Source organism: Staurois parvus, unplaced genomic scaffold, assembly GCF_062004578.1.
Source record: "Staurois parvus isolate SC_StPar_1 unplaced genomic scaffold, SC_StPar_1.0 ptg000202l, whole genome shotgun sequence".
NCBI lineage: Eukaryota > Metazoa > Chordata > Amphibia > Anura > Ranidae > Staurois > Staurois parvus.
The window spans coordinates 5921368-5993456 of NW_028317998.1; the positions used below are offsets into that span (position 1 = coordinate 5921368).

A 72089-nucleotide genomic window follows, 5' to 3' on the forward strand; every position below is an offset into this window, starting at 1 on the left:
GGAAAGAGCCCATATCTTGATGATGGTAGGGAACAAATCGGCCCCATCATTGATATCAATGAGAAGGAGAGTCATTGAGGAGAGAAACCTTGTCACTGATGTTGGCAGGAGTAAAAAATAAGCCCCATATTGTTGACAGAAGAATTGTGGAAGAAAAAAGCCCCATGATGTCCATGTCAGTAAGTGTTAAAAGGGCCCCATGTTATCTGTATCCCAGGAAGAAAAAAGCAAAGTATTGTTTAAGTTTAAAGTAATGAAAACAAACCCCTCACTGATGATGATTAAACCATCATTGGTTTAATTTAGAGGAAAAATTAGTCCCATTGTTGGTGTCAGTGGGAACAGGAATAAGCTCCATCATTGGTGTCAGTGAGGATAAAATAATCTTGACCCCTAATGTCATTGGTCAAAAATTAAGCATCAGCATTGGTGTCGGTAGAAACAAACGTAGTCCCGTGCCATTGATGTAAAAAACATCCATATCGTTGGTGTCAGTGGGAGTAAAATGAGCTTTGAGTCATTCCTGTCCCTGAGAGTAAAATAAGCCCCATATCAGTGTCCGTGGGAGGAAATGAGTGCCATAGAGGTATCAATGGAAGAGAATAAGCTCTAGTGGTGTTGCCAGTGTCACAATAGGCCCCATAATTGGCATTAGTAGAAATAATATAGACTCAATTTTGTTGTTAGTGAAATAAAATAAGCCGCATATCATTCAGTGGAAGGAGATTAATTCCCATTTTGTGTCAGTGTGAGTAAAATAAGCCCCATCATTGGTGTCAGTGTAACTCACTTCTGTCAATGTGTATAAAACAAGCTACATTGTTGGTGTAAATGGGAGTAAAATAAGCCCCATCATTGGTGTCAGTGTGAGTAAAATAATTGCCATTGTTGGTGTCATTGTGTGGTTAAAATTACCCCCATTGTCGGTGTCAGTGGTGTGAAAGAGAGAGGCCCTGTCACTGTAAGAATATAGAAAAATGTGACACACGATTCGCATTTAGGGCTAATGTGAGGTTCAGAAATATGATGAGTGGAGAAAGCTGTGTTTTTGGCTTTCTCCAGATTCTGTAGTTCTGGATTCAATCCTGTGTCTCCCTAGATGCCTGCAACCAGGTGTGCAGTGTCATTGTATACTCAGGTCTGAGGATAGCTCAAGGATCCCAGTTTGGAGACCGCTCCCATTGTGGGAGACGGAAGGTCTCACCTGAGGTCAGAAGGCCCAGCGGAAACCATGAGACAGAGGTCATATCGAAGGGTCAGAGGGCCCAGCCAGAATCCACAAGACAAATGGTCTCAGTTCCAGGAGTCAGGTTGGCTCCTATTGGGGTGTCAGGAGAACCCCAATCTAGAGGTGGGCCATGCACCGGGCTGCTGCGACTAAAGGCTAGAGAGCCAGGCATCCAGGAGAGAGGGACAGCACAGTCAGAGAGACTGGTAAGAGGTTCCCCAGTTGAAGCTGAGTGAATTTATGAGCCAGGTGGCTCGGCATTTTCCAGTGTGTTCTGATGAAGCTGGAGAAGATCTCCTGTGTGGGAATCTTTATGTTGGACTGTTGTTTTGCTTTCTGTCATTTTAATAAAAGTGGGCTACCAGGCCCTTAAATATAGTTCCTGTCTGCTATGGATTCACTGTATAAGCTCATCTACCATAAGAGCTAACTACCCCATCTCATAGTAGGAATAAAAAAAAGTCCCATTGTTGGTGTTAGGAGGATATTACACCGTTTTGCTGGTGTCAGTGAGGATAAAATAAACCCAACCTTTGGTGTCATTGGGAGGAAAATAAATATCATCGCTGGTGTCAGCGGAAGCAGAAGAAGTTCCATATCATTGGTGCAAAGAGGAAAATAAGCCCCATATGTTTGATATCAGCAGAAAGGTATAAGTCCCATATTGCTGGAGTCAGAAGGAATAAAAATAACCTCTCTCTGTCAGTGGGATGAAATAATCCCCATCACTGGTGTCATTAGGAGGAAAAATACGCCCCATTATTGATGTCAGTGGAAATAAAAATAAGCTGCATTGTTGGTGTCCATGGGGATAAAATAAGCCTGAACCTTAATGTCATTGGGGATAAAAAGCCCCCTTGCTGGTGTCAGTAGGAGGATAACAAGCCTTTCCATTAATCCTGTAAACCATCAAACTAAAACTTTACCCTAGGTTCACACCTAAGCGTTCTCTGCAGCGTTTTGCAGAAACACAGTACAGTCCATTTAACATGATTTCCTATGGGACATGTTCACATCTCTGCGTTTTCACCCGGTGCGTTTTTTTGATTAAAGGTTAAGTACACCTTTGGGAACACGTTACATGTTCCACCTGTTTTAAGGGCCAGTAACACTACATGCGTTTCAGTTGCTTTTTTTCTGCATCCAAAACGCACAGAAAGTAGACTATATGGTTATCACTGTCGTAGTCCACATCAGTGCTTGCAGTTCCAGTGCATTCCAGTTGCACATGCTGCATTTTTTCATGCACATAACTGTACTGGAACGCAGTAAAACGAATAAAAATGCACTGGAGCACACATTTAGATTGAAGAAAAAGAGGGGGAAAATGAACTGAAATGCATAAAAAGAAAAAAACCAAAACACTGGAACGTGTCAAAAATGCACTGGAGCGTGAATGAATGCAGAAACGCATCCAGAATGCACCTGGACCGCATTTCTATAGTGTGAACCGACCCTTAGTCTAGGTTCACACCTATAAGTTTTCTGTTGCATTTTGCGTTTTACAGAAACGCACAGCAGTCCAACATGATTTCCTACGGGAAAGGCTCACATCTCTGCGTTTTTTGGAAAGGGTCAGGGACTTTTTTAAATGCAAAATGTTGTGGTTTTGGTTCAATAGACTTTAGTGGAAATGCTGCAGAAAAGTATGTAGTGCGTTTTTGACTCATTTGTGATGCCTTTTTAATGCATTTTGTGTTTTAATCTGCCCAGTAACAAGTTGGGGGGGGATGCAAAACGCATAAAAACGCATGTGCAAAAATGCAAAACGCACAACAAAAAGCACTGCAGAAATGGATCAAACGCACACTGCATAGGTGTAAACCTAGCTTAAGGGTGTATCATGTAACGTGTTCCCATAGCTGCAGCCCCTCTCCCTCTGACAGTACGGGGTGAGTCTCCACAGTGTCAGATTTGAAAGCAGTGTGGCTGTACGGGGCTCCGCCCACACGGCCAAGTCATTCATTCACGGAATTCCGTGAATGAATGAACTGCAAGTCCCTACAGCCTGTCAGCTTGTAGTTTTCAATGAACTGCGGCGGTGCTGTGGTGCGCCGTGGTAATTAATTGAGGCTTCCTGTCAGTATATCTGCTTGGCTGTACATCCCATCCGGCAAGCAGATACTCTGACAGGTCTGCAGGAGACCTGCATGGCATCAACAATCTACTGATCTCTGGTGCAATGTTTTCCAGACTCCTGCAGACAAAAATAATAAATAACGCAAAATGAGGCAAAAACGTGTAAAAACCACAGGTGCAAAAACGCAATTCAAAACGCAATACAGAAATGGCTAAAATGCAGCCTGCATAGCCTTAGGCTAGTAATACAAATAAGCAACACTGAATCTGGGCAATAATGGGTTAAGGTTTAGGAGGTGTGGCTGTAAGTGTCAGCTAACCTTTAAGTTCATAGTTCTTCATGGCATTTTTTTCTCTTTATTTAAATTTGTTACATTTTATTTTCCAATCTCTGTACCTGTCCAGGAATAGAGACACTTCTGGGCCCTGAATTTCAAAACAAAACATTGTTTTGAACCTTCCTGAGAGTTTGGAAGCTTTGTCAGTTTGGTACTGGTACAAATAAAGTTGGGTGAGAAAAAAAAAATGGTGGATTACCTATAAATACTCTCACCTGTGCATAGGTCTGTCTTTTGGCCTGCAGAGCACATGGCCTGCTGCTGACACAAGCTTGGTAAGTGGATTTTGAATGTCATGATGGTTGCAATGTTCATTTTAAAGCTAAAGTCTAAACTTGTTTCCCTGCACTTTGTGTAAATGTGACAAATATATGTTACAATGCTAATGTGTAATTGATTTGTATCAAATGTTATATTGTGGCCTTCCTAAATGGTTTGTATTCAAACAGGCAAGTGATTGCACTGCATGGATCAGCTTCCCCCCCCCCCATTGGCATTCAGTGGGAGGCATGCTCCTCCCCCCCATTGGCATTCAGTGGGAGGCATGCTCCTCCCCCCCCCATTGGCATTCAGTGGGAGGCATGCTCCTCCCCCCCCCATTGGCATTCAGTGGGAGGCATGCGCCTCCCCCCCCATTGGCATTCAGTGGGAGGCATGCGCCTCCCCCCCCATTGGCATTCAGTGGGAGGCATGCTCCTCCCCCCCCATTGGCATTCAGTGGGAGGCATGCTCCTCCCCCCCATTGGCATTCAGTGGGAGGCATGCTCCTCCCCCCCATTGGCATTCAGTGGGAGGCATGCTCCTCCCCCCCCATTGGCATTCAGTGGGAGGCATGCTCCTCCCCCCCATTGGCATTCAGTGGGAGGCATGCTCCTCCCCCCCATTGGCATTCAGTGGGAGGCATGCTCCTCCCCCCCCCATTGGCATTCAGTGGGAGGCATGCTCCTCCCCCCCCCCATTGGCATTCAGTGGGAGGCATGCTCCTCCCCCCCCCCATTGGCATTCAGTGGGAGGCATGCTCCTCCCCCCCCATTGGCATTCAGTGGGAGGCATGCTCCTCCCCCCCCATTGGCATTCAGTGGGAGGCATGCTCCTCCCCTCCCCATTGGCATTCAGTGGGAGGCATGCTCCTCCCCCCCCCATTGGCATTCAGTGGGAGGCATGCTCCTCCCCCCCCCCCCCATTGGCATTCAGTGGGAGGCATGCTCCTCCCCCCCCCATTGGCATTCAGTGGGAGGCATGCTCCTCCCCCCCATTGGCATTCAGTGGGAGGCATGCTCCTCCCCCCCATTGGCATTCAGTGGGAGGCATGCTCCTCCCCCCCATTGGCATTCAGTGGGAGGCATGCTCCTCCCCCCATTGGCATTCAGTGGGAGGCATGCTCCTCCCCCCCATTGGCATTCAGTGGGAGGCATGCTCCTCCCCCCCCATTGGCATTCAGTGGGAGGCATGCTCCTCCCCCCCATTGGCATTCAGTGGGAGGCATGCTCCTCCCCCCCATTGGCATTCAGTGGGAGGCATGCTCCTCCCCCCCATTGGCATTCAGTGGGAGGCATGCTCCTCCCCCCCATTGGCATTCAGTGGGAGGCATGCTCCTCCCCCCCATTGGCATTCAGTGGGAGGCATGCTCCTCCCCCCCATTGGCATTCAGTGGGAGGCATGCTCCTCCCCCCCCCCCATTGGCATTCAGTGGGAGGCATGCTCCTCCCCCCCCATCATTGGCATTCAGTGGGAGGCATGCTCCTCCCCCCCCATCATTGGCATTCAGTGGGAGGCATGCTCCTCCCCCCCCATCATTGGCATTCAGTGGGAGGCATGCTCCTCCCCCCCCCCCCATTGGCGTTCAGTGGGAGGCATGCTCCTCCCCCCCCCCATTGGCGTTCAGTGGGAGGCATGCTCCTCCCCCCCCCCATTGGCGTTCAGTGGGAGGCATGCTCCTCCCCCCCCCCATTGGCGTTCAGTGGGAGGCATGCTCCTCCCCCCCCCCATTGGCGTTCAGTGGGAGGCATGCTCCTCCCCCCCCCTTGACGTTCAGTGGGAGGCATGCTCCTCCCCCCCCCATTGGCGTTCAGTGGGAAGCAATCTCCCCTCCCCCCATTGGCGTTCAGTGGGAAGCAATCTCCCCTCCCCCCATTGGCGTTCAGTGGGAAGCATCCCCCCCTCCCGATTGGCGTTCAGTGGGAATCATGCTTCTCTCCCCCCCCCCTCATTGACATTCCGTGGGAAGCATGCCCCCCATTGGTGTTCAGAAGCAAGCCCCCCCACTCTATTGGGGCAGAGTGGGAGGCATGTCCCCGCCCCCCTCCCTTGGGGATTAGTGGGAATTTTTTATAGTGTGGGACTGTTGTATTAATGGTGCAGTGACAATTGGGGCTTATTCAATACAGTACAATGTGTAATATATCAAACAATCACATGACACCTGTTAAACAGCACTGGCCAATTGCTGGTTGGCTGGTAGGGTGTATTCGTGTGTGTGTGTATTCGTGTGTGTGTATTCGTGTGTGTGTGTGTGTATTCGTGTGTGTGTGTGTGTGTGCGCATGTGTTTTTTCGTGTGTATTCATGTGTGTGTTTTTCTACACCCAAATGCAAACTGAGTGATCCAACTGTATCATAAACCATTTTTGACTTGCTCATTTTTTTTCTATAACTTTAGGTTGATTGTTTAAGCATGGCTTTAGAAATGGGGGGGGGGGGGCGCATTCTCAGGAAAGTGACAGTGGCTTGCCACTGTGGATCTCTTGCTGAAAAATGCTAGCTGCCTGGCTCTTGGGCTGCTGCTGTTCTCCAGTCCCTTGAGGCAGGCTTATTGTCAATTGTTCTTCACCCATTTGGAAGATGTTCTGTGCAGGAAATGTACAAGTGGAAATGTTGAATACACCTTGGCACTTGTTTGAATGTACCGTAATATGTAAATGTACTTCTGTTTGCATCATATTGCGGGTGAAGACGCATGCAGTTTGGCCTAATATTGTGATGACTTGGCCTCCCCTTCACTTTAGACCCCCCTCTTCATTACATTTTCCCCTTGTGTTGGTGCCCTCAGTCCCCCCTTATCATACCCCCCTCCCTTTACTGTCCTACTTTACACAGCAGGTCTGGACGGGGTGCAGGAGCTGCCCAACTTGTCATGGTAACAAGTAGCTCATTGGTTGCTAGTACTGCTTCTCATCCCAGCAACCATTTAGCCACATTTTTGCATTGAAAAAAGCGCCTGAAAAGCTTAAGAAAACTGCTTTCCTGTGTATGTGACCGTATATCTATGTGTTTTCACACTGAGGCGGTGCGGTGTAAAAACTGCTTCTTGCAGCATCTTTGGGGCATGTTTGGGGAGTTTAAAAAAAAAAGCGCCCCCAAAACGCCTCTTCCCTTTGAAATCAATGAAAAGCGCCGCAAAAACGCCTCTGAGAATTGTTTTTCACGCAGTTTGTAAGTCACGTGTCCTTTTAAAAATGCTCAGCCATGTAAAAACACTTATGCGAATTTGCTGTGTTTTTACAGCGGATCAGTGTGAAAGTAACCAATAAAAATGGGGAAGGGTCTGAGATCTCTGCTGGCTGGCACAATATAATTGGCCAAGCTGCATGTGTCGTTATCTGCAACATCACACAGATATGACAGGTTATTCCTTTTTGCATAGCAAGGCTGTGTACACATGACTCAAAGTCAACAAACTGAGTGCAACATTGCTGCTTGTGTTGTCTTTGTTAAAACTGCGATAAAACTTGTTTCCTCCTTGATAATAATGCAATATCTTTTTTTTTTTTTTGTGTATATGAATTGATTTGATGTGTGACAGCAATGTTAGTTGCCTGGCTGTCATGCTAGTGTTCTTTTAAATCAAGTATGCAGATTAGATCTTTTTTTTTTTTTAATGATCTGCATACTTGGCTGGGGGTAAGTGACAGCAAGATCTAGGAAGCCAGCATTTTCATTAGGTCAGCAATACAAGAGCCCATATTTCTCATACAGTAGGTTTATGGTAACTATTTTGATATAAGCACTAGATTTCAGTCGGAATGATGCCATCCATTTATATGGGTTTTTTTTTTTAGTTACTGTTGGGAAGAAAAAGCTCAAAGCAACATGGAATCTCTTCTTTGGCCCTGCTGCTTCAATAATTGGTAGGTTCACATACAAACATACTGACAAATGAGTTATGAACTGTTGTCATAACTCACGGGCTTGGTTTTAAGCACTCTTTGGTGGTACTCGGGTTCTGGGTTCTAGGAGTGAAAAGTTCTGGTTCAGTTTGAAGACTCTAGGAGAGATTGAGCTCCTAGGATGTGGGAGTTCTTTCTGCATCAAACAGGAATGGATGACAGTGCTGGGATTTCAAACTCTCTGATCCCTCTTGGGAAGACTGCGGAGAGTGGACGCCCTGCTCTCTCCAAGGAGCTTGGACCATGCTCCCTGGAAGGAAAGGGTCTGCTGTTTTGAAGATGCTGTGATTGGGTAATTGCACTGCTTGTCTGGCTGCTCTGTAGCAGAGGACTTGGAGACTGGGTCATTCTTAGTCTTTTCTCGGATCTGGGAAGGGATGCCCACTGTGCAGAGAAGGTTAGGCCTAGGTCTGATTCAACCTCCTTGCTCTCAGCTAAATTGCAGCCTGGCAGTTTGTTTAGAAGCTTGATTATGGCTTATGATGGATCTGGGCGCATTATCTTTGACTGCTCATCCTTTTTTTCCCGGGAATACAGAATGCTGACTAGGAATGGTTCTTGGTCATTCTTGAACGCTTCGGCCAGGTCGACATCCACACTCTTATTCTTGGGTAAGGCTTTTAGTATTGGGTTAGATTCCTTATCTCCTTAGGGGAAAAGGTGGTCTGACCCATGACAGTCCCACAAAATGGCTGCACTTCAACATTTTTATTGGCTAACTTCACTCAAAAGGTTTCAAATGTTTATTGGGGGTTTGGTTCCCTCTTTATTCTGTGTTTTTATGGGGTTGTAATACCTACATTTTATATTGTAGCTGGTGAGGTGACATCAAGCCTGAATTATGGCAGCACTGTGTTGGAGACTGAACAAAATAGAAATTAGAGGTATGTATCAAATTTCATTGTATGCTGTAATCTGTGGGACATTTTAAGTGAAATGTGTTTCTAATACAGTACGTAGCTTTTTTTTGTTTTTTTCTACCTAGTGTCCTACTCCTGGATGTGGCGTAGGTCAGATTGACTAAGGTCAAGATTTTTTCTTAGGTTAACTAATTTGTTATATGCATTAGATTTCAGTGGGAATGATGCCATCCTTTTTTTTAATTTATTTTTAGTTACTACTGGGAAGAAAAATCTCAAAGCAACATGGAATCTCTTCTGTGGCCCTGCAGCTTCAATAAATGGTAGGTTCCCATACAAACACTTTGCCAAATGAGTTATGAACTGTAATTATAACTCACGGGCTTGGGTTTAACCACTCATTGGTGGTACCCAGGTTCTGGGATCTAGGAGTGAAAAGTTCTGGTTCAGTTTGAAGTCTCTAGCAGAGATTGAGCTCCTAGGATGTGGATTGAGCCTACCTTGTAATTTGGTATGACAGTGTTGCTTGCCCCGCCCTGTCATACTGGAGAACTTGGTTAGTCTCTTTCATTCACATCAATGTGCTTACCCTGAAGGTTCCCGGTTTCTGGGAGTTCTTTCTGCATCAAATAGAGATGGACGACAGTACTGGGATTTCAAACTCTCTGATCCCTCTTGGGAAGTCTGCAGAGAGTGGACGCCCTGCTCTCTGCAAGGAGCTTGGGCCATGCTCTCTGGAAGGAAAGGGTCTTCTGTTTTGAAGATGCTGTGATTGGGTAACAGGATTGCTTGTCGGGCTGCTCAGTAGCAGAGGGCTTGGACACTGGGTTTTTCCCAGTCCTTTCTCGGATCGGGGAAGGGGGCACACTTCCCAGAGAAGGTTAGGGCTAGGTCTGATTCAGTCTTGTTGCCCTCCGCTTCATTGCGGCCTGGCAGTTGGTTTAGAAGCTTGATTGCGGCTTGTGATAGAGCTGGGCGGATTAGCTTTGACTGCTTATCCTTTTCGTCCCTGGGAATACAGAGGGTTGATTAGGAATGGTCCTTTGGTTGTTTCTTGGTTAGAGTATAGCGCGCAATACTAGAGCTATTGAATGACCCTTTGGCCAGGCTGATTGAGCTCCTAGGATGTGGAATGAGCCACTTGTAAGGACAGTATTGCTTGCCCCGCCCTGTCATACTCGAGAACTTGGCTAGCCTCTTTCACTGACATCCGCACTCTTTTTCTAGGGTAAGGCTTTTAGTATTGGGTTAGATTCCTTTTCTCCTTAGGGGAAAAGGGGTTCTGACATGTGCCAGTCCCACAAAATGGCTGCACTTCAACATTTTTATTGGCTAACTTCACTGAAAATGTTTGGATTGGGGATTTGGTTCCCTGTTTATCCTGTGTGGGTTTTTTTTTAAGGGGTTCAAATACCTACATTTTATATTGTACCTGTTGAGGTGATCATTATATTGTAGCTGGTGAGGTGACCATCAAGCCTGAGCTATTGCGAGACTGAACAAAATAGAAATTAGAGGTGTGTATTAGTTTATTTTATGCTGTAATTTGTGGGACATTTTAAGTGAAATGTGTTTTTAATACAGTACTGAGCTTTTTTTTTTCTGCCTAGTGTCCTACTCCTGGATGTGTGGCGTAGAAGGTCAGATTGACTTAACGTCAAGATTCTTTTCTATGGTTATTCATTTGTTATAAGCATTAGATTTCAGTGGGAATGATGCCATCCATTTTATTTACTCTTTTCTGTAATTGCTACTTGGGAAAAAAAAGCTAAAATCAACAGGGAGTCCCATCTGTGGCCCTGCAGCTTTAATGGTAGGTTCCCATACAAACACTGCCAAATGAGTTATGAACTGTAATTGTAACTCACTGGCTTGGTTTAACCACTCATTGGTGGTACCTAGGTTCTGGGGTCTAGGAGTGAAAAGTTCTGGTTCAGTTTGAAGTCTCTAGCAGAGATTGAGCTCCTAGGATGTGGATTGAGCCTACCTTGTAATTTGGTATGACAGTGTTGCTTGCCCCGCCCTGTCATACTGGAGAACTTGGTTAGTCTCTTTCATTCACATCAATGTGCTTACCCTGAAGGTTCCCGGTTTCTGGGAGTTCTTTCTGCATCAAATAGAGGTGGACGACAGTACTGGGATTTCAAACTCTCTGATCCCTCTTGGGAAGTCTGCAGAGAGTGGACGCCCTGCTCTCTGCAAGGAGCTTGGGCCATGCTCTCTGGAAGGAAAGGGTCTTCTGTTTTGAAGATGCTGTGATTGGGTAACAGGATTGCTTGTCGGGCTGCTCAGTAGCAGAGGGCTTGGACACTGGGTTTTTCCCAGTCCTTTCTCGGATCGGGGAAGGGGGCACACTTCCCAGAGAAGGTTAGGGCTAGGTCTGATTCAATCTTGTTGCCCTCCGCTTCATTGCAGCCTGGCAGTTGGTTTAGAAGCTTGATTGCGGCTTGTGATAGAGCTGGGCAGATTAGCTTTGACTGCTTATCCTTTTTGTCCCTGGGAATAGAGAGGGTTGATTAGGAATGGTCCTTTGGTTGTTTCCTGGTTAGAGTATAGGGCGCAATACTAGAGCTATTGAATGACCCTTTGGCCAGGCTGATTGAGCTCCTAGGATGTGGATTGAGCCACTTGTAAGGACAGTGTTCCTTGCCCCGCCCTGTCATACTGGAGAACTTGGCTAGCCTCTTTCACTGACATCCGCACTCTTATTCTTGGGTAAGGCTTTTAGTATTGGGTTAGATTCCTTATCTCCTTAGGGGAAAAGGGGTCTGACACGTGCCAGTCTCACAAAATGGCTGCACTTCAACCTTTTTATTGGCTAACATCACTCAAAAGGTTTGGTTTGGGTTTAGGATTGGGGATTTGGTTCCCTGTGTATCCTGTGTGGGTTTTTTTTTTAAGGGGTTCAAATACCTACATGTTATATTGTACCTGTTGAGGTGATTGTTATATTGTAGCTGGTGAGGTGACCATCAAGCCTGAGCTATAGCAACACTGTTGGAGACTGAACAAAATAGAAATTAGAGGTGTGTATTAGTTTATTTTATGCTGTAATTTGTGGGGCATTTTAAATGAATGTGTTTTTAATACAGTGCTGAGCTTTTTTTTTTCTGCCTAGTGTCCTATTCCTGAATGTGTGGTGTAGAAGGTCAGATTGACTTAACGTCAAGATTCTTTTCTATGGTTATTCATTTGTTATAAGCATTAGATTTCAGTGGGAATGATGCCATCCATTTTATTTACTCTTTTCTGTAATTGCTACTGGGGGAAAAAAAAGCTAAAATCAACAGGGAATCACATCTGTGGCCCTGCAGCTTTAATAAATTGTAGGTTCCCATACAAACACACTGCCAAATGAGTTATGAACTCTAATTGTAACTCGCTGGCTTGGGTTTAACCACTCATTGGTGGTACCTAGATTCTGGGGTCTAGGAGTGAAAAGTTCTGGTTCAGTTTGAAGTCTCTAGCAGAGATTGAGCTCCTAAGATGTGGATTGAGCCTACCTTGTAATTTGGTATGACAGTGTTGCTTGCCCCGCCCTGTCATACTGGAGAACTTGGCTTGCCTCTTTCACTCACATCCGCACTCCTATTCTTGGGTAAGGCTTTTAGTATTGGGTTAGATTCCTTATCTCCTTAAGGGAAAATGGGGTCTGACATGTGCCAGTCCCACAAAATGGCTGCACTTCAACATTTTTATTGGCTAACTTCACTCAAAAAGTTTCAAATGTTTAATAGGGGTTTGGTTCCCTCTTTATTCTGTGTTTTTATGGGGTTCTAATACCTACATTTTATATTGTAGCTGGAGAGGTGACATCAAGCCCGAATTATGGAAGCACTGTGTTGGAGACTGAACAAAATAGAAATTAGAGGTATGAATCAAATTTCATTGTATGCTGTAATCTGTGGGACATTTTTAAGTGAAATGTGTTTCTAATACAATACTGAGCCTTTTTTTTTTTTTTTTTTTTCTTTTTCTTTTTCTTCTACCTTGTGTCCTACAAGCTCCTAGGATGTGGATTGAGCTTACCTTGTAACTTTGGTATGACAGTGTTGCTTGCCCCGCCCTGTCATACTGAAGAACTTGATTAGTCTCTTTCATTCACATCAATGTGCTTACCCTGAAGGTTACCGGTTTCTGGTAGTTCTGTCTGCATCAAATAGGGATGGATGACAGAACTGGAATTTCAAACTCTCTGATCCCTCTTGGGAAGTCTGCAGAGAGTGGACGCCCTGCTCTCTGCAAGGAGCTTGGGACATGCTCTCTGGAAGGAAAGGGTCTGCTGTTTGAAGATGCTGTGATTGGGTAACTGGGCCGCTTGCCAGGCTGCTCTGTAGCAGAGGGCTTGGAAACTGGGTCATTCCCAGTCCTTTCTCTGATCTGGGAAGGGGTGGCCACTTAGAGAAGGGTAGGACTAGGTGTGATTCAATCACGTTGCCCTCAGCTTCATTGCAGCCTGGCTGTTGGTTTAGAAGCTTAATTATGGCTTTATGATAGATCTGGGCGGATAATCTTTGACTGCTCATCCTTTTCTTCCCTGGGAAAACAGAGGGTTGACTAAAAATGGTTCTTGGTTGTTGGTTAGATTATAGGGCACAATACTAGAGCACTTGAACGTTTTGGCTAGGCCGACAATCGCACTCTTATTCCTTGGGTCAGACTTTTGGTATTGGGTTAGATTCCTTCTTGGGGGAAAAAAGGGGGTCTGACCCATGCCAGTCCCACAAAATGGCAACACTTCAACATTTTTATTGGCTAACTTTGCTCAAAGGTTTTTATGTTTATATTGTAGCTGGTGAGGTGACCAAGCCTGAACTATGGAAACACTGTGTTGGAGACTGAACAGAATAGAAATGAGAGGTAGGTATCAAATTTCATTTTATGCTGTAATCTGTGGGACATTTTAAGTGAAATGTGTTGTAATACAGTAGTGAGCTTTATTTCTGCCTGGAGCCCTACCCCTGGATGTGGCGTAGGAGGTCAGATTGACTAAGGGCAAGATTCTTTCTTATGGTAACTATTGTGTTATAACATTTTAGATTTCAGTGGGAATGTTATCCGGTTTTTTTTTGTTGTTTTTTTTTTAGTTACTACTGGGAAGAAAAAGCTCAAAGCAACATGGAGTCTCTTCTGTGGCCCTGCAGCTTCAATCAATGGTAGGTACCCATACAAACACACTGCCAAATAAGTTATGAACTGTTCTCATAACTCACAAGCTTGGGTTTACCACGCGGTGGTGGTACCCAGATTCTGGGGTCTGGTAGTGAAATGTTCTGGTTCAGTTTGAAGTCTCTAGCAGAGATTGAGCTCCTAGGATGTGGATTTGAGGCTACCTGGTAATTTGGTATGACAGTGTCGCTTGCCCCGCCCTGTCATACTGGAGAACTTGGTTAGCCTCTTTGATTCACATCAGTGTGCGTGCCCTGAAGGTCCCCGGTTTCTGGGAGTTCTTTCTTCAATAGGGATGGATGACAGTGCTGGTCTTTCAAACTCTCTGATCCCTCTTGGGAAGTCTGCAGAGAGTGGATGCCCTCGTCTCCGCGTGGAGCTTGGGCCCTACCCTCTGGAAGGAAAGGGTCTGCTGTTTGAAGATGCCTGCCGGGCTGCTCTGTAGCAGAGGGCCTAGAGACTGTCATTCCCAGTCCTTTCTCTGATCGGGGAAGGGTGCCCACTTCCCAGAGAAGGTTAGGGCTAGGTCTGATTGCAGCCCGGCAGTTTGTTCTGAAGCTTGACTATGGCTGAAGATGGACATGGGCGCGACGTATCTGTCTTTGACTGCTCTTCCTTTTCTTCCCTGGGAGTACAGAGTGTTGATTAGGAATGGTTCTTGGTCGTTTCTTGGTTAGAGTATAGGGCACGATACTAGAGCCACTAAACACTTTGGCCAGGCCGACATCCGCACTCTTATTCTTGGGTCAGGCTTTTGGTATTGGGTTAGATTCCTTATCTCTTTAGGGAGAAAAGGGTCTGACACGTGCCAGTCCCACAAAATGGCAACACTTCAAAAGAGAGTGGATGCCCTGCTCTCTGCAAGGAGCTTGGGCCCTGCTCTCTGGAGGAGGGAAAGGATCTGCTGTTTGAAGATGCTTGCCGGGCTGCTCTGTAGCACAGGGCCTGGAGACTGTGTCAGTCCCAGTCCTTTCTCTGATCGGGGAAGGGTGCCCACTTCCCGGAGAAGGTTAGGACTAGGTCTGATCGCAGCCCGGCAGTTGGTTCAGAAGCTTGACTATGGCTAATGATGAACGTGGGCGAAGCATCTGACTGTTCATCCTGTGTTTTGTTACGGGGTTCTAATACCTATGTTTTATATTGTAGCTGGTGAGGTGACCATCAAGCCTGAACTATGGAAACACTGTGTTGGAGACTGATCAGAATAGAAATTAGAGGTATGTATCAAATTTCATTTTATGCTGTAATCTGTGGAACATTTTTTTTTGAGAAATGTATTACGATACAGTGTGTGTCAAGCTCAAATACCAAATTCTTATATTGGGATATTTTGATTAACATTCCTGAAGACGTTACAGTAAATGCAAGGGTCATGAAAGTTTACAAACCTCTCATCTGGTTTTTCCTCTTTACATGTATAACACTACTAAAAAGCTAGTGTCTGTCCTTTTACTAATTGAAGCAGTTCCTCATACTAGCTGGGTTACAACAGGTCTTTATGGCTTAAGCAGGAAAGGTTGCTGCAATTTTTTCCCTAACTGATTGCCCTGCATCACAGCACACTAATGTGTATCAATATGTATTGCTACAGCAGCCTAACATTAAGTCAGTCATTCTATGCATGAAGGTAAGAAATCTCCTGTGTGTATCAGCCTGCACCCCCCCCCCCCCCCCCCCACCTCCAACACTTACCTTAGCCTCCACTCGATCCAGCGATGTCCATGAGAGCTCCTGTTCTCTGGGAACTCTCACTCCTGATTGGCTAAGGTAGCAGCGGTAGCCACTGTCCTCCACTGCCATCAATCACAGCCAGTGAGCCAATCAGGAGAGGAAGGAGACAGGCCAAGCCACAGCTCTGTATGTGAATGGACATGCAGATCTTTGGCTTTGGAGGGCACCTGCTGGGGTGCCTCCATTGCAAGCTGCTTGCTGTGGGGGCACTCATCAGGAGGGAAGGGCCAGTAGCATTGGCAGGGGACCCAAGAAGAAGAGTATCTGGGCTGTTTTTTGTTTTTTTTTAAACAAGACTTTAGTATCACTGTTCAGACTGTAGGGTTATGGCACCACCTCTAGGAGTGCACAGGACTCTTAAGCTGGAAAAACAAAGCCCTGCTAGAGGCCACACCACCATCTGCTATAGGCAGCTCAATTCAAATCAGTTGTAAATTCAAAGTAGTTGTATAGCATAGTTGTCAACTTAATTATAACTTTAATGTGAACATTGATATTTTAGCATATTGGTGACAATGTAATGAGAGGTTGACAGCAATCTATTGTAAGTTGGTGAAGGTGACAGTGGTCTGATTCTGTGTTCATCAAGGCTCAGCCATCCCTGAAACAAAACAAGGAAATGGGAAGACTTGGAGGGGGTACACATAGCACACCCTCAAGGTGGGTGGGGGGGGAGATAACATCTTTGCAGTTATAGCGGGTACCACTCTCAGGATAGTTCACCTCACATTGAAGTGGGGCTGTCAGCAATGGGGGCACACTGATAAGAAACCAGAAAAAATGTTCTGCCCAAACTGTTTTCTGTAAGATGGCTCACTAGCCATCCAACTCCTGGTTATGGCTGTTGCAGCCAATCACTGCTTGAAGCTAGGGTCTGTTAGGCTTATTGGTTAAACTGTGGTGACTAAGATTTACTATAAAACATAAAAATGCTGCGCTACATTCAAACCAATTAAGTGAATGTGGGATCCAACATCTCAAATCAAAAATGTGACAACAATGATAACAATATAAATCTATACGTGCTTACTGATAATCAAAATATCAAAAAAATCACCCAAAAAGATGAGAAACACAAAACTGTATATATACGTATGTGCATGAACACACATACATATAATTAAATCACACGTGCATATTGTGAAGTGAAAAAATAACCATAATAATGATATACGCAAACTCAAAGTCCAAAAATAAAATGTTGTAGGTGAACGAAACAGTAAACGGTGCTTCCAAATAATACTGTTAGTGACCACGGGTGAAAAAAATCGTGCAGGTATCTGGGTGTATATAGATCTTATGAATCCAACCACCTTCTGGATTAGCCTCTCACCTCATCAAAGCACCAAAGCACTCCAAAAAACGCTTTTCAGGATATAATATTCCCACTGTGAAGTGTCCTTGATGAAGTCACGTGACATTGTGACGTAACGCGTCGGCGTAGCGCAGTGACGTATTTCCGGCGTGGCGGCCATCTTGGTACACCTGTGTGTTCAGCTGTACACCCAACAGATATATCCTCATCTGAAAGCATGAGGTTCTAATGTGGACTGGCTGCTACGTAAGTTTGTTTTTATAAGATATTACATGTTCCTATGGTATAATAAATATACTACACTATGGGAGGATTCCTTTTTTTCTCATTCTGAGAGATTGATATTTCAACTTTTCCTGGAGAAGAGCCTAAGTGGGAATATTATATCCTGAAAAGCGTTTTTTGGAGTGCTTTGGTGCCTGGAGGATCTGTGAGAGGGATCCATTACTGCTCTTTGATCCGCAAGGGTCGAAGGGATGAGGTGAGAGGCTAATCCAGAAGGTGGTTGGATTCATAAGATCTATATACACCCAGATACCTGCACGATTTTTTTCACCCGTGGTCACTAACAGTATTATTTGGAAGCACCGTTTACTGTTTCGTTCACCTACAACATTTTATTTTTGGACTTTGAGTTTGCGTATATCATTATTATGGTTATTTTTTCACTTCACAATATGCACGTGTGATTTAATTATATGTATGTGTGTTCATGCACATACGTGTATATATACAGTTTTGTGTTTCTCATCTTTTTGGGTGATTTTTTTGATATTTTGATTATCAGTAAGCACGTATAGATTTATATTGTTATCATTATTGTCACATTTTTGATTTGAGATGTTGGATCCCACATTCACTTAATTGGTTTGAATGTAGCGCAGCATTTTTATGTTTTATATTCACTTGATCACTGGTATATGATTTAATGCTAGCAGCTCCTTTGGGGTTTATACATTTATTTTGGTTTAATAATTTTAAACACATACTTGGAGCGCAGGAGGGTTACACCACTATTACTAAGATTTACTGTATGTAATTCATCCTGTAGCCCAGCTACAGTTTAAAAAAAAATTAAATGTTAACCTTGCTAAAAAACAGGAACTTGAAGGCCCAACAGTAAGCTAGGTCCTTACTCCTAGACAGCAGGCAAAAAACTGATCTGCTCATAGCAGATGGGGAAGGGGTAGGGGCGTTTGGCCACTAGCAGGGGCCGTCTTAGGCTAACTTTTCTCTGCTTAGTGTCTTACTCCTGAATTAGGTGCAATAACACGAAGGTCAAGCTTCTTTGCTGGAATGTCTTTCACAGTGTTCAGTGCGCAATGCATGAAAAGGGTTTTTAATGCAAATAAAGTAATATCTTTTTGGTTAGATTTAATATCTTCCTTCATTACGAGTAAGCATAAGAAAACCATGGAGGCTTCCATTATGGGTTTCCCCTTCTGGAAATTTCAGTTGCCCAGCTGTCATGCGAATACTCTAAACCATAACAAGTATGCAAAGAAACTTGACTTCTGTTCCTGATTTGCCCACTTAGGGGTGGACCTGGAACACATGAAGCCAGGTATTAGGCATAACAGCCAGTGAAGCATTTTAGGTTAGCAATGAGAGCCTCTATCTCAACGACATGTTTTGATTTTTTTTTTTTAATGTTAACCTCAACTTCAGGTTTTATTATCTGTTTAGTAGTCATGATGCAATTGTGAATTTTGTATCTTTCCATGACTAGTTGGAAGCCATGAGCACTCCAAGCATGAGGAGAAGCCATGAACACTCCAGTCAAGATGGAATCCCATTTCTTGTCATGCAACATTTAGTAGATGGTGGGTACCCACATAAAATGTATTGTCTACCTTACTAAAGGTTTCGCCAGGGTTGTGATCTTTCTAATAACTCTATCATAGCTCTTATATTTTGGGGTTGAAGAGTGGTTCAGTCTGAAGTTTCTAGCAGGCAAATCAGCTCCTGGGTTTTGTCTTTCATGAGCTACGATGGAGCGTGGCAATGCGACACTTCTTCATCACTCGGTTAGCCTTTTAACCCACATTTTGTGCTTACCCTGCATGTTACTTTTTTCTAGGATTTCTTTCTGCTGTGTACAGGGATGTAAGGCAGAGCAGGTATTTCACTCTGAAACCTCTTGAGAAAGTCTATGGAGAGCCCCCCACTCTCTGGAAGTGTAAGGTCTGCTTTTCTAAAAGTCTGAACTTTTCTATTGTGAGCTGTGACAGGGTATCTGAACTGGTCAGCAGGCTGTTCTGTAGCATTTTGGTCTAGACTTATGGCCTATGATAGAAATGGAAGGATTACATTTTGATTACTCATCCTATTCTTCCCTGGGTATACAGAGTGTTGATTTGGAATGGTTCTTGGTGTTTTTTGAGTAGTCAACAAACACTTTGGGCCAGCCCAACATCAGCATTCTTATTCTTGCATCAGACATATTGGTATTGGGTTAGAATCCTTATCCCTTTACGACAGGGGTAGGCAACCTGCGGCTCTCTAGCTGTGGTGGAACTACATTTCCCATGAGGCATTGCAACTTTACAAAACTTATGTATAAGTAGATAATAAAGCGCTGGGAACGTGGAAGTAAAGCAGCTAGCATAAAGGTAACCTTGGGACCCAGATGAGAACATGTAAAATGAGATATGCAGCGCTATTAAAGTTAGTAAGAACAGGCGGAGAATCAGAACATGAATAGCATAATAACTTATATGAAAAAACTCAGTCCATATTGCATGGTGAGATAAAAGTGATAGGTGCAATTGTCCCAATAATCCTTGTTCAAAGATATTCGTGACTCTTGTGATCTCGTGATTGTACAAATAATGCACTAACCAGATAGCGCAAAAGATGCGCATGGAGCAATTAAGACCCGCTCCTGGTGCTCTGGACTTGTGATATTAGGAGGATGTCATCTGCAGGTTGGCCACCAGATGTCATCAATCCAGGTATAATGGTAAGTCATCCACCAGACAGATCATCAGCGGGGGAGGGGGTGATCACACATCATTCCCAAATAAACGTAACCTTCAAAAGCGGGCTCCCATGCAATAGATGAGACCCAGAGAAGCCTCTGATAGTGTAATATGTTTTTAATAAGCAAAACTTGCGGTACGTACAATTAGAGGATAAACTTACATCCAAAACAGAGTCTGGCCACCAGGGTGTCAGTCGGGATAGCCTTGTGGTATGGATACACAGGTCAGGGGCACCTCCCTAACGCGTTTCGTGTGAATAACACTTCCTCAGAGGGAGTGTGCCCATGGTAAATGATTGTGCTTATATAGAGAGGTAATTGGCGCGCATTTGTGCAATCCTGCGTCGCCGATTCCGGTTCGCGCATGCGCACTAGTGACTTAGTGGCCATTTTCCCAGTGATTTGAGTACATAGACGGAAATCGGACTTTCGCGCATGCGCAGTGAGCGCTCGCGGCCATTTTCCAAGAGTTCATAAATAGGGAGGGCATTCGCGCATGCGCAGTGAGCGTTCGCGGATGCCATTTTGTTGGTGCCACAGTGTATACATACCAGAAAACCTCCTTAGCAGACGCCCAGCATCAGGAGCATCGAGGATTCTCTTAACTTACTTTACAATCAGCTCACAATGCTTTTTATTAAGGGTGAGCTTAGGACATAAGAGACATCAAATATAGAAATAAAAGTGTATATATAAAAAACTATAAACATAGTCTCATGGAGATTTTATGGATAGTGACATCTTGTGGATGGTTAGGGAATTCCTCCAACATGCCACTCAACCAATATCACTCCATGGTAAATAGGAGTAATAATCCGCTGGCATTAATGTGTGATATTCATGTAATGAAATGGTCTACACAACATTGCCAGAAAATCTATTCTTAATGAAATCTAAAATTGGATTTGATATCTAATCAGAACAATCCATAGCAGATAAATAGGTTAATACTGGTCAGTACTATGAACCATATGAGATTAACGTTTCACATCTCCCCAAACGAATGGGTGCAGATAATTGAATATATTCATATGATAAAACAACCTTATATAAATATATTCATATGATAAAACAACCTTATATAAAGCTAAAAAGGTAGGAAAAAATAACCTCATTAAAATTCGAATAAATAAAAGTAAAGGTCCATATGAAAATGAACATAAAAATCATGAAAGAAAAAATGTATTAAAGACTGGTAGCAATCCAAAAAGCCTGTCCCCTACTACGATAGTTCGCGTATGAACTATCGACTGGTATAGTGATCAAATGAATAGAACCACCCATAAAGAACGCCTTGATAATAATAAATTAGCTGGTATTGATGAAGCAGTTTACATCTAGCTCTACGTTTTAACCCTAACCATCCACAAGATGTCACTATCCATAAAATCTCCATGAGACTATGTTTATAGTTTTTTATATATACACTTTTATTTCTATATTTGATGTCTCTTATGTCCTAAGCTCACCCTTAATAAAAAGCATTGTGAGCTGATTGTAAAGTAAGTTAAGAGAATCCTCGATGCTCCTGATGCTGGGCGTCTGCTAAGGAGGTTTTCTGGTATGTATACACTGTGGCACCAACAAAATGGCATCCGCGAATGCTCACTGCGCATGCGCGAATGCCCTCCCTATTTATGAACTCTTGGAAAATGGCCGCGAGCGCTCACTGCGCATGCGCGAAAGTCCGATTTCCGTCTATGTACTCAAATCACTGGGAAAATGGCCACTAAGTCACTAGTGCGCATGCGCGAACCGGAATCGGCGACGCAGGATTGCACAAATGCGCGCCAATTACCTCTCTATATAAGCACAATCATTTACCATGGGCACACTCCCTCTGAGGAAGTGTTTTTCATACGAAACGCGTTAGGGAGGTGCCCCTGACCTGTGTATCCATACCACAAGGCTATCCCGACTGACACCCTGGTGGCCAGACTCTGTTTTGGATGTAAGTTTATCCTCTAATTGTACGTACCGCAAGTTTTGCTTATTAAAAACATATTACACTATCAGAGGCTTCTCTGGGTCTCATCTATTGCATGGGAGCCCGCTTTTGAAGGTTACGTTTATTTGGGAATGATGTGTGATCACCCCCTCCCCCGCTGATGATCTGTCTGGTGGATGACTTACCATTATACCTGGATTGATGACATCTGGTGGCCAACCTGCAGATGACATCCTCCTAATATCACAAGTCCAGAGCACCAGGAGCGGGTCTTAATTGCTCCATGCGCATCTTTTGCGCTATCTGGTTAGTGCATTATTTGTACAATCACGAGATCACAAGAGTCACGAATATCTTTGAACAAGGATTATTGGGACAATTGCACCTATCACTTTTATCTCACCATGCAATATGGACTGAGTTTTTTCATATAAGTTATTATGCTATTCATGTTCTGATTCTCCGCCTGTTCTTACTAACTTTAATAGCGCTGCATATCTCATTTTACAACTTTACAAAACTGACAGTTACAGCTATGACTTGCAGAGGCATGATGGAACTTGTAGTCCTGCAACAGCTGGAGAGCCTCAGGTTGCCTACCCCTGCCTTAGGGGAAAAGGTCTGAAATGTGCAACTCCCACTTCGCACAAATAGGTTTACATTTAATCCCAATACAAAAACTTACTAGTCATTAATGTCCACCTATAGCAATGTCCAGTAAACCCTATACAAACACATTGGTTTAACTGTTAAGCTCCACTAAGGCAGTTTAACGGATTGCACGTTTCAATAATTTGCTGCAGAAATTCGAATCACTTAATGATAAATGTTAGCTTTATCAGTATGCCTATAAAATTTTGTTCTAGGAACACTTTAGCCCCATTATGGCAGTTTGAGGATATGTAGACTATTCCCTAAATCATTGAAGCCCACTCCAGCATTGTTTGTATACAATGCCAGTAATTACCCTGTGGTGGTCTTTTTATGTCCACACTAGAAAGAAAAATGTCCTGTTGGTCCCAACAGAACATCTCCGCTCAGTTAGGCCCTTGAGCAGTTATTAAAGAGAATCAATAATATTAATTGAATATTGTTTGATATAAAACTATGGAAATTTTTACCGTTAGTGCTTCAAGAAAGCAGTTCATGGTTTTAAAATGTCTTTCTGATATGTCTATTACAGTGGAGTTGTTTTTAACTTGTTTCAAAAGTTGTTACTGGGCATAAATGTACATTTACATGCAAGAAGATTCAGCATGCTGTTCCATTATTTATTTTTCTTTATGCTAACAAAAGCACTGCAGTTGAATAAACTAGGCTTTTTAAAATTATTTTTTTTTGCAAATGCTATGTTTAAACGCTTCCGTGCCACCCTATAGCAGAAATACAGCTACAGGGCAGCACAGGTGCTCAAAATCATGTGTGTGTATATATTGCGTGATTTCGCAGTTCCGGGTAGGGGCACGTGCGCTCTACCTGTGCTGCCATTCACGGCCTCGGCTGTCTAGGCTCCCTGCTGGTGATTCCCCGCTGGCACCCGGCGACCTCCGAGGATTTCCAACGGGGGAGAGACCTGTGTGTCAGCTCCTGCACAGTGCTTTGTGTGGCTCTGCACAGCAGAGCCATACAACGCAGTGTGCTTATATTGTAAAGCACATAGTAAAACAGTAGACAGTTAACCCTTTGCCCCACATGTTAACTACTTCCTGCCCAGTGCCATTAGTACAGTGTCAGTGCTTTTTATTAGCACTGATCACTGTATTTGTGTCAGAGGAGGTTGGTGACACCAAGCCAGTTCCTCCTAGTGTCAGAATGCCTACTGCAGTCATTACTAGTATAAAAAAAAAAAAAAAAAAAAAAATTCCAGTGTGTGTATATATACTGCCATTTGTAAACAGTATATAACTTTCACGTAAACCAATTATTTAATTTTTTAAAATTTATTACAGGTACTTATATAATGCTGTCAATTTACCTAGTTCTTTACACACGCACGCACACACGTCCCTAACCCTCAAGGGGTGTACAATCTAAGGTAATTACATGTATTGGTTTTGTTTTTTCAATAGTCGGGTTTTTTAATGGCGTAAAAAATAAAAAACACAGAAGCGATCAAATACCACCAAAAGAGAGTTGTAAATTTCATTTGGGTACAGCGTTGCATGACTGCGCAATTGTCAGTTAAAGTAACGCAGCATTGTATCACAAAAAATGGCCTGGTCGGGAAGGGGTTAAATCCTCTGGAAGGCAAAAGGTTAAAAATGCGTTTTAACCTACATCTGGTGTAAAGGAGCCCTTAAAGTGATTGTTATGAGAAGTACAGGGGCTGCCTTTGCTGAAGTCTCCTTTTTCAGAAGCTTTGGCTGTCTGCTGATGCCTTGGCCTCAATGCTTTCAGTGTCTAACCTTGGGAATGAGGACGTAAGGAAGTGAGACATTTTACAGCAGGCGCTTGTTCACAGACTAACTTTACAGAAAGAATTTTTTTTTTTAGCAGTGAGCCTCAATTTTATGACATGTTTAATTTTGTATTTGTAACTCCAACCTTATGTTTTATTATCTCTTATGTAGACATGTTGCCATTATAAATTTGATCTCTTCCACGACTGAAAGCCATGATCACCTCACGCAAGGTGAGGAGCCGTGAACACTCCAAGCAAGATGGAAGCCCTTTTCTTGTCCTGCAGCAGTAGTAGATGGTGGGTACCCACATAAAACTCATTAAGGATGATAGCTCATAGTTTAGCTTGGCTTGCTATGTTTCACCAGAGTTATGAGCTTTTATCATAACTCTATCATAACTTAGATTTTGGGGTGTAAGAGAGAAGTTTTTGTTCAGTCGGAAATCTCTAGCGAAGAAATGAGCTCCTGGTTTGTGGGACTAGTCTTTCGTGAGTTTTGATGGAGCAGGGCGGGGCATGCGACACTGCTTCATCAGACAGTTGCCTCGTTAACCCACACTTTGTGCTTACCCTGAAGGTTACCGGTTTCTAGGAGTTCTTTCTACGTGTACAGGGATGGATGGCAGAGCTGAGATTTTGATCTGAAACCTCTTGGAGAAAGTTTACGGAGAGTTTTTGTAACTCTACCATAACTTGGTTAACTCCACCATAACTTGGTTAACTCCACCATAACTTGGTTAACTCCACCATAACTTGGTTAACTCCACCATAACTTGGTTAACTCCACCATAACTTGGTTAACTCCACCATAACTTGGTTAACTCCACCATAACTTGGTTAACTCCACCATAACTTGGTTAACTCCACCATAACTTGGTTAACTCCACCATAACTTGGTTAACTCTACCATAACTTAGTTAACTCTACCATAACTTAGATTTTGGGGTGTAAGAGAAGTTTTTGTTCAGTCGGAAATCTCTAGCGGAGAAATGAGCTTCTGGTTTGTGGGACTAGTCTTTCGTAAGTTTTGATGGAGCAGGGCAGGGCATGCGACACTGCTTCATCAGACAGTTGCCTCGTTAACCCACACTTTGTGCTTACCCTGAAGGTTACCGGTTTCTAGGAGTTCTTTCTACGTGTACAGGGATGGATGGCAGAGCTGAGATTTTGATCTGAAACCTCTTGGAGAAAGTTTACGGAGAGTTTTTGTAACTCTACCATAACTTGGTTAACTCCACCATAACTTGGTTAACTCCACCATAACTTGGTTAACTCCACCATAACTTGGTTAACTCCACCATAACTTGGTTAACTCCACCATAACTTGGTTAACTCCACCATAACTTGGTTAACTCCACCATAACTTGGTTAACTCCACCATAACTTGGTTAACTCCACCATAACTTGGTTAACTCCACCATAACTTGGTTAACTCCACCATAACTTGGTTAACTCTACCATAACTTAGATTTTGGGGTGTAAGAGAAGTTTTTGTTCAGTCGGAAATCTCTAGCGGAGAAATGAGCTTCTGGTTTGTGGGACTAGTCTTTCGTAAGTTTTGATGGAGCAGGGCAGGGCATGCGACACTGCTTTATCAGACTGTTGCCTCGTTAACCCACACTTTGTGCTTACCCTGAAGGTTACCGGTTTCTAGGAGTTCTTTCTACGTGTACAGGGATGGATGGCAGAGCTGAGATTTTGATCTGAAACCTCTTGGGTAAAGTTTACAGAGTTTTTGTAACTCTACCATAACTTGGTTAACTCTCTCATAACTTGGTTAACTCTCTCATAACTTGGTTAACTCTCTCATAACTTGGTTAACTCTCTCATAACTTGGTTAACTCTCTCATAACTTGGTTAACTCTCTCATAACTTGGTTAACTCTCTCATAACTTAGATTTTGGGGTGTAAGAGAAAAGTTCTTGTTCAGTCAGAAATCTCTAGCGGAGAAATGAGCGCCTGGTTTGTGGGACTAGTCTTTCGTGAGTTTTGATGGAGCAGGGCGGGGCATGCGACACTGCTTCATCAGACTGTTGCCTCGTTAACCCACACTTTGTGCTTACCCTGAAGGTTACCGGTTTCTAGGAGTTCTTTCTTCCGCGTACAGGGATGGATGGCAGAGCTGAAATTTTGATCTGAAGCCTCTTGGGACAGATTATGGAGAGTTTTTGTAACTCTCTCATAACTTGGTTAACTATCATATCTTAGATTTTTGGGTGTAAGAGAGTTCTTGTTCAGTCGGAAGTCTTTTCAGTAAAGTCTTTGGGGAGAGACTGGATTGAGTCTTTCCTGAGCCTTAATGGAGCAGGGTGGGGCAATGCCTCTTTAACCCACATTTTGGGGAAAGTCTACAGAGAGCTTTATAACTCTCTTATAACTTAGATTTTAGGTTGTAAGTTCTTGTTCAGTTGGAATGCTTTTTGGGTAAAGTCTACAGGGAGAGATTGGGTTGAGTCTTTCATGAGCTTTAATGGTGCAGGGAAGGGCAATGCCTCTTTAACCCACATTTTGTGCTCGCCCTGCAGGTTACTGGTTTCCAGGAGTTCTTTCTGCCATATGATGGATGGCAAAGTAGGGATTTCTTGGTTAGACATTAGCACAACAGTGGAGTTGATGATATAACTTATTTTAAAAGTTAAATTACTGAGGCTGAAATGCCATTATCGTCCTCTGTGTGTTTTTAATGGTACCACCATTTAATTTCAGATGGCTGGATGAGCAGCAAGGCTAGGTTCTGGCAAGACACTGCTGGTGTGGAAAAATGGTAAGCATCCATATGTAACCTTTTGTAGTACTAATATTTCCAGGAAATCTATGTAAGGGGGACAATGGGATGTAAGTGCAGGGCTTATTACCTTTTTGATCTGTCATTGGACAATGTTTTATATATATATATATATATATATGATGCTCATTACTAGCTTTCTGTAGTTTTTTTATGGGCATCATATAGCTGGAAGCAGAGTGCATACAGACTATTGAAGCACTGAGCCAATATTTTCACTATAGTCTTCATTTCCCTACCGCTTTGGGTATAATTAACCCTTTACACTTTCACTGTCCTTCATAAGTTACTGGAGATGTCCAGGAATTTGATGTTTTGTGTATATTCAGCTCAAATGCTAAATCCTGGAAAGAATAATATTCTGATATCAAGATTTTGATTGGTGGTTTACCTTCTGAAAATAATTGTTTTCATATGGAGCATGTCAAATACCAAAATCTGGTAATAGAAGATTCAAATGGAAGTTGATTTACAGGAGTGACAACTTCATAGAGATGTCACCTAACATTTCTCTTTAAAAAAAAAAAAAAAAAAAATTGAATTTGTAAGTTGGACTTTGTTACTTCTTACCAAGGCTATATTTGCCTATTTTTTTAACACTTATTTCCACTTTTTACATTGTAATTTGAGAAAAACAACCACTTATGTGTTCCCTTTCACACAGCATACCAAAAAAGTTAAATATTTCTCACCTCCTTAGATGTTTCTAAGGTGGCATGGCTGGCTGTAAATTTCTGGAGAGTCTCACAGTAGCTCTGTTCTCACATTCAGCTAGCCCTTTTTAACACAATGCAGGAGAGTGGTTTTGAAATGTTTAAACTCAAATTTGAGTTTGGAATTGATGTTGCATTGTTCCAAAGGCCTCTTCTAAACATTACAAAGCAGGGAGAGCCTGTAGGGATTTTTAATCAAGGAAAAAGTGCTTTTAAAAACATTTAAACCTTATTGGTTGCCTTTCTACGTTATGCTATGTTAATAGCAACATGTAACAAGCATAAAGTTTGGCTACAAAACTGTAAATATACTTTAAAGGGGTAGTAAAGTCCACTTTGTGATTTTTACCGCACTGTTTAGCAAATATTCACTCTTTTGTCAGCCAGTGAATTCACAGGTGCAAGTGCCCTGAAGAAACTGTTTTACTACAGCTTTAAAGACTATGCTTACAAATGTCTAGTCTCTAACCCTATACCTTTCCTCTTTGTAGCTGCTACCTCCATTTCAACATGACTGCTCACCTATACTGGCAGTGTTCGTAGGCAAGCAAAGTCGAGGTGAACTTCGATCATCCCAACAATGTCATATTCATCACTTTGCCTGATTTATCCTTGTAATTTTGTCCTGTCATTGCATTAGGACTTGGCCTTTCTGATCGCTTAAAGGGCCAGCCTCTTAACATTGTAATATGGAACAAAAACCATTGTACATGGCTAAAAAAAATAAATGTTGACTTATTAAACATGAGCAATGTCTTCCCATCTTTTCTTTACTATGTGTATTATCTATGTAACAAGATGGTGGTGAAATACTTTGCTTGTACTTGGATTAACCTGTTCATGAAGATTTTATGCAAATATGCGGCCTCTCTTGACAAGGAGAGGCTGCATATTCGTGTACCTAAATGTAAACAAACCTGTGTTGAGAGCATGTGCCCTGCGTGCTCCTGGCAGTTAACGGCCTCTAATGGAAAGCTTGCAATCAAGAGCATTACGATCATGTGACAGCCAATCACGGTGGTCACAAAATCATAAACGCCACCTCCAGGCAGAAACCCCTTAAAGGGTTGGGAGGCGCCGGCGTTAAGGGGTTAAATGTTAATTCAATCAGAATACTATGAAGAAAATTGAAGAAAAAAGTAACCACTTGCATAACTTCTGAAAATACACAGCTTTTACATAAAGAAAAAAAAACTTTGATCAGACTTTACTGGTGCAGAATGAGAGCATGCATGTATTAAAACAATATCATTTTATTACATCTTGGTTAAAATCCAAAATAAATTGCATGACCTTAAATTTATTGATCAACTACCCTGCGGCATAACATACCATACACAGCATAGGCCTAGTATGTATTTGACCAATAAAGTAAACCATTACCGTCATGGCCTTGTGATGCTGGATCCCCTTAAAGTTAATGTGTTTCTCACTTAGTAGGACTGGTTAAGGATCATGCAGGAAAGTAGCAATACATACTAAACATAAAAAATCATACTGGATTCAGTTTACAACCAGATTATATATGAAATACATATTAATGAATCTGTTCATTAACTACCTCCCACCTGGCCAATGTACACATGCAGCTGGGCAGAATGAATGTCATTTCTGGTTTCAATGCATGGTGATTGGCAATGAAACAATGTTATTGCTGGCTGCTCTAATATCTCTGTATGTCAGTGCCACCAGCCATTGTCTTGGATCACCACCACAGCAGTACAATACCAGTACTGCCATATCAATCTGTGTCACCCCACCAATGTAAGCCTCTATAAGTGTTTCTGCAGCCACACTAGTCCCCGATGTCTTCAGACCAATTTAAGCCAGTTAGTGCTCCTGATCACCACTACACAAGTCCCACTGTCGACCTGACCAGTGCAGCCAGTAAGTGTTTTCACCACCACCACGCCAGTGCAGTGCTGCCGCTGCCTGCACTAGCCCTGGCCTGTTTATTGGCCATGTTTATGCCTGCTGCCTGGACTTGATCTATGTACACATCGTGCTGACTACATGACTAGGGAACTAAACTGCTTTCTCTGACCAGCACCATCTTAACAACCATAAACGACCACACCATTCTGGAGTTAAATGGCCATAGCAGCCTTTTATTACCAACATTTTATAACAGAGTGCAAGAAAAATTGAGTTACAAGGGCCTATTAGGCATCCAGGTAAGACAAAGTACCTGTTTACCATTTAATCAGGCCTCCAGTCACAACAACACTACCTTGGAGACAACAAATCGCAGATACCCATCGTAACAACTTGGAGCCGTACCTCCGGTGGATCCCTACAACGTGCATTTTGTGCCCATAGTAACCTAAAAAGGACCTTGTACCCCGCCATCACCATCCAAACATGACACCTTATGTTTGGGCAGACATCCACACCTGCAGGGCCTATTGAACACCTTCGTCCTGTAAACCAAGACACCACATGTCAACACCCACAGCGTTCAAATGCACTCCATCACCATGCAAATGTTTCTGTGTGCAATTCCAACTCAGGATGATGCACAGCCAAACCCCCATTCCTGACAACAAATCTAGTCCCCTTCCTATTAACCTTCACCATTGCCTAGGTCAAATGTGCTACAAACCAAGCTAAACACCACTGAGTGTGAGCAACAATATATGACCAGGCAAATCCAGATAAGCCATGTAGAGACGCAGAACATCAAATGTAATATCCCTTATGAGATTGGTCTTTGACTGGATTATTACTCGCAGTGTGCAGCAGTAACACGTCAGGGGCCCTATCCAGGTGTGAATACCGCTCCACTTTTGGAACATCCCTACCGCAAAGCAAACCTGAAGTAAATCGATTCCGCAACACTGCCAAATTATCCCCATGCAGCAAAAGGGGGCTGTCTCATCCCATAGGGAATCTGCAAATATCAGGCCACTGACCAGAAACAACTCCACATGAACCTCCCCGACCTACCTGATCATTCTTGAAGCATCTAATCCAAATAACAGAACCAACATCACATCACTCATCAGCGAACCACAAACCATCTGATCCCCATTTAGCAGATTTCACCAGCTCCCTGATGCAGAAAGCCAATGCGAAGGTTGCCAGGAACAATATCATCTTATAAGAATACCAACAAACACTAGGCAACACCCTCAAGGAACACAACACCTCAAACGACACTGGCCTTCGGTGATCCACAGGCCTCCAGTCCCTGTGGTACCCCTTCAAAGCTTGATAACCAAGAAATCCTTTGTTCAATACTGGCAATCTAACTACTTAAATAAAAAGGCCAAACCCACCAACTTGTGAGACAGCGCAAACGCAGAAACCATGTCCTCTACATTATGTCTGATGAAATACAATACTCGGAAATGATCATCATGGTTGGAAACTACACTACCCAGCCTACAGACCAAACCAAACTTCCCACACTTTAGCATAGACAGACTATGTCACCTCGCTCATCGACTGTCAAATGAACTCGGCCACCACTCCAATGCAACCCTCCACAGCCACTCTGGACAAGGAACTCCCAGTTGCGCCGCTCCCCGAGCCAATGGGTGAAACTTGTCCCACTGAAAGCGAGACAGAGAATCCGCCAGGAGTTATTACAACTGGGAACATGGACTGCATACACAAATTAATTTAAATGCAGACAAGGAAAAACTAAATTCTGCATCCTAGCGCACCACCAGAGACAAAGATGCCGACACACTGTTGATAGCCGTCACTACTCTCAAGTTATCGCAAAGCGAACCTCTAAGTTGTGAAAATGGGAACCCCCACAGCATCATGGAGGGGAACAATTCAAGAAGCACCAAATTCTTCACAAAACCTGCCACTTTTCGTTTGAGCACTCTCCACTGACCCCAAAAATACGCACCATAGCTAGCAGTGCCCACGGCATCTGTAAACCGCTTCAAGTCAAAACTATTCATGGCGTCTAACATCCACACTGACCTCCCATTCTAGGAATCCAAAAAGGTCTCCCAAACCAGAAATGGCCTGGAGCTTGAACCTCTGCTGTGGCTGCCGCCAACTGGGAATTGAAGATCCTGCTTATAGGCATAATCCCATAGATGGACCTACCATCTTTTCTGAAGCCTGCAGAATGCCAAAGTGATCAGCCACATGCTGAACGGTGGCCAACAACACCTTACAAAGGTTGGAGTGGGCAAGACCCATGCACAAAAAGTCATCTAAGTAGTGAATGACATTGAATTCCTGGCACATCCCCTAACCACCCTTTCAACAAACGAACTAAAGGTTTCAAACAGCTAGCAAGAGATGGAGCACCCCATGGGCAAACAACGGTCGACAAAGTAACCACCCTGCCACTGGCAGCCTAACAACTAAAAACTGTCCAGACGCACAGACTGCAACCTTAAAGCCGATTCCGTGTCCATTTTGGCCAACAGAGCCCCCCAGCCATAAAAAGGAACCCACTGCAAGGATAAATAGTAAATCAATGGAAACTTGTTGGGTTCCTTCTTGTGGACCACACCCAGGGGAGAAACCACCAAATTGTCCATACAACCTAATGCCAACTTCTCTAAAACCACATCAGTGTGAGCCAATGCCAATCTCAAATTACCTGCGGGGAGAGGAGGGGCTAGAAATTCGCAAGGAATCCTTTTTCCAACAGTGCCACTGCCCAACAGGGATACCTACTTAGAAAAAGGCCGCATCTTTGACACCGTCACAGGAGTCTTCCCTTTTTCCAGCGGCATCTCCAGACCAGCCTTTACCTTTGGTAAGGCAACGGATTAAAGAGTGGGAGCCCCCGCAACCAGAGCAGTCATGTTCAAATTGGCAAGACATTCCAACTTTGCAAGTTCCTTAATTGAACAGCCAACAATACCCCCCCTTTTTTTTTTTTTTTTTTTTGTTGGCCGGTTGTCTAGAGATATTGTAACCACTGGTCCCTGCTGGAAAAAAGAGTACCTGACCAAGCCGATGTCGTGATCTTCACCCATACTTATGTCCTTGTGGTTCTAACACAAAGACGGCCTCACCGCCTTGCGTTGGCGGAACTGCTCATCATAACGCAACCAGGCCAGTCCCCTGTAGATTCCATGGGCTTTCCTAATAGTGTCCAAGTAGCAGAACAATTCTCCCATGCCTTCTCGCCAATGATGCTGGCCACCTGCAACCAGTTGTTAAATGGGCATGGAATCAGCCAATACTGCCGCTTCTCCTCCTTCTTACTTTCATCCAACTTACCTCTATCTAGATGAAATTTCTCCAAAGGAAGGAGTGAAAATATTTCCATGTAGTCCCATTCCATATTTTTTTTTTTCTCCTTACTCCCGGCTTGAGATGCACACTTAACGGCGGTCCCTCAAAGCAGACATAAACCTCCTACTTTGCTTAATTGGCCAATTTGATTCTGTCTTCATCCTTATCAGCCTTACCTTTTGCGTCCAACGTGACACCACCGCCCCCCATAGACTGCACCGGAACCACAGCATCTGAGGCAGGAACAACTGTCACAGCCTCCGTGGGTAGTGGAGATTAGAGAAGGATGTCCAAAGTCAGAGGGATATCTGTCCCAACCGCCCCAGAAAAACCAACCACCTGTACAGCTGCCATGGCCTGTGGTACCCAAGCAGCCATGGGCAAGTCCCGCAGAGGACTCCAGACACCCCAGAACATCCTGTAAGCCAGAAGGCAATAATGCTAAACCTGAGTCCACCGCAAAAACCCCAGAACCCACCACGATAGCAGACCCCTGTCCAGCCAGCACCCCCTAGTACCCAGCCCCACGACCACTGGTGTGGAATAGACAGGAGAGTTAGACACAGATGCGTAACTCCCACCAGGCTGCTGCAGAAGCACAGGTCCATCAGCCGCTGCCATAACCTCCACCGACGAACAAAGTCCACCAAGGTCTTCCCCTCTGACATTGCTGATCTCTCTCTCAAACAGGTCTGGATGAGAAGCCCATGTCCTCCTAGCTGTGGCCTGCCGATCCCACAGTACCGAGACCCACTGCACAGTCGCCGCTGACATCCTCGGCCATCTTTCCACAGGGCCTCAGCCTGTCACATGCTCTGCCACGCTGGGCTCTCTCCCCACTGGATCGGGGACTGGAAACTGCTCCTTCCCCACTGCACCTCTGAATCCTCAGTCCTCCTACAGCCCAAGGATGACTCCCACGCTCCTCTGGAGGACCTCAAGGCACTCTTAGAGGGGCTCCTGATGTGACACTGGGAGTCAGATCAGGGCTCAAGAGCTCCTGAGGACATGACCTCTGAACATGTGCAAAGCAAGAGTTGAAGGAACAGAACCCCCCCCCAGCCAGACTCCCAAAAGCAGTCCACTAACCTGGGACTGCAGCCAGTCAGTACGCATTTGAAGCAACAGGCCTTCCAAAATCTCCCATTGCCTTTTTCCCAATAGGCATCCAAGGTCAAGGACCAGCAAAGAAGTTTTCCCCCACTCAGATGACCTCTGACTGAAGAACTTCCCAGACCAGCAGCCTGACCACCCCCTGCAGAGCCACTGGGCCCTGACCTTAGCACCAATCCGGTGAGCCTGACCACCTTATTAGGAACCCCTCCTATCACAAGACCCTATAACCCCTGCCATTTCAGCACTCTGTATATTTCATCCTTTCTTTACTCTGGGCCTCTCTTTCCTGTGAGACACAAACCCCAGCTATCCCCTGCAGACAACTGCATGCTTGGAACCACAGGAACTCTTCCTTTCCTCAGCCTTCTGTACTTATGGCCAGTGAACATGACATCCTTTGGAGCAGCCACATACCAGTAGGCCAGGCTTGCTTGATTTATAGGAACTGCGACTGGTATAGGTGATTCTACACTAAACTATATTCCCTGACCAGTTGTACAGAGGAGACCATTGCTTTAAATTAGTTTTGATGCAATGGGTTGATTTGTGTGGTACACGAAATGCAATGTCTGGTACATAATCAGCCCAGACAGTAAGTCTCATAATTGTGGTATCCCCATACTCAGGAGTAGCAGAATGTGTTTTGGCTTGTAATTTTATTATATTTTTTAAATAATGTATTAAGTAAGGATGGGCTGTATATCACACACAAGCAGGAAGTGTGGCATTTGCATGTATTCATGAATATACATTCAAAAATACTGACCAGCAACTCAGATTTATTTTATTTTCTTAAACAATTCATGCTTACATATGTCCAGGCACATTGAAAACAATGGGCTGCATTTAGATCATTAAAAAGAAAGCCTGTATGCCTAAAAACTAAAAGTTTTTTTGGCAGATGTGTGCAAGGGGCCATAGAGCTATAAGTGAAAGTGATATGAAATCTCTCCAACAAAGACACAGAAAAAAATTATTTTTGGTACAGCAAGGAAGAGTTAGTGTTACTAAACCCAGAATTGACTATATCTGGTCTCCCACAGTACACAGAACATGGTGTAACACTACCGCCTTAAGAGTTTCTTAGTAATTCTTGGATTCCCTGTCAATCTGGACCTCTCATTGAAATCCCAAACCCTGCTGACACCACCCTGAATGATGGTAAAGAAATAGTGCAAGGTTCCCTTTAAGAGCTCTAACCTTGAACTGAGCTTAAAGTATTAAATAGCATCAATTGACATAAATGTCTTGATAAAGACAATTCCCTCGGAATGTCAAAGGCAAAAGATGATTGATAGTAGGAATCCTGCTCTGCAGAGAGGGAAATGGACTTGTTGATTTAGTTGGCACTTCTATATCTTGATCTGTGACTGTATGTCCTGTGGTCAGCTTGAACGATAACTGTGCTGAAGATATATTCCAATGGCACTGGTATAACTAGGCCGCAAACTGGGGCAACAGTATGTGATGTTCACAACTATTTGCAAGCAGAGGTGATGAGCTATCAATGTTCACTTTGGTGAATGCGTTGTTCTTGTTTTTGTACTGTATTGGAAATTTGGGAAATAGTCGCCGTCAGGTCGCTATGCAGCATTTGTCACAGGGAAAGAAGCATGTTTTTCATCAAGATTTCCGTGATAGGTTGTTCAGAGGCAGGATAGGATTCAATCAAAGATGGAGAATTGTCAGAAATTGAAAGTAGAGAGGTAGGCTGTCTGTCAGTGGTGACATCTGCATCCAATCTAGGTCTGGATTTGGCTGGGATATAGTGTTGCTTTCAGCCTGGGGTCCGGATGGTATGCTATGCCTTCTTGTGTGTCTCCCTCCTGTTAGGAGACGCTGCCTGTCACGCAGCCGGTGCCATCTTGTCTACAGGGACCGAGGGCTGGGAAGAAGTTTGTCAGCGTCCTTGGTTGCCCTGTCATTTTTCTCCTTTTGGTCATGATCCGTGAGGGTTCTGTGACCCTTAGCAGTGTGCTCGTGGTTATTGCGGTTCTCAGGCTTTGTGTGAGCCGCGATGTCAGTGGCGGGTGTACGGAGCTCTGCTCAGTGAGCTGTCATCCGCTGGCCGGCCGCGCATGCGCCGGCTGTAACATCTTTTTTAAATCTTTTAAATGTTTACTTCCCTCACTCTGAACATGCAAATAAGTATCCATCTGTGGATCCATGCAAAGATTAAATCCCCAGCCACAATTAGTTTCTCTTTCATAAAATCTATCAGCTTCCTTAGTGTCTCTTATAAATAGACCATTGAGTTCTTATTTGGAGAGTAAATATTTGCTAGCATACATTCCATACCATATAAATTCCCCTTCAGAAACAAAAACAGACCCTCTGGGTCTACCAGTCTGTCTTCTATATTAAATCTTACATTCCTTGCCATCCCAATTGCTACTCCTTTAGCTCGTATTATTGCAAATCTGCATAATATCAGGCGGATATTGCCTAGATTGTAATTTAACTATTATATCTAGAGATAAATGTGTCTCTTGCAAGAATACAATATCAGTTGAGCGTTGCCATATTTCTCTGGTAATCTTATGTCTTTTAACCAGAGTATTCAATCCTTTTACTTTATAGGTCATAAAATTAACTACATTCTTATCCAACATCTCCTAATACTAAAACCTTTTTTCACTAGGGTCACACAAAGAGAGGAATCTGTATAATAGATTTGAAACTAGCGGCTCATCTGTCCCATATCCAACCCTTGGATCTGTTGTGGATCTAACCCCACCCTCGATCCTTCTACTTGGGGTTGGACTCTGTCCATAGGCGCCTTCTCCTACCTCCTACTCCTCCCTTGAGGGTATAGATTCCAGAGCGTGTTGGGCCTCCATATATCCCACCATCAATTTACCTTTCCCCCATACCTACTAAAAAACAATTCCCCTGCCCCTCTCCCCCCCTCCCCCCTAAAAAAAACTCCTCAGAAATCACCCACTCCCCTGTTCCACCCACATATCTTCTCACAACACCTAAATTCCACTACTATACAAGGATGGGTGTTCCAGGCAAACTTAGTAGAAACAGGGAGGTGGTGGGGAAAAAATAAGAGCGGGGTGGAGAGAGAGGGGAGGTAGGAGGAAAAAGAGGAAAAGAGGGGGCAGGCAAAAAAGAGGAAGGAGCAACGGGGTCATTCCAAGGACAACCTCCTTCTCTATTCCCTCTATTAATGTCCCTTATTTTAGAGTCTCTCAAAAATTATTTTCTTATTTCTCTTGTTCTTACTTTTTTCTTTCCAACTCATCTCATCTCTGCTGCACTCTTCTTTTTGGGATTACTTGCCACCTCTCTTGTGCCAGTTCCTCCCTTCTTCCATTAGTCCAATTTGGGGTATCCCGAGCTTGCAATTCTAATTTCTCACAGAAATCCTGACGATCTACCGGAAATCTTAGTCTGGCTGAACTTCCATCTTTCCATCCCATCGGGCATGCAGGAAAGCTCCAATTATATTTGATATTTTGTGTTTGCATTTGCTCCAAAAGAGGTCTCAAAATCCTTCTTGCTAATGTTTCTGGTGCTATATCTGCATAGATTTGCAAGTCCGTCCCTTCGTATGATATGAATTCCTCTCATCTTCTCCCATATTCTTGCTTTATCCTCAAAATAGTGGAACCTTACTATTACATCCCTTGGGGTTCCAGGGGATACTCCACGGGGTATCTGTTTCCTGTGGACAGTTATAGGTATGGCTATTAGTGGATTAAGCACTTTATTCATTACATCTCTTAAATCTTCTCCTTGTGCACCTTCGGGGTAACCCCCTGAATCCTCATATTGTTCTTCCTGTTTTTATTCTCCTGATCTTTTAATTTATATCTCATTCTTCTTTGTTCATGTTGCAATTCCTCCAACTGGTTCTTAAGCTCTCTTATTATTTGGGCATGCTTATCCAGTTTACTTTCCATTTCTTCCACTCGAGTCAATACTTGTCCGAAGTCCTTGTGCATTTTTGCCATGTTATTCTTTAGTGAGTGTTCTAACTTTGCAAACATGTCTGCTATTTCCATTTTTGTAGCCATCTGAGCTTCCACTCCTTGTTCTCCCATGCTCCTTATATCCAACGTGCAGTCCATATTTAAAGTTTCTTTACCTTGACTTAGATTTGTTGTTTCCATTGTTGATTTGCTCTTCATCCTGCTATCTCCATCTATTCTTGTTGTACCTTGGAATGTATCCTTATTCCCACTTTACTTCTACTCTAGGGGATTAGAGGTTATGGACCAGACCAGATACTACTGAGGTTTCACTTTACACTCCACAGGGTGACCCCCTCTATCCACTTCCCATCAGCTTCTGCACTTTGTTTTTCTCGATCATCTACTCAGTTCACACACATTACACAAGTGCTGTTAACGTTAAGCACTCACCAATCTCTGGCTTCTGCAGCCCGACCCCTCTCTCTGGTTGTTCAGTGTCCACTTTGTCTGTGTATTGCTGTCCATCTACATTTTCTTGATGGGTGGATTTTAGGGGTGTCTACCCACAGGCATGGTACTCCTTCTCACTGGTTGAGTGGCAGCATTTCCCAGGGGACTGCATGGTCTTCGTCTCACGGCTTCCCCTGTCTCACTTCCACCAGTCCTCCTCCTCCCACTGAACCACTATCTGGGCTCCACTCCGCACCATTGGCCAAACTGACAGTCCCTGGGACTCCCTCACCAAGCCAGGGACCACACTCTCCACAAACCCAAGGTATGTCCACTACTGCCCTTCTCCCTTCATTCAGGTGGGTGCATGGAGCTCCTACTGCACACTCCTACTCAGCGCCATGACCCAGCTGGAACCCCACCTGCAGCCAATTGAATCCAGAATTCTGGCACCCATGGGGCCTCCTGATTAGAGCATCTGCATCCTTATTCCCTGCTCCAGCCCTGTACTTCAGGCTGAAACGGAAGCCAGATACTGCAGTCAGCCATCGGTGTCCAGTGGCATTTAGTTTAGCCATGGTGAGCACATAGGGGATTGTTATCCTTCACAAGGAATTCAGCCCCCAGACCCATATAACTAGTCCTTCAACTTGTCTACCACAGCCCACTTCAGAGTGGGAAACTCCAGCTTGTGTGTTGGGTAATACTTTTCAGCAAGGGAGAGGCTTCTGCTCATGAAAAGACACAGGTCGTAGTAGCCCAGCATGCTTTTGATAGAGAACTACCCCAGTCCCTCTTGATTAGCATCTACATGAAGTTCATGGACTCCCAAGGTCTCTGCAGCCCTTTCCTAGGAGAGTTCTTACTTGGTTCACTGGTTTCACCCTCCATATTCTTTAGAGTTCCATAAAAATCTGGTGGGAATCGATTGTAATTTGGAGAAAATGGTGTTAGGAACTGGTATGGGAAGTGTGCGAAAAAAGTATAGAACTTTTGGTAGGATGTACATTTTCAAGGTCGCATCTCGGCCTAATTTGGAAAGTTATGAGGTGCGAATGGTGGCAATTTCTTGGGGTAAAGTTTCAAGTAGTATTTTGTGATTTGAGGTGAATAATTGGTCTGTTGTTGCTGTGAGTTTGATTCCTAAGTAGGGAATGTTATTTTCTTCCCAGGAGAAGGGGAATTGTTTAGCAAGCAATATCTGGGTTTGGTATGGTGTGTGAAGATTTAGGATTGAGGATTTAGGTTCATTAAGTTTATAGTAAGAGACCGTCGCGTACTGTTGAAGGTGCGAGCGTATTGTTTTGAGGGATTTGGTTGGGTTGGTAACCATCAATATGATGTCGTCTGCAAATAGACTAATTTTGTGTTCAGTGTTAAGGTGTTTGATGCCAGTGAACATCTGGTCGTCCCTAAGTTTACAGTAGAGGCTAAGGGTTCAATGAGCAGTGCAAATATGATATGAGTGGGCATCCTTGTCTAGTACCATTGGTGTTATCAAAAGGGTCTGATAACATTCCGTTTGTTAATACTCTGGCTGAGGGGAGGGAGTATAGTGATAGGATGGCTGTTAACATCCATCCTGTAATACCAAATTTCTGTAGGGTCAACCGCATAAATAGCCAGTGTATTCGGTCGAATGCTTTTTCAGCGTCTAAGGATAAGAGTAATGAGGGTTGTTTGGTGTGTTCTAAGTGGTGAAGAAGAGATATAAGTCTTCTGGTAGCATCAGGTGCTTGGCGGCCTGGTATGAATCCTACTTAGTCTGGGTGTATCAAGGTAGGAAGATAGGGGAGTAATCTGCGAGCTATAATTTTTGCATAGAGTTTTATGTCTGTGTTGAGTAGGGAAATTGGTCTATAATGTTGGACAAATTGTGGGTCTTTGCCAGGTTTTGGTATTGTCATTATTATCGACTGTAGCATGTTTTTGGGGAATATACCAGTGGTGGCTGCATGATTAAAGAGTTTGGTCAAGTATGGTGATAGGTTAGGGGCAAATTGTTTGTAAAATTTGTTCGTATATCCGTAGTTTCCTGGAGATTTGTTAAGAACGAGTGTTTTGATGGTTATTTCTATTTCTTTGGGAGATATCGGGGTTGATATAGCATCAAGTTGGGATGGAGAGAGTTGGGGGAGTTTAATTGTGTGGAGGAATTGTTGTATGGATGTTGGTGTTGGTTGGATAGTGTCATAGTCGTTTTTAAGGTTGTATAGTTGTTGGTAATAGGTTGCAAAAGCATTAGCTATTTCTTGTGGGTTTGTGGTTAAGGTATGTGAGGTTGGGTGTTGAACTGAACATATTTTGGATTTTAAGCATCGTTGTTTAATCATTTTGGTTAATAGGGAGTTGGCTTTGTTGCTAAGGGAGTAAAATTTAGTTTTTGTTTTTTGGAGGTTGAGGTCATATTTATAAAGTAGGAATATTCTGAGTTTGTTTCTGTCTGTGGTGAGGGAAGCAGAAGTTGTGGGATTTGGGGATTTTTTGTTTAATTCTTCTTTTGTTTTAATTGACATGAGGAGTTTGTCAATTTGTTGGTTTCTTTGTTTGGTGATACGGGAATTTAGTTGTATAAGAATACCTCTCATGTATGCCTTGTAAGTGGACCATAATATAGGTATAGAGATATCAGGTGATTCATTTATTTCAAAGAACATATAATGTGTGTCCCATATATGCTTCTTGTGGTCTGGATTTTTCAATAGGGTCGAGTTCAGTCTCCTAATTCGAGGGATCGTAGAATGTTGACTGTGGTCTAGAGCAATGGAGATTGGAGCGTGGTCTGACCATGTTATGGTGCCGATCTTGGAGGAGGTGATATGTTGTAAAGTCCACTTGTCTGTGATGAAAAAGTCAATTCTGGAGGTGGAGAGGTGGTATGGGGAATAATAGGTGTAATCTTTTTCCATACTGTGTTGGCATCGCCATATATCGTAGAGATCATTGTTGTGTAGAAAGTGAACATAAAGATATGTTTGGAAGAGCGTTAACTAGAAGAAGACTCCAGGAGTGGGTTGCCTATGATGTTGAAGTAGCCTGCCTTGTCTCTGGGCGAAGATAGTTGAGTTGATTTTGTTGTAGCATTGGAGTTGGATGGTATTTGGATCGTAGATGTTGACCAGGGTATATAGGATTCCATTGATTTTGCATATCAGGATATGGTAGCGGCCTTGAGGGTCTGCTACTTCTGAGATGTAGTGGAATTGGAGGGAGTCTCTTATGGCTGTGATGACGCCATTATTTTTCTTGGAGCTGGTTGCCATATATATTAATGAAAAGTGGTGTATATGGAATTTGGGGATTTTGGTGGTGGCAAAGTGGGATTCCTGGAGGAATAGGACATCAGCTTCTTTTTGTAGTAGGGATCTCTTGTAAGGAGAGTTAAGGCCACGGACATTCAAGGATGATATGTTAATCATGTTGCTGGGTATAGATGGGTTGTATGGAGTAGTAGAGATGGTTCATAAGTTGTGGAGAAAGGTAGGTTTCCCTTTGTCGTAGGTGGGAAGCTTCCATAGAGTAGGAGTAATGCGCTTGATTTGGTCGTTGGTTTGAGGAGGGTGTTTCATCTTGTAATGCAGGTTTTTGAGAAAAGAGGAGTTGACTTGAGCGACTGGTGGTAAGAGCAGGGTAGGGGGGTAAAAAGAACTTGTGGAAAATAGAAGTGATATGTGTAGCACATTTTGCTGCTGTATAAAGGGGGAATTTGAACGTACATGACTCATGGGAGAAGTCATGTTGCTGAAAAACTTGGGGTTTAGAAATGTTCGGATAGGGGCCATCTGCCAGCCTTTTGTGGTGTGTTACCCAGCATGTTGGGTGATGAATGATGTTAGGGACTATTGGTTCAAGACCATTCTGCTTCCATTTGTTGTGGTCGAGTAGAGGTGGATTGGTGGGAGTCCACTGGTATGATGTTCCATGTTTTCAGGAGTTTCACGCCTGCTTCTAGGGTTTTGATCATATAGGGCATTCCTTGCTGTTTAACAATGAGCTTTGTGGGGAAACCCCATTGGTAGCTGATTCCGTGGTTCTGCAACGCTTTTGTTATGGTGACAAGTTTCTTGAGGTTGAGGAGTGTGGCTTTGGATAGGTCTGCGAATAGTTTTATATTCGCCTGAGCTGCTGGTATTGAGGTAAGGTTTCTCGCAGCTATCATTATTTTTTCTTTCACTTGGTACGCGCGCTAGGATGTTGCTAGGTATTGCGGCCAGTAGGAACGACGGTCTGCATGTTCTGTAGAAGGTTGGTGAGGGGTGTTGCTGTCTTTGAGAATCCCTCCATAAACCGACTATAGTATGAGCAGAATCCCAGGAAGGACCTCAATTCAGTGATCTTGTTGGGTCAGGGCCAGGTAGTCACAGCTACAATCTTACTGGGGTCTGTAGCTATCTCTGCAGAAACCACATGACCTAGATAGGTGACAGAATTCTGGTAGAACTGACATTTTTCCAGTGGCAGTTTCAAACCTTCAACATGAAGTCTCTTGAACACCTTCTCTAGCCGCTCTTCGTGCTCCTTTAAGGTTCTTCTGAACACTATTATGTCTTCTAGGTAGACTAGGACCTCGATTAAATTCATATTTCCCACCGTGCATTCCATCAACCTCTGGAATGTGGTTGGCATGCTGGATAGGTCTTAAGGCATGTGATCAATGAATCCCAGTGGGCTGCTAAAATAATTTTTTTTCTCTATCTTCATAGGGATTCAGTAATATCCACTCTTCAGGTCCATCCCAGCTATTTCTTCTTTACTCTCCATTTCCAGCACCACAAAGGGGCCCTGCTAGTCCAGCTCAGCTTGACTCTGGCTCTCAGAGAGGTGACCATCCCTGGCTGGAGAACTTTCTCTTCAGGGCTATTCTTCCAAACTTTCCCCACTTTGAGGGCTTTCTGAAGCCCTCAATCTCTGACAACTCTTTGATCCACTTGTCAGGGTTGTGGGTGGATGCTTTCGATAGGTACCATGTTCTGCTCAGCTAGTAGAGTAAAGAAAAGAGTCTGCGCACTAAGTTGGTGTTGTTCCCAATTAGTAGTGAACACTGCTTTAGCCCCACGGGTCCGGGGCAAACAATTGTCAGGGTATCAAAAGTCTCTGCTTTTCCCATCAAGGTTGGCCCACAGGTCAGGCGGATAGGTGTGTTACTGTCATATGGGCATAGGGGGTCCTGATTCCCCTGATCTCCAATTCCTCTAACTTCCGGATGGGGACGTGCTTCAGGTGTTTGTCATAAAATTCCTTATGGAGTAGATTCACCTGGGCCCTGGTATCCAGAAAAGCTTGGGAGTATACTCCCTCCACTTGAATGGAGACCACTGGAGATGGGCCTATTAGTTCATCTGGAAGTCTCTCGGGTTGAGGCTTGGCACTTCTGATGCAGGCTTCACCAGGTTTACTTTCTCACTTTTGAAGAGTTGGCTTTTCCAGCTTCTTGGGGTGGTGTGTATTAATGTCTTGCTCTAGAGTCCCAGTGAGCAGTGTTGGTGGCTGATCTCAGCTCTAAGGGGAACTAACAACAGGAGTCTGGGTGGTTTTGGTCTCCAAGGTTTTCGTTCCTTGAGAGTTGGAGCTCAGAAAGTTTTTCAGGCCCTCAGTTAGCTCCTTCACTTCAGTCCCCAGAAGGTTTCCACTATCTTTGGGAAGAATAGTTTCTTTAAGGCCTGTATCAGCTGTCAGGACGACGGTGGATTCAGTCTGTGCTCATTGGGCCTAAAAGTGTCCTAGTTTTCTGCATTGGAAACAACATCTGGGATATCTTGGACTGGTATCCCCTCTCACGGCTGACATGGCCAACACTGTCTGTCCCAACATGGTCTTCTGCATGGCAAAGTGGGCCTCCATAACCTGTCCCACAGTCTTTTGGACTTCACAGAAAGATTGTTGAATGATTGCTTGAGCCTGAGCCAACTGGGTCAGTGTCAAGGTCCTACCTTTCTTCAGAGCTTGTGCATCTCCATGTGCTAGCATCCATCTTGGGTTTCTGAAAAGCATGGTGGGAACCTTTATGCCTTCAGGCTTCTGCGGCTCCTCCTCAGAAGGGTGTGGTTGAGCACATTTAAACCTGCTGTCTGCAAGTGCTCTCTGCATTAGTGTCCTGTATGTTTCCTTGTTGCAAGCTCTTGTTCTGTTCTCGTTGCTCTCCTGGTTATCGACTCGGCTTGGACAAGACTATTAGCTGCTTTAACCCTTTACCTGACCTCCCGTTGCTGAACCCGGCCCGTGACCTGAGTATTCTTTGCTTACCGTCTAGTACTGTCTGCTCCGTTGTTATTGACCCGGGCTGTCTGACTACGCTACACGTGTTCCCATCTAGCTCCCACCAGCTGTACGCCATTGGCGGCAGTGGTTACCACAGCTGGGGTAACTCGGGGGCTGTGACCTGGTCTCAGGCTGCATCAAGTCCATCCCCACCATCAGGGGCCCTGGTGAAGGGTAGCCTGGGGCTTAGACTCCGCGCCCTGAGGGACTCTGGTCTGTGGGTAGTGGCTATCATCAGTCGCGGCGTGACCGTACCATAGGCCTGCTTGCCCATTCCATCGTTCCTGCCCTGACAGTCAGGGTCTGTACTATGCCATCCATGGTGGCCATAACTTGCACTTCAGTCACCCCCTCTGGGTTTGAGGCTTTGGAAATTCTAGTTAGGTCCAGAGTATACAGAGAAATCTTCATGTGGGACTGTGGCTTATGCATGTATCTGCAAATGTGTGCAAACAAAACCGTCTGTTTTTAACGCAAACTGTTAGACAGGGCCAAATTGGTTGTTTTACAGGCTGGCTGGTAAGTGTTGCTGGGAAAACATTTTGTTTGTTTACGAAGTGGGAGTGGGTACCTGTCCAAACCAGGTACCCGCTCCCCCCAAAAGGTGCCATATGTGTCAGCAGAATGGGGGAGGGGCAGATAAGCAGAGACTCCGCTTTAAATAAACCCTATATCAGCGTCAGTAGGAAATAAATTCCACATCGGTATCAATAGAAGGGAATAAACTCCATCATTCATATCAGCAAGAGCAAAATAAGCCCCATTATTGGTGTAAGTGGAAATAGAATAGGCCCCATGTCCTTGGTGTCAGTGAAATAAAAGAAGTCATGTATCAGTGAGTGGGAGGAGAATAAGTCCATTAGTTCATGTCAATGTGAGTAAAATAAGCAACACTGTTGGTATTAGTGGAGGTAAAATAGGCCCCATCATTGTTGACAGTGGGAATAAAAACAAAAGTCCTATAGTTGGTGTTAGTAGGTCGATATTAAACCATTTTGTTGATGTCAGTGGGAATAAAATAAACCTCACCATTGGAGCCAGTGGGAGGAAAATATACATTGTCACTTGTGTCAGCATAAGCACAATAAGTCCCAAATCATCGGTGTAAAGAGAAAAAGAAGCCCCATATTTTTTATGTCAGTGGGAGGAAGTAAGCCCCATATTTTTGTCAATGGGAGGAAATAAGCCAGCCCTATCATTGGTATTAGTGGGAATAAAATAGCCCTATATTGGTGCAAGTGAGTTGAAGAACGCCATACATAAGTGTCAGTGGGAGGAAATAAGCCCCATCATTGGAGATGTTGGAAATACAAATCAGTGTTGGTGGGAGGAAATAAGCCCCATTTATGGTGTTGGTGAGAATAAAATAATCCCCATCATTGGTGCCATTGGGAGTAAAAATAATTCCCATCATTGGTGTCTGTGTAATAAAATAATCCACATCATTAGTGCTATTGAGGGTAAAAATAACCCCCATCACTGGTGTCAGTGTAATAAAATAATCCCCATCATTGGAGTCATTGGGAGTAAAAATAAGCTCCGATATTGGTGTAAGTGGTCGGTTAGTGTCATGAAATAAATAAGCTCCATATCACTAGTGTCAGTAGAAGCAGAAATGACTCGGTGTTTATCCCTTGCTTTCCTAATTACACGCTCTAGTGATGCTGCCTTCTTGTTGAATCCGTGACTATACCTTGACTACAGCGCCAGGTGCTCTGCTTTCCAGCAGCCATCGTCACCCCATCACCGCTCTGCACTTTACATACAATGAGACAACCTGCAGGACACAGACCTTGTAGAACAATGTCCACAATCCGTGGTTTGTCCAGCAGGATCCGGAAACACTTGGCAGCCATGTAATAACCCGTAGCAACCAATCGTTTTTCAGGTTACTAAACAGAACTCGGTACAACTTAATGTTATGAATTACTGCATCTGTGTCAAACCTTTTTTTTTTCTTCTGTAAACCATCAAACAAAAACTTTAGGTAAGTTTAATCAGGGCAACACAAAAAAGCAACACTGAATCTGAGCAGTAAGGGGTTAAAGTTTAGAAGGTGTGGCTGCGCAAGCTTACCTTTACCACTTGCTAACTGCGCTATAGCCGAATGATGGCTACAGCACGGTTGTCCAGTTCTGGGAGGGGGGTTATATGACGTTCTCCCAGAATGCGCCCAGCAGCATGCACCCAACAGCATGCACCCGGCACTCTCCATGATCACTGTGTCCTATGGACACAGCTGATCACATGATGAGGTAAAAGGCCAATCACATAGGCCTTTTACCACATGATCAGCTGTGTCCAATGACACAGCAGATCACAATGAAAATACAGTTGCTGTTTATCAGCAGCACCTTCCTCATGCTGTCACAGCATGAGGAAATTACTGCCGATAACCTGCAAATGACACAGAGACAAAGAAACAATGAAAAGCTTTTTTTTTTGCTTTTTTTTGTTTATAGTGCAACAAAAAAAAAACGATGGCGATTAAATACCACTGAAAGAAAGCTCTATATGTGTGAAAAAAAATTATAAAAATTTAATATTGGTACAATGTTGCATGACCACGTGATTGTCATTCAAAGTGCAAAAGCACTGAAAGCTGAAAATTGGCCTGGGCATGAAGGGGGTAAAAGTACCCAGTAGGCAAGTGGTTAGTTTCTTAGTTCATCATGGTATTTGTTTCTCTTTTTTTACCTTGTTGCATTTAATTTTCAACTCTCTGACACTCCTGGGCATTGAATGTCAAAATAAAAAGTTGTTTTAAAGACAAAAGTCTTTCTGAGATTTTGTGAGCTTTGTCAGTTTGGTACTGATACAAATAAAGTTGGGTGAGGAAAAAAAATGGTGGATTACCTGTAAATGCCCTCACCTAGGCATGAGTCTGCCCTTTTATCAAAGGAATAAACAGGTGCATGGAATAAGCAGTCCACATAGTTTTTTTTAGATAGATGGATATGGAATCCAAAAATGGAAGGAAGGTTGGACAGTCTAAATGTCAGGGCAAGCTGTGGTAGAGTGAAGCAAATACTCTAAAGTAGAAAAAACTTTAACAATTCACATTTTCGAAATGACAGACAGGCTCATATTGGTAAACGCTTTGCATCCCTATGACGTCAGATGACGACGCTCCAGACTTGGAGATCAGTGGGAAGCATGCTCTCCCCTCTATTGGGGATCAGTGAGAAGCATGCGCTCCCCCCACCCTCTATTGGGGATCAGTGGGAAGCATGCTCTCCCCTCTATTTGAGATCAGTGGGAAGCATGCATTTCCCCCACCCTCTATTGGAGATCAGTGGGAAGCATGCTCTCCCCTCTATTGGGGATCAGTGAGAAGCATGCGCTCCCCCCACCCTCTATTGGGGATCAGTGGGTAGCATGCTCCCCAAGCATTGGAGATCAGTGGGAAGCATGCTCTCTCCTCGTGCTGTTGGGGAGCAGTGGAAAACAGGCTGTCCCCTCCTCTTTTGGGAAACAGTGTTAAGCATGCCCTCCCCGCTCTATTGGGGATCAGGGGGAATCATGCCCCCCCCATTGGGGACCAGGGGGGAAGCATGCTCCCCCATCTATTGGGTATCAGTGGGAAGCATACTCCCCACCCCTATTGGGAATAAGTGGGAAGGATGCTCCCCCATCACTGCTAGGGATCAGTGGGAAGCATACGCCCCCCTCTATTGGAGATCAGTGGGAAGCATGCACTCTCCCCGCACTATAGGGGATCAGTGGGAAGCATGCTCCCGCCTCTATTGTGGATCGGTGGGAAGCAGGCTCTCCCCCCCTCTATTGGGAATCAGTGGGAAGCATGCCCTCCCCCTCTCTCTTGGGGATCAGTGGGAAGCAGGCCCTTCCCGCTCTTTTGGGGATCAATGGAAAGCATGCTCTCCCCTCTATTTGAGATCAGTGGGAAGCATGCATTCCCCCCACCCTCTATTGTGTATCAGTCGGAAGCATGCTTCCCCCATTGGGGATCAGTGGGAAGCATGCTCTCTCCACCCACTATAGGGGATCAGTGGGAAGCAGGCTCTCCCCCCCTCTATTGGGAATCAGTGGGAAGCATGCCCTCCCCCTCTCTCTTGGGGATCAGTGGGAAGCATGCCCTCCCCGCTCTATTGGGGATCAGTGGGAAGCAGGCACTCCCCCCTCTTTTGGGAATCAGTGGGAAGCAGGCACTCCCCCCTCTTTTGGGAATCAGTGGGAAGCATGCCCTCCTCATTCTATTGGGGATCAGTTGGAAGCATGCTCCCCACCCCTATTGGGAATAAGTGGGAAGGATGCTCCCCCCATATTTACTAGGGATCAGTGGGAAGCATGCTCCCTCCTCTATTGTGGATCAGTGAAAAGCATGAGCTCCCCCACCCTCTATTTAGGATCAGTGGGAAGCATGCTCCCCCCTCTATTGGGGATCAGTGCGAAGCATGCCCTCGCCGCTCTATTGGGGATCAGTGGGAAGCAATCTCCCCCCTCTATTTGGTATCAGTGGGAAGCATGCTCCCCAACCCAATTGGGAATACGTGGGAAGGATGCTCCCCCTAAATTTAAGAGGGACCAGTGGGAAGCATGCTCCCCCCCTCTACTGGGGATCATTTGGAAGCATGCTCCCCCCCATTGAGGATCAGTGGTGTAAAGGAACTGATCCAGACTGCGCTTGAGTACGTCCGTTAGAATACCGCTTCCTTGTCCGAACACCGACAACAGACACCACAGCCGACCATACAAGATTCGAAAACACCAGTCTTGAAGTAAACCAGGAGGTAGACTAGTTTATTTTAACACAGATGCAAGATATATACACTCAAGGGACAATCCCCCCTCCATGCATAATGATACAGGGCGGGGTAATCTACATTTAGTAACAGAGAGAGACAGTAAGAGACACACAGGTATTCAAACTTCACACCAGCAGACAGTTTCAGCAGGAGGGAGAGCTGCTCTAGACACCCTCCCCACTAAGCGAATACACATAAACACATACATCCCATAATGATTTGCTACCAAACAATAGAACAATGGGAACAATGAAGCATGCTCCCCCCTCCTCTATTGTGGATCAGTGGGAAGCATGCTTCCCCCTTCTATTGGGGATCAGTGTGAATCAGGCTCCCCCCTATTGGGGATCAGTAGGAAGCATGCTTTCCCACTCCCCACTATTGGGGATCAGTGGAAAGCATGCTCCTGACCCCTATTGGGAATAAGTGGGAAGGATGCTCCCCCCATCTTTACTAGGGATTAGTGGGAAGCATGCTTCCTCCTCTATTGCAGATCAGAGAGAAGCATGAGCTCCCCCACCCTCTATTTGGGATCAGTGGGAAGCATGCTCCCACCTCTTTTGGGGATCAGTGGGAAGCATGCTCTCCCCCCAAACTCTATTGGGGATCAGTGGGAAGCATGATCCCCCTTATTGGGAATAAGTGGAAATGATGCTCCCCTCATCTCTACTAGAGATCAGTGTTAAGCATGCTCCCCCCTCTATTGGGGATTAGTGAGAAGCATGTGCTCCCCCCACCCTCTGTTGGGGATCAGTGGGAAGCATGCTCCTCCCTCATTGGAGATCAGTGGGAAGTATGCTCTCTCCTCACGCTATTGGGGATCAGTGGAAAGCAGGCTGTCACCCACTCTTTTGGGAAACAGTGTTAAGCATGCCCTCCCTGCTCTATTGGGTATCAGTGGGAAGCATACTCCCCACCCCTATTGGGAATAAGTGGGAAGGATGCTCCCTCATCTCTACTAGGGATCAGTGGGAAGCATACGCCCCTTCTATTGGGGATCAGTGGGAAGCATGCACTCTCCCCTCACTATAGGGGATCAGTGGAAAGCATTCTGCTCCACCTATTTGGGATCAGTGGGAAGCAGGCTCCCCCCCCCTCTATTGGGGATCAGTGGGAAGCATGCCCTCCCCCTCTCTCTTGGGGATCAGTGGGAAGCATGCCCTGCCCGCTCTATTGGGGATCAGTGGGAACCATGGTCCCCCCTCCTCTTTTGTGGATCAGTGGGAAGCATGCTTCCCACCTCTATTGAGGATCAGTGGGAAGCAGGCTCTCCCCCCCTCTATTGGGTATCAGAGGGAAACATGTGCTCCCCCCACCCTCTATTGGGGATCAGAGGGAAGCATGCGCTCCCCCCACCCTCTATTGGAGATCAGTGGGAAGCATGCACTCTCCTCCCACTATTGAGGATCAGTGGGAAGCAGGCTCTCCCCCTCTCTTTTGGGAATCAGTGGTAAGCATGCCCTCCCCATTCTATTGCGGATCAGTTGGAAGTATGCTCCTCACCCCTATTGGGAATAAGTGGGAAGGATGCTCCCCCCATCTTTACTAGGGATCTGTGGGAAGCATGCTCCCTCCTCTATTGCAGATCAGCGAGAAGCATGAGCTCCCCCACCCTCTATTTGGGATCAGTGGGAAGCATGCCCTCGCCGCTCTATTGGGGATCAGTGGGAAGCAATCTCCCCCCTCAATTGGGTATCAGTGGGAAGCATGCTCCCCAACCCAATTGGGAATAGGTGGGAAGGATGCTCCCCCTAAATTTAAGAGGGATCAATGTGAAGCATGCTCCCCCCTCTACTGGGGATCAGTGGGAAGCATGCTCCCCTCCCCCCATTGAGGATCAGTGGTGTAAAGGAAACGATCCAGACTGCACTTGAGTACTTCCGTTAGAATACCGCTTCCTTGTCCGAACACCGACAACAGACACCACAGCCGACCATACAAGATTCGAAAACACCAGTCTTGAAGTAAACCAGGAGGTAGACTAGTTTATTTTAACACAGATGCAAGATATATACACTCAAGGGACAATCCCCCCTCCATGCATAATGATACAGGGCGGGGTAATCTACATTTAGTAACAGAGAGAGACAGTAAGAGACACACAGGTATTCAAACTTCACACCAGCAGACAGTTTCAGCAGGAGGGAGAGCTGCTCTAGACACCCTCCCCACTAAGCGAATACACATAAACACATACATCCCATAATGATTTGCTACCAAACAATAGAACAATGGGATGCAGCCACATAACATCAAACAATCAACAACCCCGCATCCCAATATTAGGACAGATCACCCTGTATCTCTAACAGGCACAGAGTGATTTACACATAAGAGGTATGGGGAGCTGAGACAGGGGTCTTCCCACCTGTCCAAAGTGAGCTGGGTTCCATGAGCCCCCCACCCAAAGTGACTCCCGTCACAAGTGGAATTCATGCTCTCTCCCCCCACTTTTGTGGATCAGTGGGAAGCATGCTCCCCCCTATATTGTGAATCAGTGGGAAGCATGCACTCCTCCTTTATTGGGGATCAGTGGAAAGCATTCTCCCTCCTTCCTCTATAGGGGATCAGTGGGAAGCATACCCCCCCCCCTCTATTGGGGATTAGTATGAAGCATACTCCTCCCCCTCCTCTATTGGGAATCAGTGGGAAGCATGCACCCCCCTCTATTGGGGATCAGTGGGAAGTATTCCCCCCATCTCTACTAGAGATCAGTGGGAAGCATGCTCCCCTCCCTCTCTATTGGAGATCAGTGGGAAGCATGCTCCCCCCCTTCTATTGGTGATTAGTGGGAAGCATGCTCCCCCTCATTGGGGATCAGTGGGTAGCATGCTTCCCTGCCCCTTTATTAGGGATCAATGGGAAGCATGCCACCCCCTCTATTGGGGATCAATGGGAAGCATACACTCCCCCCCTCTATTGAGGAACAGTGAGAAGCATGCTCCTCCCCTCTATTGGTGACCAGTGGGAAGCATGCTCTCCCATCTCCATTGGGGATCAGTTGGAAGCATGGTGCCCCCATCTCCACTGGGGATCAGTGGGAAGCATGCTTCCCTCCCTCTGTTTATTAACTCCCCCCCTCTATTGGGGTCATGCTTCCCTTCCTCTATTTGGGATCAGTGGGAAGCTGGGGATCAGTGGAAAGCATTCTCCCTCCTTCCTCTATTGGGGATCAGTGGGAAGCATACTCCCCCCCCTCTATTGGGGATCAGTATGAAGCATACTCCTCCCCCCCCCTCTATTGAGGACAAGTGGGAAGCATGCTCTCCCATCTCCACTGGGGATCATTAGGAAGCATGCTCCCCCCCTTCTATTGGGGATCAGTGGAAAGCATTCTCCCCCCTCAATTTGGGATCAGTGGAAAATATGCTCCTCCCCTCCTATTGGGGATCAATGAGAAACCTTCTCCCCTTGCCATTTGGAATCAATGGGAAGCCTGCCCCCCCCCCTTCTTATTGGGGATCAGTTGGAAGCCTTTGTCCCTCCCTCTATTGGGGATCAGTGGAAAACCTGCTCCCCCTATCTATTGGGGATCAGTGAGAAACCTTCACCCCCCTCTACTGGTGATCAGATGGAAGCATGCTGCCCCCTATATTGGGGATTAGTAGGAAGCATGCTGGCCACCTATATTGGGGATAAGTGAGAAGCATGCTCTCTCCCTTCTACTGGGGATCAATGGGACGAATGCTCCCCCCTTCTATTGGGTATCAGTGGGAAGTATGCTCCCCACCCTCTATTAAGGATCAGTGGGAATCATGCTCCCCTCATCTCCAGTGGGGGTCAGTGGGAAGAATTCTCCCCCCATCTCCATTGAGGATCACTGGGAAGCATTCTCAACCCAGTTCCAATGGGGATCAGTGGAAAGCATGATCCCTCCATCTTCATTGGGGAACAGTGGGAAGCATGTTCTGCCCCTCTTTGGGGGATCAGTGGGAAGCATGCTCACGCCCTTCTTTTGGGGGTCAGTGGGAAGTGTGCTCCCTCTCTCTATTGGGGATCAGTGAGAAGTCTTCTCCTTTTACTGGGGATCAGTGGGAAGCCTTCTCCCCTCCCTCTATCAGAGATCAGTGGGAAACTTGCTCCCCTCCTCTATTGTGGATCAATGAGGAGCCTTCCCCCCCCTATTGGGGAACAGTGGGAACCATTCCTTACCCCCCTCTTTTGGCGATCAGTGGGAAGTATGCCCTCTCCTCCTCTATTGGGGATTAGTTAGAAGCATGCCCCCCCCTTCTATTGGGGATCAGTGGGAAGCATGCTCCCCGCACACTATTGGGGATAACTGGAAATCATGCTTCGCTCATCTCCATTGGGGATCAGTGGGAAGCATTCTCCCCCCATCTCCATTGGGGATCAATGGGAGCATGTTCTCCCCTCTCTATTGTGGATCAGTGGGAGGCATGCCCCCTCTTTTGGGGATCAGTGGGAAGCATACCCCCTCTTTTGGGAATCAGTGGAAAGCATGCTCCCTCCCCTCTTTTGGGGATCAGTGGGAAGCATACCCCCTCTTTTGGGAATCAGTGGAAAGCATGCTCCCTCCCCTCTTTTGGGAATCAGTGGGAAGTTTGCTCCCCTCTTTATTGGAGATCAGTGGGAAGCCTTCTCCCCCCTATTGGGGACCAGTGGGAAGCCATCTCCCCTCCCTCTATTGGAGATCAGTGGGAAGCCTGCTCCCATCCTCTACTGGGGATCAATGAAAAGCCTACTCCCCCACTCTATTTGGGATTAATGGGAAGCTTGCTGCCACCCCTAAATTGGCGATCAGTGGGAGGCAGCCTGCAACCCTAAAATTGGGTGTTATGATCCGCCAGGTGGTGCCTCAGGCTGCCAACTGACAGACCTACTCAGAGTGTGGGGTCTAAGCCCGGGCTGTGCTTTCACCAGGGCCCCTGATGGTGGGGATGGACTTGAAACAGTCCCGGGCCAGGTCACGACCTCCGAGCAGGCCCACCAGTGGCTGAGGAGACCTTTGGGGACAGGTACCGGGAGAGCCAGATATGAAGAGGATGGCGGCCCCAGCAGGGTAGTAACGGATCATGGGCCCGTGAGGGTAAGCGGGGTACAGAATCGGTAGGCAAAGAGTAGTCGGGTCACACGCAGGGTCAGCAGGGAAGTCAATCCGTAGAATGGTCAGGGCAATCCGGGTCAAACGCAGGAGCAGGCAGAGTAGTCAGGACAATCCGGGTCAATCACAGGAGCAGGCAGAATAGTCAGGGCAATCCGGGTCAATCACAGGGGCAGGCAGCGTAGTCAGGGTCAATCAGGGTCACTAGACGGGTGCAGGAACTCAGGATCACAGGAAGACCTTGCGGCAATCTGTGACAGTGCAGGGCATCTTTAAATAGTGCGCCCTGCACTGTCATTGGCCGGCTAGGACGCGCCCCCTGCTGTCATTGGACGCCTGAGGCGCGCCCGCGGCTCCTACTGCGCATGCGCGGCGTCCTGTCAGCCGTGGCTCGCCGGGACCTAGTGCCTGTGTCCCGGCGCGATCTGCCGCCAATGCGCATGCGCGGGGGACAGAGCCGCGATCGTGGACCACGGAGCCGCGATCCCTGACATTGGGGATCAGTGGGAAACATGCTCTCCCCCTCTCTATTGGTAATCCATGGGAAGCATGCTCTCCCCCTTCTCTATTGGGGATCAGTGAGAAGCATGCCCTCCCCTCTATTGGGGATCAGTGGTAAGCATGCTCCCCGCCGTCTTTTGGGCATCAGCGGGAGGCATGATCCCTCTTTTGGTGATCAGTGGGAAGCATGCTTCCCACTTCTATTGGGGATCAGTGAGAAGTTTTCACCCCCCATTGGGGATCAGTAGGAAGCATGCTGCCCCCCCTAAAGTAAAGATCAGTGGGAAGCATGCTGCCTCCCCTAAATTGGGGATCGGTGGGAAGCATGCTCTCCCCCTCTCTATTGGGAATCTGTGGGAAGCATACTCTCCCTCTCTCTATTTTGGAATCTGTGGGAAGCATGCTCTCCCCCTGTCAGGGATCCCCGCGATCCGTCCCTCGATGGTCCCGGCGCAGGCGCACTGCTCCTCCCAGTACACGGGCACTAGGTCCGGGCCGGCCGCGGCGTTCGAGTTCGCGCATGCGCAGTAGAAGCCGCGGCCGCCCGCTGGGCACCAATGGCAGCGCAGGGCGGGATATTTAAAGGTCCCTGAGCTGTCATTTCGTTGCCTTCTGGTCTTACCTGCATTCCTGATCCTGTGAACCTGTATACTGTAAGTTATTGACCCGGATTGCTCTTGACCTTGCTGATTTCTCCTGCCCAGACCCTTGCTTGCCTGACCTCTCTCCCTGGATGCCCCTCTGTAGATCTGACCTCCTGTTGCTGACCTGGCGTGTGACCCGACGATTCTCTGCCTGCTCCCTTGTACCTTACCGTCCTCTACATTACCGACTCGGCCTGTCTGACTACGCACTTGCTCAGCCATCCATCCATCCATCCCATCAGGGTCACCCGACCTCCTCACATTTGGCTCTCCCTGGTTGGAACCCCTGGCGGACACCCCTACCACTGACAGGTGTGCTCAGTAGAGGCGACCTGGTCTCAGGGTACTACAAGTCCATCCCCACCATCAGGGGCCCTGGTGAACAAGTACCCTGGGGCTTAGATTCCGCGCTCTGGGCACGCCTGACCGGTGGAGTGCTAGTGGTGCCGCTCGGCGGTCCCTCACAGTACCAGAAGGCCATGACTGAGCCTCGAGGAGGACTCACCCCGTTGGACGAGGTGTGCAGGCACCTGTCTACCCTGACGCAAGCTGTAAACACATTACAGGACAGATGTCTGCAGATCGAGAATCGGTTTCAGGCCTGCACCATATCTGTTCCTGTTTCACAGGCCCCGGCTCCTGCACCTCCAGTCGCAGCAGCCCACGAGCCGGCTCCTGGGCCTCCCACATCACTCCCTATGGCGGAACCCCGAGTACCCTTACCCGAGCGCTTCCATGGGGATCGCACACGTTTTCGGTCATTTCGTGACTCTTGTCTTCTCTTTTTTGAACTACAGCCACGGACCTTTTTGACAGAGTCAGTGAAAGTGGGGTTTGTTGTCTCCCTGCTGCAGGGTGAACCCCAAGACTGGGCCCACCGACTAAGGGGAAACAATGACCCTCACCTGATTTCGGTCGACAGCTTCTTTAACGCTATGGCCATCTTATATGATGACCCACAACGGGCGGCCTCGGCCGAGGCCACGTTATACACACTCCGACAAGGTCGGCGGACGGCTGAGGAATACGCCTCTGACTTTAGGCGCTGGATGGGTGACACTCGTTGGAACGAGTTCGCCCTTTTACACCAGTTTCGTATGGGCCTATCTGAGGCTCTGAAAGACGAGCTCGCCCGGGTAGAGGTGCCCGAGATATTAGAGGACTTGATTGCACTCACTATTAAAATTGACCGTAGGCTACGGGAGCGCAGATTGGAGAGGTCTGGTCAGGGTCGCGGAAATCCCTGGGGGTCATTTCAGGGATCCGGTCAACATACTAGGCCAAGCCTCCAGAACCTGCCGGCTGAAGATGCCCCCGAACCCATGCAGCTAGGCCTGGCTCGGCCTAAACTATCGCCTGAGGAACGCCAGCGCAGACGCTCCCAGAATCTGTGCCTGTACTGCGGCGAAGCTGGTCACATGGTGCGTTCCTGCCCGCAGAAACTGAGTAAGTTCACTTCATCTTCTTTATCTGTTGGCGATATGACCCCGTCCCAGTACTTAGTTGTTCCCCTCTCCTTTCAGCTTTCCGAAAGGACCGTGGAGGTGTCGGCCATAGTTGATTCGGGGGCATGCAGCTGTTTTGTGGATATCAATTTTGCTCACCAGCAGGGTATTCCCCTCCGCCCAAAGGAGAAGGGGTTTCATATCTTTTTAGCTGATGGTTCCCGGATAAAGTCAGGAGTAGTCAACCGGGAGACCCCTTCCATTATGACTTCCATTGCCGGTCAGCACCGGGAACTCCTCCGCCTGGATGCTATTGCATCACCCCTTTTCCCAGTCATTCTGGGGCTCCCTTGGTTGCGGGCCCATAACCCCCAAATTGACTGGGAAACTGGGGTTGTCTCGTTCCCTTCCCCATATTGTCGGGAACTGTGTCGAACTTCGGGCCCGGGGGTCCCCCAGGTTCTTTTATGCTCTGAGGGGGATGACAGCCTGAAACAAGTGGTTCCTGCAGCCTATCACAAGTTCCTTGACGTGTTCAGTGAACGGGGAGCAGATGCTCTACCCCCCCACCGCCCATATGACTGTCCAATTGATCTGTTGCCCGGTTCTGAAATCCCGTTCGGACGAATTTTTCCCCTTTCTGAGCTGGAATTAGGGGCCCTGAAGGACTATATTGAGGATAGCCTCCGTAAGGGATTCATCCGTCCCTCCACTTCCCCAGCAGGTGCAGGGATCTTCTTTGTAGAAAAGAAGGACAAGACTTTGAGGCCATGCATTGACTATCGGGAGCTGAATAGGGTCACCATTAAAAATCGTTACCCATTACCTCTGGTACCTGAATTGTTCCAGAGCTTAAAGGCTGCGGTAGTATTTACCAAGTTGGACTTAAGGGGAGCCTACAATTTGGTTCGCATAAGGGAGGGGGATGAGTGGAAGACGGCCTTCCGCACCCGATTCGGCCATTTTGAATACCTGGTCATGCCTTTCGGGTTATGCAATGCGCCAGCCACCTTCCAGCACTTTGTAAACGACATCTTTAGGGACTTCCTGGACATCTTTGTCATCGTCTACTTAGACGACATTTTGATTTTCTCATCCTCCCTGGGGGAGCACAGGGTACATGTAACAAAGGTGTTGGGGCGGTTGCGGCAGCACGGGTTGTACGCTAAAGCAGAGAAATGCTGCTTTGAACAGGCTAGCGTTACATTCCTGGGTCTGATTATCTCCACCACGGGGGTCGCAATGGACCCTCAGAAGGTCTCAGCGATCCTAGATTGGCCTGAACCCACGGACAGGAAAAGTGTCCAACGTTTTATTGGGTTCGCAAATTTCTACCGGAAGTTCATCAAGAACTTCTCGGGTCTGGTCTCCCCTATCACTCAATTAACTAAGCTTGGGACGCGATTCAGATGGACGCCCGAGGCACAGGAAGCCTTTGAGGCACTAAAAAGGTTATTTACCTCGGCACCCATTCTGGGTCATCCCGACGCCTCCCTGCCCTACATCTTAGAAGTAGATGCATCTGAAAACGCGGTTGGCTCCATCCTTTCCCAGCGGAAGGGCGCCAAGGAATTACTTCACCCAGTAGCATTCTTTTCACGGAAACTTACCCCGGCGGAGAGGAACTACGACATTGGGGATCGCGAGCTACTGGCTATCAAAACCGCTTTAGAGGAATGGAGGTACCTGCTGGAAGGTGCCTCCCATCCCATCCTGATATTCACGGACCACAAGAACCTGGAATATCTGAGGACGGCCAAACGTCTACGCCCACGACAAGCAAGATGGGCATTGTTTTTCTCGAGGTTCCAGTTCCACATCACATACAGGCCCGGCTCGAAAAACACGAAGCCTGACGCATTGTCGCGCATGTATGAGGACACCAAGGAGATCCCAGTGCCCGACACTATTCTTCCGGCAGGGAATTTCTTGGCCCTTCAGACAAACCTTCGCTCCGAGATCCTGAGGGCGTCCACAGCAATGTCTACCTCCGATGGGGCCCCCCTCCAGAACAAGGAGGGACTCCTATGGAGGGAGGACCGGATTGTGGTGCCAGAGGATGCCCGAACCTTAGTCTTGGGACATTGCCATGACCACCCACTGGCAGGACATTTTGGACCGGTCAAGACCCTGGAACTTCTCCGGCGTTCCTTCTGGTGGCCGGACATGGCCAAGGATTGTAAGATCTACGTGGGCTCCTGTGCCATCTGCCAGCGGAACAAGCCTTCAAGGAACAAGGCATGGGGCCTGCTACGTCCATTGCCCATCCCTGAACGGCCCTGGCAGAGAATCTCCATGGACTTCATAGTCGAGCTCCCTCCTTCGCTGGATCACACAGCAATCCTCGTGGTTGTGGACCGCTTATCCAAGATGGCCCATTTCATCCCTTTACGGAAGACTCCATCTGCAGCCGAGACGGCACAAGTCTTTATTCGAGAGATCGTTAGACTGCATGGGGTTCCCGAAGACATCGTCTCGGACCGAGGGGTGCAGTTTACCTCGCGATTTTGGAGGGCGCTGTGCAAAGCCCTGGATATCAAGCTGTCTCTTTCCTCGGCATTTCACCCTCAGACCAATGGCCAGACCGAGAGGACCAATCAGACCCTGGAGCAATACCTGCGATGCTACACATCATTCTCTCAGGACGACTGGGCGCCACTCCTCCCTTTGGCAGAATTCGCGTACAACAACGCTTGCCATTCAGCAACTGGGCAGTCCCCGTTCTTCGCCAACTATGGGTTTCATCCGGTCTTCCTCCCGGACTTGGTCCCGGAATGCCCGATTCCAGCGACGCAGGATGCACTGACCTTCTTCACCTCCAACAATAAGAAATTACAGGAAGCCATCCGTCAAGCCCAAGAAGACTATAAGAAGGCTTTCAATAGGAAGCGAAGAGGGAACCTGGTGTTGCAGCCCGGAGAGAAGGTTTGGCTGGCTACGTCAAACTTGAGGATGCTTTGCCCGTCGAAGAAGTTGGGACCTAAATTCATAGGCCCTTTTTGCATCAAACGGATGGTCAATGAGGTGGCCTATGAACTTGTTCTCCCTGACACACTCAAGATCCACCCTGTCTTCCACGTGTCCCTGTTGAAACCGGTAGTCCCTGATGCCTTCCCGGAACGGGAATCCAGGCCCCCGGAGGCCGTAACGGTTGAAGAGGAAGAGGAATTTGAGGTGGAGGCAATCTTGAAGTGCCGTCGAAGGGGGGGCCAGACCCAATTTCTCATCAAGTGGAAGGGCTACGGCCCTGAGGACAATTCGTGGGAACCAGCCCATAATGTCCATGCACCTAGGCTTGTCCGGAGGTTTCTTTGTGATCACCCGTGGTGGAGAGATCGGGTGGGCATTCGGAGGTTGCCCGTAGGGGGGGGGCAATGTCAGGGATCCCCGCGATCCGTCCCTCGATGGTCCCGGCGCAGGCGCACTGCTCCTCCCAGTACACGGGCACTAGGTCCGGGCCGGCCGCGGCGTTCGAGTTCGCGCATGCGCAGTAGAAGCCGCGGCCGCCCGCTGGGCACCAATGGCAGCGCAGGGCGGGATATTTAAAGGTCCCTGAGCTGTCATTTCGTTGCCTTCTGGTCTTACCTGCATTCCTGATCCTGTGAACCTGTATACTGTAAGTTATTGACCCGGATTGCTCTTGACCTTGCTGATTTCTCCTGCCCAGACCCTTGCTTGCCTGACCTCTCTCCCTGGATGCCCCTCTGTAGATCTGACCTCCTGTTGCTGACCTGGCGTGTGACCCGACGATTCTCTGCCTGCTCCCTTGTACCTTACCGTCCTCTACATTACCGACTCGGCCTGTCTGACTACGCACTTGCTCAGCCATCCATCCATCCATCCCATCAGGGTCACCCGACCTCCTCACATTTGGCTCTCCCTGGTTGGAACCCCTGGCGGACACCCCTACCACTGACAGGTGTGCTCAGTAGAGGCGACCTGGTCTCAGGGTACTACAAGTCCATCCCCACCATCAGGGGCCCTGGTGAACAAGTACCCTGGGGCTTAGATTCCGCGCTCTGGGCACGCCTGACCGGTGGAGTGCTAGTGGTGCCGCTCGGCGGTCCCTCACACCCCCCTCTCTATTGGGAATCCATTTGAAGCATGCTCCCCCCTTCTCTATTGGGGATCAGTGGGAAGCATGCCCCACCTCTATTGGGGATCAGTGGGAAGCATGTTTTGCCACCCCTCTGTTGGGGATTAGTGGGAACCATGCTCCCCTCCCCCTCTATTGGCAATCAGTGGGAAGCATGCACCCCCCTCTATTGGGGATCAGTGGAAAGCATCCCCCCATCTCTACTAGAGATTAGTGGTATGCATGCCTCCTCTCTATTGGTGATCAGTGGGAAGCATGCTTCCCCGCCCCTTTCTTGGGGATCAGTGGGAAGCATGCCACCCCCTCTCTATTGGGGATCAGTGAAAATCATGTTCTCCCCCTCTGTTTTTGGATCAATGGGAAGCATGCTCTTCTCCTCCCTCTATTGGGGATCAGTGGGAAGCATGCCCTCCCCCCTCTACATGGGATCAGTGGGAAGCATGCCCTCCCCCCTCTGTATGGGATCAGTGGGAAGCATGCCCTTTTCCTACTTTATTGGGGATCAGTTGGAAGCATGCTCCCCCCCTCCTAATGGGGATCAGTGGAAAACATGATTTCCCCCTCCTATTGGAGATTAGTTGGAAGCATGCCCCCCCCCCTCAATTGGAGATTAAAGGGAAGCATGCTTCCCCCCTCTAGTGGGGATCAATGGGAGGCATGCTCCCCCCTCTATTGGGGATCAGTGGGAAGCATGCCCTCTCTCTATTAGGGATCAGTGGGATGCATGCTTCCCCACCCCTCTCTTGGGGATCAGTAGGAAGTATGCCACCCGCCTCTCTATTGGGGATCAGTGAAAGTCATGCTCTTCCCCTCTATTGGGGATCAGTGGAAAGCATGACCTCCCCCCTCTGTATGGTATCAGTGGGAAGCATGCCCTCTCCTCCTTTATTGGGGATCAGTGGGAAGCATGCTTCACCCCTCCTATTGGGGATCAGTGGGAAACATGCTCCCCCCCTATTGGAGATTAGGTGGAAGCATGCACCCCCCCTCTGATGGAGATTAGTGTAAAGTATGCTTCCCCCCCATTGGGGATCAGTGGGAAGCATGTTCTCTCCCCCCTCTATTGGAGATCAGTGGGAAGCATGCTCCCCCATCTCCATTGGGGATCAGTGGGAGGAATGCTTTCCTCCCCCTCTCTTTTGGGGATCAATGGGAAGCATGCTCTCCACCCCCCTCTATTGGGGATCAGTGGGACGCATGCTCCCCCCTTCGATTGGGTATCAGTGGGAAGCATGCTCCCCGCCCTCTATTGGGGATCAGGTATAATCATGCTCCCCCCATCTCTACTAGGGATAAGTTGGACGCATACTCCCCCCATCTCTATTAGGGATCAGTGGGAATTATGTTCCCCCCACTATTGGATATCAGTGGGAAGCATGCCCTTCCTCTCTATTGGGAATCAGTGGGAAGCATGCTCCCCCCTTCTATTGGGTATCAGTGGAAAGCATGCTCCCTGCCCTCTATTGGAGATCAGGGATAATCATGCTCCCCTCATCTTCATCGGGGATCAGTGAAAATTATGCTCCCCTCATCTCCATTGGGGATCAGTGGGAGCATTATTCCCCATCTTAATTGAGGGAGATCAGTGGGGGGCATGCCCCCTCTTTTGGGGATCAGTGGGAAGCATGCTCCCTCCCCTCTTTTGGGGATCAGTGGGAAGCATGCCCCCCCGCTATTGGGGATCAGTGGTAAGCATGCTCCCTGCCCTTTTTGGGCATCAGTGGAAAACATGCTCCCCTCATCTCCATTGGCGATAAGTGGGAATCAAGCTCATCTCCATTGGGGACCAGTGGGAAGCATTCTCCCCCCATCTTCATTGGGGATCAGTGGGAAGCATGTCCTCCCCCTTCTATTGGGGATCAGTGGGAGGCATGCCCCCTCTTTTGGGGATCAGTGAGAAGCATGCTCCCTCCTCTCTTTTTGTTATCATTGAGAAGCCTCCATCCCACTGGGGATCAGTGGGAAGCCTTCTCCCCCCCTATTGGGGATCTGTGAGAAGCCTGCCCCCCCCCACACTATTGGGGATCAGTTGGAAGCATGCTGCCACCCCTAAATTGGGGATCAGTGTGAATACTGCTCTCCCCCTAAATTGGGGATTAGTGGGAAGCATGCTCTCCCCCCTCTCTATTGGGAATCCATGGGAAGCATGTTCTCCCCCTTCTCTTTTGGGGATCAGTGGGAAGCATGCTCCCTCCCCTCTTTTGGGGATCAGTGGGAAGCATGCTCCCTCTCCTCTTTTGGGAGTCAGAAGGAAATGTGCACCCCCCTCTATTGGATATCAGTGGGAAGAATGCTTCCTGCCCTCTATTGGAGATCAGTGGAAATCATGCTCCCCTCATCTCCATTGGGGATAAGTGGGAATCATGCTCATCTTCTTTGGGAATCGGTGGGAAGCATTCTCCCCTCATCTCCATTGGGGATCAATGGGAAGCATGATCCTCCATCTTCATTGGAGATCAGTGGGAAGCATGCCCCCCCCCCCTCTTTTGAGAATCAGTCGGAAGTGTGCTCCCCCTCTATTGGAGATCAGTGAGTATCCTTCCCCCATTGGCGATCAGTGGGAAGCCTTCTCCCCTCCCTCTATTAGAGATCAGTAGGAAGCCTGCTCCCCTCTTTTGGGGATCAGTGAGAAGCCTGCCCCCCCCATTGGGGATTAGTGGGAAGCATGCTGTCCCCCTAAATTGGGGATTAGTGGGATGCATGCTACCCCCTAAATTGTGGATCAGTGGGATGCATGCTACCCCCTAAATTGTGGATCAGTGGGAAGCATGCTCTTCCCCATCTCTATTGGGAATCCGTGGGAAGCATGCTCTCCCCCCCTCTCTATTTTGGAATCCGTGCAAAGCATGCTATCCCCCCTCTCTATTGGGAATACGTGGGAAACATGCTCTCTCCCCTCTCTGTTGGGAATCCGCGGGAAGCATGCTCTCCCCCTTCTCTATTGGGGCTCAGCGGGAAGCATGCCCTCCCGCTATTGGGGATCAGTGATAAGCATGCTCCCTGCCCTTTTTTGGGCATCAGTGGAAAACATGCTCTCCTCATCTCCATTGGCGATAAGTGGGAATCAAGCTCATCTCCATTGGGGACCAGTGGGAAGCATTCTCCCCCATCTCTATTGGGGATCAGTAGGAAGCATGTTCTCCCCCTTCCTTATTGGGGATCAGTGGGAAGTATACTCCCCCCCATTGGGGATCAGAGGGAATCATGCTCTCTTCCCCCTCTATTGGGGATCAGTGGGAAGCATGCCTTCCTCTATTGGGGATCAGTGGGAAGCATGTACCCCCCCCTATTGGGGATCAGTGGGATGCATTCCCTCCCCCCATCTCTACTAGAGATCTGAGTGAAGCATACCCCCTCTCTATTGGGGATCAGTGGGATGCATGCTTCAATCTATTGGTGATCAGTGGGAAGCATGTTTCCCCACCCATCTATTGGGGATCAGTGGGGAGAATGCTCCCCTACCCCTACATTGGGTTCAGTGGGAAGAATGCTCCCCCCCCCCGTCATTGGGGTCAGTGGGATGCATACCCTCCTCTATTGTGTATTAGTGGGAAGCATGCACCCCCCCCCCTATTGTGAATCAGTGGGATGCATCCCCCCCCCATTTCTACTAGAGATCGGTGGGAAGCATGCCCCCTCTCTATTGGGGATCAGTGGGAAGCATGCCCCCTCTCTCTTGGTGATCAATGGGAAGCATACACTCTCCCTTCTATTGAGGATCAGTGTGCAGCATGCTCCCCCCCTTCATTGGGGATTAGTGGAAAACATGATCACCCCTCTATTGGGGACCAGTGGGAAGCAAGCACCCCCCTCTGTTGAAGATCAGTGGGAAGCATTCTCTCCCCATCTCTATTGGGGATCAGTGGGAAGCATGCTCCCCCATCTCTTCTATGGATCAGTGAGAAGCATGCCCCCTCTCTACTGGGGATCAGTGGGAAGCATGCTTCCCTGCCTCTCTCTATTGGGGATCAGTGGCAAGCATGCCACCCCCCCTATTGGGGATCAATGGGAAGCATACACTCCCCCCCCTCTATTGGGGACAAGTGGGAAGCATGCTCCCCTCCTCTATTGGGGACAAGTGGGAAGCATGCCCCCTCATCTCCATTGGGGATCAGTTGTAAGCATGCTTCCCCATCTCTACTAGGGATCATTGGGAAGCATGCCCCCCCCTCTATTGCGGATCAGTGGGAAGCATACCCCATTCTCTATTGGGGATAAGGTGGAAGCATGTTCCCTCCCTTCTATTGGGGATCAGTGGAAAGCATTCTCTCTCCTCTATTGGGGATCAGTGGGAAATATGCTCCCCTCCTATTGGGGATCAATAAAAAGCCTCCCCCCTTATTGGGGATCAGTGGGAAGCCTGCACCCCCCCCCCCGTGGGTATCTGTTGGAAGTCTGCACCCTTCCCTCTATCGGGGATCAGTTAGAAGCCTTTGCCCCTCCCTCTATTGGGGATCAGTTGGAAACATGCTGCCCCCCTATATTGGGGATCTGTGTGAAGCTTGATCTCTCCCTCCTATATTTGGGATCAGTGGGAAGCATGCTTCCCCCCTATATTGGGGATTAGTGGGAAACATGCTGCCCTCCCTCTATTGGAAATCAGTGGGAAGCCTGAGCCCCCTCTTTTTTGCATCAGTGAGAAGCTTGCTGCCCCCATCTATTGGGGATCAGTGGGAAGCATGCCCCCCCTCTATTAGAGATTCGTGGGAACCATGATGTTCGCTTATATTGAGGTTCTGTGGGAAGCATGCTCTCTCCCCCCTATACTGGGGATCAGTAGGAAGCATGCTGCACCTCTATATTGGGGATCGGTGGGAAGAATGCTCACTCCCCTCATTTGGGGATCAGTAGGAAGTGTGCTCCCCCACTCTATTGGGGATCAGTGAGAAGGCTCCCCCTTTATTGGGCATCAGTGGGAATTTTTTTTAGTGGGGGGTCTGTTGCATTAATAGTGCAGGGACAATTGGAGGCATATTCAATACAATACAATGTGTAATGTAGCAAACAATCACATGATTTCATAACTGTGGATCTCTTGCTGCAAAATGTTAGTTGCCTGGCTATTGGACTACTGCTGTGCTCCAGTGCCTTGAGGCAGGCTTCACTTATTATCAGAATTGTGTTTTACCAATTTGGAAGATGTTCTGTGCAGGAAATGTACAAGTAGAAATTGTGAATACACCTTGGCACTTGTTTGAATGTACCATAAATTGTAAATGTACTTATGTTTGCATCATTTTGCTGAAGACACATGCAATTTGGCCTAATATTGTGCTGACCTTGCCTCCCCTTCACTTCAGACCCCCTTTTCCTTCATTACATTTTCCCCTTATTTATGTGCTCTCAGTACCCCCTTATCATACCCCCCCCCCCTCTTCCCATTACTGTCCTACTTTACACAGCAGGGTAGGAGGCACAGCAGGTCTGGATGGGGTGCAGGAACTGGCCAATTTTCCATATTAACAATTGGCTGATTGGTTGCAAGTACTGCCCTCATCCCAACAACCAATTAGCCTCTTGTTAACATGAAAGGTTGGCAAGGCTCCCTCCGTCCTGCTGTCTAAAGTAGGACTGTGAAGGGGGACTGAGGGTACTAACATAAGGGGAAGGGTCTGTGATGTCTGCTGGCTGGCACAATATAATAGGTCAAACTGCATGTGTTGTTATCTGCAATATCATACAGGTGTGGCAGTGGTTATTCCTCTTTGCATAGCAAGGCTGTGTACACATGACTCAAAGCCAACAGTCTGAGTGCAACATTACTGCTTGCGTTGTCTTTTGTTTAATACTACGATAAAACTTTTTTTCCTTCATAGTAAAGCAATATCTTTTTTTGTGTAAATGAATTGATTTGATGTGTGACAGCAATGCTAGTTGCCTGGCTATTGTGCTGGTGTTCTTTAAATCCAGACAAGTATGCAGATTAGAATTTTTTTCTGTGATCTGCATACTTGACTGTGGGTAAGTGACAGCAAGATCTAGAAAGCAGCATTTTCAGTAGGTTAGCAATGCGAGATCCCATATGTATCATAGGTTTATGGTAAATAAATTTACATAAGCATTAGATTTCAGTGAGAATTATGCCTTTCATTTTATTTTTTTTAGTTACTACCGGAAACAAAAAAGGTCAAAGCAACATGGAATCTTCTCTGTGGCCCTTCAGCTGCAATGAATGGTAGGTTCCCATACAAATACTTTGCCAAATGAGTTATGAACTGTTATTGTAACTCGCTGGCTTGGGTTTAACCACTCATTGGTGGTACCTAGATTCTGGGATCTAGGAGTGAAAAGTTCTAGTTCAGTTTGAAGTCTCTAGCAGAGATTGAGCTCCTAGGATGTGGATTGAGCCTACCTTGTAATTTGGTATGACAGTGTTGCTTGCCCCGCCCTGTCATACTGGAAAACTTAGTTAGCCTCTTTCATTCACATCAATTTGCTTACCCTGAAGGCTACTGGTTTCTAGAAGCTCTTTCTGCAACAAATAGGGATGGATGACAGTGCTGGGATTTCAAACTCTCTGATCCCTCTTGAGAAGTCTGCAGAGAGTGGACGCCCTGCTCGCTGGAAGGAAAAGGTCTGCTGTTTGAAGATGCTGTGATTGGGTAACTGGACCGCTTGCCGGGCTGCTCTGTAGCAGAGGGCTTGGAAACTGGGTCATTCCCAGTCCTTTCTCTGATCTGGGAAGGGGTGCCCACTTTGAAGAGAAGGGTAGGCCTAGGTGTGATTCGGTCTCATTGCCCTCAGCTTCATTGCAGCTTGGCATTCGATTTAGAAGCTTGATTATGGCTTTATGATGGATCTGGGCGGATCATCTTTGACTGCTCATCCTTTTCTTCCCTGGGAATACAGAGGGTTGACTAGGAATGATTCTTGATTGTTTCTTGGTTAGAGTAGAGGCACAATACTAGAGCTATTGAACGCTTTGGCCAGACCGACCACCGGACTCTTATTCTTGGGTCAGGCTTTTGGTATTGGGTTAGATTCCTTATCTTCTTGGGGGGGAAACGGGGGTCTGACCCATGCCAGTCCCACAAAATGGAAACACTTCAACATTTTTATTGGCTAACTTCTCTCAAAGGTTTCAAAGGTTTTTGGGGGGTTTGGATCCTCTTTATCCCGTGTTTTTTTATGGGGTTCTAATACCTACGTTTTATATTGTAGCTGGTGAGGTGACATCAATCCTATGGCAGCACTGTGTTGGAGACTGAACAAAATAGAAATTGGAGGTATGTATCAAATTTTGTTGTATGCTTTAATCTGTGGGACTTTTTTTTTTTAAGAGAAATGTATTATGATACAGTGTGTTTCAAGCTCAAATACCAAATTCTTATATTGGAATATTCTGAGTAACATTCCTGAAGACTTTATAGTAAATGCAAGGGTCATGAAAGTTTACAAACCTCATCTGGTTTTTCCTCTTTACATGTATAACACTAATACAAAGCTAGTGTCTGTCCTTTGTACTAAAAGCAGTTCCTCATACTAGCTGGGTTACAACACTTTTGCACTTGGAATAATTCAATCAGAAAAAGGAACCACCTATGCTTCTAAAAATGCACAACTTTAACATAGAAAACAACTTTGGACTTTAGGGCTAGGTTCACACATGTGCGGGAGGTGCCGTTGCGGATCCGCACAAAATCCATGCAGCTACACCACCTGCACAGAGGAATGCGGACCCATGGGCAGGTGCCATTAATTCTAATGGCACACCGCCCGCAATGGGAACCGAGGCTTCCGTGCAGGCTGCGGTTTCCAAAGAAGTGCAGGGACTTCTTCCCTGCATGTCCCGGGGCACAGGAGTCCATTCAAATGAATGGGCTCTCATGTCCAGGCAAAACCCTGCCTGCATGGCCGTATATATATGAACCAGGGATACTGGTACAGAATGAGAGCATGCTCTTGTCTTGGAAATTCGCTTTGAACAAATTTTTCCTTACCGTGAGTACTCGCAGTTGGATGCGCAGAAATCTCCCATAAAGCTGTGCGAACTTCGCTTACCGTGACTGCAGCTTAGCTCCACGATTCCTGCGCCTCCAACTGGTTTAGCTCTGTTGAGATGTGGGGAAAATGGAGCTCCCATTACCCAGGAATGATCACACGACACTCTCAGGTTGCTGTTGGAATTCACTTAGAGACTGGCTTCGATCCCAGCCTCCAGTTTTATTCAAAGCACACACACGCCTCCCACATGAGTCAGGTCAATCCCCTCCCACAGAACAATGTATGGGGAGTGTCTATACACAGAATGTACATTCCGATTGGAGCGTAGCTTTTCCTTTTATCTATACTGGAAGCCAGTTACACCAGTCCTCCCCTCCTCCCATGAGCTCTCTGAGGAGAGCAAACTTCCCATCCTATCAGCTCCTAGTGGTATATCCATTCTCTGTACAAGCATCCCCTAGATTAAACAGTCTCAGTCTGTATCTGAATGGGCCTGATACGATCTTTATTAAAACACATCCATCCAGATACAGTTCAGGTCGGTAGTGGTTATAGATATATACATGAGCCTACACGCGGAGTTCGCACTGCCCGGCGCCTGGCCATACGAAGTCCATGTGGTACTATACTGCTGATATGTGGATACAGGCCCGCGTCCTACCGCCTGCGGCATTCGCATCGAATGCCGTGGTGGTATACACGCCGGTCTATAAGCGCAGATCTGCCATCTCATCCATTACCGAGCTGAGTACTGTAATATATACATTGTAAATGCGCATAGCCTAATTGCAGCCTTCAGAGCTTTAATTAAGCCACACGAGAGACATATGAATAACACTAATATATGACACATTTAAAGTTCAACCTGTAAATACAAAATTTCCATGACATTCCCTCCTGTTTTATCATATTCTCCTCGTGTCCCTTCTTGATCTTCTTCAGCTTGATGGGTGTAGTCTCAAGACCTTAAAGAGTTGGTCTTAGACCAGAGTTCCTGTAGTTGTCCCTGAGAATAAAGCTCCACGGGGTATCTGAAACAACAAGACCCGACGCAGACTCGATGCAAACAGGCTTGATTGAAGTGATGATCCTCAAGAGTGTTGGAACCTTCACTACAGGAAGGCTCTTGCAAAAACCACAAACAGACTTGTGGTATAAATAAGGCTTGTGATCCCACGGCTTGTGATCCCACTAGCTATAGCTATAGCTTTTCCCTGTAGTTCACTAACTTTGTCCATATGGGCCTGGACCTTGTCATCGGTGTCTTCTATCCAAGTACAACAATCCTCTCTGATGAACTCACAGAACCCCCCTTTGGCGGCTAAAAGGTAATCAAGGGCCATCTACTCCTGAAGCACTAAAATTCCTATCTGCCGTTGTTCTTGGGCAATTTCTCTGACAGCCTCTACGGTCTCGTTAAACATACTATCCACGATGACAGAAAAATTGTGCAGGCGCTTCATAAGTTCTATTCCCCAACCTGTCCATGAGAGGAACCAAGCCCATGCCTGGTCGCCCTCAGAGAACAGCTCCCTGCGAACTCTCCCTGCCATCCTTACCTTCTTGTGGACCATCAACTCTTCATGATCCATCACTACAGAGGATGCGGGGACTAGCTTTATGAGGGCACACAAACCTTTCGCGTTCTGGGGAAATGTTCTATAGGCTGCTGAACCTTACAGAAAATAGTACGGACCTGTCAGAGCAGAGCAGGAGGAGTTCTTCGTTCGGCCTCGGGCACTGAGTAACAGTTGCACAGACTGGTGGATTGCTCCCTCAGTCTGCACATCACATCCGTCCTTCCAACAAACGTGGTCTGGTCGGTCAGTGTGGTTACTCAGAAGGGAAGTCCGGTTAGTCAGATTGACAGTTATACCTCCCTCACAGGTGGTAGTCCCAACAAACTTGTTATCTGTGCCAAAGCTGATGTTAAAGCACACCTGAGGGCTGCCTAGCTGTCCAGTTACCCATAATGGACTGGTGAGGGCCCTACAGGAGCTAGAGCTAATATTGGTACTAAAACTGATGTTACCTGCTAAAAATGTGTCATTAAGTTCTATAGACAAATGTCTACATGGGGGCTGACCAGGGGTCCCTTGCTTTTTCATGCCGACACGGATGTCATATAGGGCATGAACAGCGGCCATTGCGGACATGTGATGACTGGGTGGGGGCTTAGAGCATACCCAACAGTTGGTTTTGTTGGCGGTTCTGGCTAATCACAGATGCATTTTAAAAACACACACATGTAGGACATACAAACAAAAAGAAAAAGGAAAATGACACCCCTCATTCTCTGGTGTAGCTGAAAAGCTTCTTGCAGTGGCTTGCGTGCACCCAGTTGTCTCGTCCTTTGAGCTTGAGTGAGGTAGGTGTCGTCAGCTGGACTTGGTATGGTCCGGTGAACCATGGCTTGAGTCCGGTTCTTTGATGTTTCTTTAGGACGACCCAATCACCTGGCTCAATAGAAAGAACACCCGTTATTGCATTTGGATCTGGGAGCGATTTGCGAACCCGGAGGTGTATCTTCTGCACCTCCCGTTGCAGAGATTGCACGTAACCTGTAAGCTGTGAATGCAAAGACAACAACTGTTGAGGAAAGTACAACCCTGTTTTGGGAGGTCCCCCAAACAACACCTCGTAGGGTGACAGCCCATGTGGTTGCCGAGGGGCATTCCGGATGGAATAGAGGGCAATGGGGAGACACTCAGGCCAAGGTTTTTGGGTATCGGCCATGATTTTGGAGATCCTGTTTTTAAGGATTCCGTTGAGACGTTCAACCTTACCGCTACTCTCGGGGTGATACGGGGTGTGTAGCCCTTGGTTGATGTGAAGGGCTTTACATACCTCTGCAAAGCTCTGTCCAGTGAAGTGTGACCCCCCTATCGGACTCGATGGTTTCAAGTAGACCCCAGCGGCACACAACCTCAGACAAGATTTTCTTCGCCGTGG

General features: G+C 46.6%; 2 long non-coding RNA genes across 3 annotated transcripts; both read left to right on the forward strand.

Annotated features, from left to right (window-relative positions):
* The first annotated feature begins 7615 nt into the window (after positions 1 to 7615).
* LOC149461460 (uncharacterized) lies at positions 7616 to 18699 on the forward strand. Of its 2 annotated transcripts, XR_016312864.1 has the most exons (8): positions 7616 to 7771; positions 8625 to 8694; positions 8925 to 8993; positions 12472 to 12541; positions 13463 to 13530; positions 13758 to 13826; positions 14986 to 15056; positions 18615 to 18699. It is a non-coding gene; the product is annotated as an uncharacterized LOC149461460 (long non-coding RNA). The 2 variants fall into 2 exon arrangements; XR_016312865.1 differs by lacking the exons at positions 7616 to 7771; positions 8625 to 8694 and adding an exon at positions 8733 to 8835.
* Positions 18700 to 24385: 5686 nt separating this feature from the next.
* LOC149461461 (uncharacterized) lies at positions 24386 to 28463 on the forward strand. The gene is made up of 3 exons (XR_016312866.1): positions 24386 to 24514; positions 26924 to 26981; positions 28207 to 28463. It is a non-coding gene; the product is annotated as an uncharacterized LOC149461461 (long non-coding RNA).
* The last annotated feature ends 43626 nt before the right edge of the window (positions 28464 to 72089 follow it).